This window comes from Gossypium hirsutum, chromosome D08 (genome assembly GCF_007990345.1).
Source record: "Gossypium hirsutum isolate 1008001.06 chromosome D08, Gossypium_hirsutum_v2.1, whole genome shotgun sequence".
In the NCBI taxonomy this organism is placed as follows: domain Eukaryota; kingdom Viridiplantae; phylum Streptophyta; class Magnoliopsida; order Malvales; family Malvaceae; genus Gossypium; species Gossypium hirsutum.
In genome coordinates, this window is record NC_053444.1 from 2598201 (window position 1) to 2670289 (window position 72089).

The following is a 72089-nucleotide window of genomic DNA, read 5'->3' on the forward strand; positions in this document are numbered from 1 at the left end:
TGAATTACTTTGTGTTTGATTATTTCAAGGATTTCCGTAATGAAAAAAATCTTAACTTTTGAACAAGTCAATTGTTCTAGAAATATCTTAAAAAGTCAAGTAATAATATACATTCTAAAAAAAACTAAAATTGATAAATCAATAATCTATTAAATATTAAATTTAGGTGTTATTTGATAAATTAAAAAAAATTAAATGTTCAAAAATTAAGTATTGAGTTTAAGTTATAAAATTTGTTTGATATATTACTTAAAATTAGTTATGGAATATAATTAGATTGTTTGATAAATATAGATTTTAAATTATAAAAAATTATATTCTACATTTTATCTTTAATTTTTAAACATTTCACCTTATTCTAAACAAAAATTAAAATTTCAAACGTAAAATTTTTATAAAAAATATAACATTACAAAAAACTAAAATTAAAATAATTGAAAATATTTTCAATTAAGTGATAAATAATTTTTATCTACTTATTATTTTTCACATTTTTTTATAAGGAATTCTAACATATTGCCTTAATTTTCAACTGTTTATCAAAGAAGGTCTTAGTCATGATTTAATTAAAATTTAACATTGTATTGTGCCCTCTTCTTTTCATAGAAAAAGCCTAGCTATTCAACTTTTTCAAATTAAATCTTTACTCTGTGGGCAGCGGCGCTGGCCTTCAAGCTTGTTGCTAATCACAATTCCTCTTAACAATTTTTGTAGTTTTATTTTGTTTTTAATTTCAATCTACATTATTGTGGTTTTGTCTGCAGTTTTGTGGTTTTATTTTGTCCACATTTTTCATGGTTTTTGTTTTGTCCACTTTGTTTTCTTTGAAAATAGTGGTGGTTTTATTTTTACATTTAATTTTTTAGTCATGTTCTAACAGGTATGTGAGATATTGTAACACCCCCAACCCGTATCCGTCGCCGGAACTGGGTTACGGAGTATTACCGGATATATCGGATAAGTTATCACTAATTCACAAATAAATAACATACATAGCATACTTTAATCAATACATTACCTAGATATTAGATACATGCCACAATATCAAAAGAAAGGCACATCACTAAAATTCACTAATTCAAAAATATTTTTAAAGTCACGCTTAACTTATAATTATTAATTAATAAATTTTTCTAACTTTTTCATCGAATTTAGTGATCTCAAATCACTGTTCTGACACTACTGAAAATTGAGCTGTTACAACTCTTCCCCCCTTAAAAATTTTCGTCCTCGAAATTTCTCACCTGATACAAGCTATTAAGTCAAATCTTTCTTCCACCTTTTTTATCGAAGTCCATAAAATTAATCATAACTCATATCACTTCCGAACTCATATCAAAACTCATTTTAGAACTTGATACTATGACTGAACTTAACTGAGTAGCTCTGATGTTCTCCTGTCATCACTTTCTCACTAGTAGTATAACTACCGAGAATTTCCAGTAATCGTCAATCAAAACATAACTGAGAAACCCGTATTATTAAACTCTGACTGATATTTTTGACGTGGTTGCATCTGTAACTTTCAACTGATATTTGTTTCTTTTTTTTCCATGAAAGCGTCAAGTAATATCATTTTACACAACTACAATAACTTCAACAACCAGGACAACTTTAACCCATAATAATATTTCCCGATTAAAACTGACCTGATAGATATATTTCTGTATCAAGTCTTCTAGAATCTGATTTTTTCATTCTGATTGTCCTTCTATTTACCCATGAATACACAAAATTTATTCCCGGTCCTGAGAATAGACTCAAATGCATAAAAACCAGTTGCCTACGGATTATCCTTCATCCTTTATCCAGCAGAGCCATCTCTTGCAATCTATGAACCTGAACCATCTTATCTAATACCTTCGAACGAAGACCTTGAAAACCCATCCAGCCAGAAAAAAGCAGATAATTTAAACCCATTGTGAAGACCCAAAATGTACTGATTCCATCACTGATTATAACTCAATTAACTTTTCAATGAATAACCCACTTTGATTAGAACAACTGAGTCGATTTTATCTATCAAATAATAACATTTCAGAATAATCCATTCTTCTTATTGTCAAAACAATCCAGATATACCATATATCATAATTTTCTCGGAATATCAACAGAAATTTACCACAAACTGCATTAACTCAAACGAATTATGACATCTCATTATTGACTTGCTGACATAATTCAGGATTACCTGAGAAATAAAAACCAATGTACAAATTTGAGCTCAATCTTCCACCATCTACTCTTTTTTCGATGTCAACCCTTTCATGAAAACTGGAAAAGAATTATATATAATAAACCTATTTCAAATATAATCATCGAAGCTTTGAACTATACCGAAGCCACAACCATCAGATAGATTAAAAACTATAGAGCAATAATAGGACTGGCGTTCCAACTGTATAGATAGAACAATACCTCAACATCAATAGTGAATTCCAAAATAGATGAAGAAAATCGAAAGAAGTCTCATTAACAACCAGTGCAGTAATACAACTTCTATAATATGATATCCATATCACCGAGCTACCATGATTGAACCAAAATTAATAACAGTAATAAATATAACTACCTCCGGCCAATGAATAACTTTTATAGATGAACCATGTTTAATAAATAAGATTAGACCATAAGAATGATAAGAAAACCGAGATAATAAAATCCAAGATGTGAAGCTATACTGAATTTTCGAGAATAAAAACCACATTGAATGATAAAGAGATCGATGATATCCCAGAGAAAATTCAGAAGAAGAATATCGCTCGTACACACTAAAAATAGTTGTGATAAAGACAATATAAATTCCATATATGTAATTCGGAAAATTCAACCAGTAGAAATAGAAAATAACTTCATATGATTCTTATCATCAAGTCTTCTATCAAACATAATAGATTAGAAAACCGAAGAAAGATAGAACAATGCCAATCATAAATAAACCAGACTAACAATACTTCCAGCTAGCATTATGTTTAACCAAACTTTCTATATGATAAGAATCACATCTGAAAATAAACAGTTGATGCTTCTTTATTTGTTCGGGTCGTACTGGTTCAACGTTGTATGTTCTTGTGTACGTTGATGATATTATTGTTACAGGTGATGTGCCTTCTGCTATAGAGTGGTTTGTTCAATTGTTAAATAGTGAGTTCTCGCTTAAGGACATGGGCGATCTTCATTACTTTCTTGGGATAGAAGTTACTCGTTCTTCATCAGGCTGTCTTCATCTATGTCAGAAGAAGTATATACGTGATATTCTTATTCGGTGTTTGATGGAAAATGCGAAGAGTGTTAATACACCAATGATTAGTTCCTCTATCATGACTAGAGATGGTGGTGAGCGTTTAGAGGATCCGACTGAATACAGGAGCCTTGCTGGAGCATTACAGTATGTCACTCTTACGCGGCCTGATGTTGCATACGCTGTAAATCGAATATGTCAGTTTATGCATTGTCCCACTTCTGTTCATATGACTGCTCTAAAGCGTATTTTGAGGTATCTAGGTGGAACGATTGAATTTGGGATTGTGTTTCGTCCGTCCACTAGTTTGTCATCAGTTGGGTATGCTGATGCAAACTGGGGGTTAGATTTTGATGACTGGAGGTCTACTACTGGGTACTATGTTTATTTCGGATGTAATCCTGTGTCGTGGTGTACGAAGAAACAGCAGGTTGTTGCTCGGTCTACTGCTGAGGCAGAATACCGGAGTCTTGCCGCGGTCACTAGTGAGGTTACATGGCTTTTGTCGTTACTTCAAGAATTACATGTTCAGTCTACTAGTATTCCCAATATTTGGTGTGACAGTTCTGGTGCGGTTGCAGTTGCTACTAATCCTGTTCTTCATTCAAAGTTTAAGCATGTTGAATTAGATTTATTTTTCGTTCGTGAAAAGGTTGCTGATGGTACTGTTGCCGTTGGTGAGGTTCCGGCGTGTGATCAAGTTGTTGATGTTCTCACTAAGCCACTTTCGCTATCGATTTTTGCTCGTTTTCGAAATTTCCTACGGGTCTTGCCTGTGGAGAAGATGGATGAATATTAGAGTATAGAGAGTTGTTAGTTAGTTGTGAATCTGGTAGAAGGTTGTTGCTTAGTATGGAGGAGTTACTCATGTCTATAAATACTGTACATCTGTATTCAGAGAGCAAGGATTTTTGAATAAACAAACAAAGAAGTTTATTCTTCATTTTCTATTTCGTTCTCTGTTTGGCTAGATATTTCTTTCTATTTTATCTAGTTCTTTCATTCTCGAAAGGCTAGGCTAGTAACACTTTTACTCTACGAAAGAAAAACTGAGCCACCACAAACCAAGGCATCCAACCCCCCGCCACAAAAAAAAATTGTAACTAAACATCTTGTGAAAATTCTTAAAAAAATTATAAAAAATTTTAAATTTTAAATTTTATACTGCAGTTTTTTAATGATTTTTACAATTTTTAGTTAACGATTATTTTACAGTTTTTTTAAGAATTGAGTATTTTGTTACAAAATTGTGTTTTTTCTCTAGGAATTTGAGTATTGGCAAAATTAGGCAAAAATGCCACTTTTAATAAAAAAATAGGAAATCAAGATCAAATTGATAAAATATGTAAGTATTGAGGACTAAATATATTATTATACCAGTTAGAAAAAGACTTTTGATTATCAATTTAACGACAAGTAATCAAAATAAAAATAAATTCAAACATTAATACCTAAATTAAAAAATTTTAAATTAAGTAACCAAAATAAAAAATGCGAGCATAATTAAGTAAATTATCAATTTATCCGAATTTATATTATATTTATTATTAATATATCAAAATTTATATGAATGTTATATTATTTTAAATCATTTTGAGCTTCTAGTCAGCTACTAAATGCGAATATATAATGTTGTGGCATGGCCCATCGAGGTCTTCCTTCGAATGGATGTATGTTGATATATGTCTCTCACCAACTTCAAAGTCGGCTGGCACACCAAACACGAACAAATCATTGGCAAAATATCACAATATATATCCCGAGGTGTCACATGCGATTTTTCTATAGGTTTTCTTTTAAGTAAGTTGACCATAGGTCTACGGTAGCAACTGGATACATTTTCAATCAGAAAATATTAATATATACATATTTTATATATGAATATGATAAAATATCAGATTAATTTAAAAATTTACATATATAACAATTACAATTATATCAATAATTGTATTGTTAAAATATTATTTGTATAAAAAATTATAATATGATTTTAATTTTAGATGGATAAAAACAGATTTCGTAGTTGATTATTGAGCTTATATTATTAATTACACCTATATATTTCCCTGGTTAGATGTTTTGACTTCAATCAGAGAAACATTAAAGTAGTATAATTTCCGAAACTGAATAGTATTATTTATTGAGCTTAGTTTTACATGTTACAAAACATAGACTGAAACAAAAGAATACCGTGAGGCTGCTTTTGAACAAAGTATCTGTCCTTCGGCATGACTAGCGATGGGAATCTTAATCAACAAATTAAGAAGCGGTGCACTCTTTAGGAAGTCCCATAGGAAATCGCTTGGTGTCGGTGCAGTAATTGTAAATCATATAATTTTTCTGAACCCATTTGAGCCTTTGTTGGCTCGCTATATCCAGTTCTTGCGATAGCCATGAATTTTGGGAGGGTGATGAGGTGGAGGAACATGATGATTTACCAGAAGACCAGACACATGCATCAGCTTTGAAAGTCCTGTAAGAAGCAGTGAAAGGAGCTAGGCTCCAATCCGTCTTAACAAGAAATGATCGGCGTTCCAAAGACTCGAATACACTCTCATCGGCTGGCTCTTTGGGAACGCAACGCCCTTTGATTCCAAGTTCTTGAACTCTCTAATTGGTGTCCCATCAACAGAGAAGCTGTAAACATTCAAAAGAATCACAATTAAACATACTGAAAATAATCGAAACTGAAACGTTTTTAGAAAAATGGGATTGTATAATAAGACATACATAATACGTTGAGGGTTCCAAAGAAGGGAGTAGGTATGAAAGTCTTTGGTGGGATCGAACCAAAGGTAGAACTGTTGCTCTTTGTCACCTTTGCCTTGTGTATATACATTGGTGTGGACTATGTATGGGTCTCCGCTTAGGTTCCCCAAGAATTCGAAGTCGATTTCATCCCATGTCGACCCTTCCGAACGAAGCTGCAATTCTCACCCCAGATATCAACAGAGTTCTAACATAAATAAGAGACAAGTATGATGATAAAACTTACATAATAAGTGGTAACAGTGCCAGCAGAGTTGCCTGGGACCAGCTTAATGTTCATATCGATCTTCCCAAAGAGATACTGGTTCTTGGATTGAAAACCAGAGCCGGAGAATTTGTCGAGGGTGAGAGTGAGAAGGTTTCCGTTTTCGAGAATCTTGCCCCTCCCATCTCCCCAAGTAACGTCGATGTCTTGGTTAAAGTTGGCGGCTGAAGCAATTATTACCAAGCTGATTACAACAGATACCAGCAGTGAACTCTTCATATTTTATTTATCTGTATGGTGTTTCTATTCTAATTGGATTATGATGTTATGAAATGGGGGAGTGATAGAAGGTGGTTATATAGGGGGATGAAAACAAGGTAAAGGGGGGAAACTTCGTGGTTTGTGTTTCCATCGGGACATTGAGTGAACCAAAGTTGTAAACAGCTGGAAACAAAAAAGTGAAAAGAAAGGAAGGATCCCAATCTAATAATACTGAGGGGTGTTTCTTGGTACCAAAATGCATGTTTAATTTATGGATTTGGTGCCGCCTTTCTATGTCTAGTTACAGTTCAAGCAGATAGATATGCATGTCTAGAATTGGATCGGTAGTTCGACACGGGCAAACCCATACTGTAATACACTCACTAAACTCAAACGCGGTTATGCGCCTCTCCGTAGGCCGAGGCTTATTTGAGTGAACTACAAGATTCCATTGCCCTAAACCAATGGTGTTGCTTAAAAGTCATTGTCACATTGGTTGACTACGTCAGGTCAAAACTAACTTGTTTTTGGGACCAACACGTATTCACAAAAACTCAACCACTTAAATCATCACATGATTTCTTTTTTGATTAAAACTAAAACAAAAGAGTCTAAAAAGTAGTGGCTAATGTTAGGATCTTATACTAAAGTAAGCTATATAGTTATGAACTAGGTTAAACAACTTGTCACCTATGTCTTCTGTGTTTTCTCCTCAAAACAAAATCTTCATCAATTGGCTTTTACAAAAATGAGTTGTGTGTCATGTTACCTATGATATAATAAAATCTTTTTTAATTTGGAAATTTTATTGGAAAAGCAATTTCTTTTAATACGCAGATATAATCTAAGAAATTAAATTATGAGGGTTTGCATCCAGTTGGAATTGATGGATTACCAAAAGAGAAAGGAAGGCTCGTCAATGGGTTGGGAATTGGAGTGGGTGGATAAAGATTACAAAATTAACAGCTGTCTGCCAAAATGATTAATGTGAATCACTTGCTTTTGAAAAAGAGAATTTAATTAGTTAAGCAAATTGCATCTCATTTATTATTTTCTCATATAAAAATGTTTAATGTTATAATAATTAAGTTATTTTGGGTTTTAGATATATAATGTCATGGTTCACACTAGAGGTGATCATGGGTTGGGCTATCCGGCCCGGCCCGACGGTCCGCCTGAAAATAAGAGGGTTAGAGTAAAAATATAGGCCCGAAATATGGGTTTGGACAAAAAAATGAGACCCGTTTAGAAAACGGGCCGAGCTTGGGTAAAACTATTTTAGCCCGGCCCGAATTATATATTAAATATATATTTTTATTTTTAATCAAATATATATTTTTTATATATATTAAATATATATTTAATATGGGTCGGGTCGGGCTAGGCTTGGGCTTAGCAATTTTCTCTCGAGCCGGACAAATTTTCAAGCTCATATTTCAGGCTGGGCGGAGCCTAAAATTTTGTTTGGGCTCGGCCCGACCCATGATCACCTCTAGTTCACACTATATATAATGCAAAGAGTTATTGAGGTTGGAGATTTGTTCGAGTTTGAAGGATGTTTGAGCAAAATGCTAGTTATATATAGTTGATCTCCTGTGCCTATATGGCTACACACGTGGGATGGAAATTTCACGATAAGGTTAGCTTATTCACACATTTTGAATAATATGCATTTTGAAGGTTCGAGAATACATTATTCAAGTGTTTCAAAGAAAACATGGAACTTTATGTGGACATTGAAAGTCCATTTCAAAGTGATTATCTTTCTTTGGACACTCCTTGATAATGCCCTCCCTTGCAAACCGAGTTAAAAAAGACAATTAACACTATCAATCCAAAGTTTGCTTTATGTCAAGGAGAAGAGGACATTAATAATCTATTCAGGGAGTGTGACTTGGTCAGAGCAGAGTGATCTGAGTTGAGATTTGGTATTTGTACGAGAGACACTAATTCATTTTATGTGAGGGATTGGACTATACAATTACTGAAAGCGGCTAGAAGGGGAGTTGCTAATCACATTATTGAAAATTTGGGTTTTAGAAACAAAGTTATCTTTGAAGGTATAAACCCGACCCAATAACGGTCATCAAGGAAGTGGAAGAGTATATCAAAATAACGAGGAAATCTCTAAAGGAATGGATTTCATCCAATTTAGAAAGGAAAAGCAACGAGGGCATGAGGAGTGGGGAGGAATAATGAAGTACTTGCATGGGTTCTTCATATCAGGGACTCGAATAGAAGATCTCTTGTGTCACATGAATGAAGAATTCAACATGACAACGATATAGTTAGGAAATTGTTAGTGCTAAGGACTGTCCTGGTCATAATCGTCATAAAAGGTATCTCCTGCTACACTTTTAAGTTCAAGGACAGGTTATTAGGACTATCATTGGAGGAAGACTTGTTCAAGTCACTGATCACACAAACCATTGCTAGATCACACAAACATCGTGTTTATGATGATACGATATGTTCATGTACAAAAAGTATAAATGTAACATAAAAATATTAATATATCCAGATTTATATTATACTCATTATTAATATTATTTTAAATCACTTTAATCGTCCAGTCAGCTCTTAAATATCAATCTAATAATGTCGTGCCATGGGCCATGGAGGGATCTTTTTCTTTGGGTACTGCATGTATATCCACTCACTTTTAAGTCGGCTGAAATACAAAACACAAATAAATTATAGGGAAATATCACATATAAATACAATATAATGTAATATAATTGTCTCGCTTAAAAGGTTTCCATTATCATAAAATCGAATTTTAAAAAAAAAATTATAATTTGTTCATTTAAATATGAGTTGGGAAATAATTTTTTAGTACAAATTACAAAATTATAATTAGCTCATTTAAATATGAGTAGGTATATTACGTTTGGTTTTTGATGTGTTTTCATGGGTGTGTTCTATGTATATACGTGCAAGTTTTATATGTGTTGATCTTAATCTGTCACAAATGTTGGAGGTTGAAAGCTATGCACTTGAAACCGACTAATTGTTAGTTGTTCCTTGCCAATGATTCTCACAAGCATATAGTTCCTCGACTTTTCACCTATTATCATCTTTAAAAAAATATTACTCTTATATTTTTTTCTTTTACATTGATTACACCATGCTTTTACATATTTACGTAAAACCTTCTGTTAGAATTAAGTGACCCAAATCATTATTTAAATAAAATACTGTGGTAAAATAAAATAAAAGTAAAATTCCTATAGAATTATATTTCTTTTATTTTATTTTAGAATAAGGTTTCTAAACCTTATTAAACTCTATCTATTTGATATTATTTGAATAAGGAGTTTCACTCCTATTAGAATAAGGTTTACAAGCCTATAAATAGGCATAGTCTACTCCTCTTGTAATTAAGTTTTCGACATAGTGAATTTTCTTTTCCTCTGCCCGTGGTTTTTTTCCCGAAAGGGTTTCCACGTAAAATTTGTGTGTTCTTTATTTTTCTATTTCTATTTTTCTTTGCGATATATTGTTATTACCGACATTATATTTTTCTCAAATTGGTATCCGAGCTTCCGGGTTGTTCATCTCAATCACAGTAATGACGTCTTTGAAGTACGAAATTCTACTGTTGGATCGCAACACCAGATTTGCGTTGTGACAGATAAAGATGCAAGCAGTTCTTGCACAGATGGACTTAGAGGAAGCCCTACTAGGGGTAGATAAGATGCCTTCAACATTGACGGAAGAAGAGAAGAAGTGCAAGGATGGAAAGGCGTTAACACAGTTACATCTGCATTTGTCTAACGAAGTTTTGCAGGATGTGATGAGGAAAAGACTGCCGCTAGATTATGGAAGAGGTTGGAACAGATATGTATGTCGAAAACTCTAACTAGTAAGCTACATATGAAGCAGCGTCTTTAAGCTCATCGTTTGGAGGAAGGTGCATCTGTGCACGAACACTTAACAGTGTTCAAAGAAATTCTCTCAAACTTGGAGGCCATGGAGGTTCAGTATGATAAGGAAGATCTAGGGTTGATTCTACTTTGTTCGTTGCCCCCGTCTTATTCAACCTTTAGAGATACGATTTTATATAGCCGCGAGTCTCTCACAGTTGATGAGGTTTATGATTCTTTAACCTCGTATAATAAGATGAAGCATCTTGTGGTTAAAACTGACTCTCAGGGAGAGGGTCTTATTGTTCGTGAGAGACAAGATCGGAATGCTGATAATGGTCGTGGAAGGACACAGGAACGGAATCCTCGCAGTAAATCTAAGGGTAGGTCGAAGTCTTCAAAAAGAGGTAAAACTTGTAACTTTTGCAAGAAGAAAGGGCACATTAAATCCGAGTGCTATAAGCTACAGAATAAGATTAAAAGGGAGGCTGCGAATCAAAATGGAAAACAACTAGAAAGTTCTGGTAAAGCTGATGTTGTAGAAGATTACAGTGATGGTGAACTTCTAGTCGCTTCTGTCAACAATTCCAAAGCGAGCGAGGAGTGGATCCTTGATTCGGGTTGCACCTTTCACATGAGTCCCAATCGGGATTGGTTTACAACTTACAAAACAGTGTCTGAAGGTATTGTGTTGATGGGAAATAAAGCTTCATGTAGAATTGCAGGTGTTGGAACAATTAGAGTTAAGATGTTTGATGGAGTTGTTAGAACACTCAGTGAAGTACGACATGTTCCAAAATTAAAGAGAAATTTAATTTCATTGAGTACTCTTGATTTAAAAGGGTACAAATACACAGCTGAAAGTGGGGTTTTAAAGATTTCCAAAGGTTCCCTCATTATGATGAAAGGGTAGAAAAAGACTGCCAAGTTATATGTCTTGCAGGGTTCTACTGTTACTGGTGATGTAGTTGTGTCATCCTCTTCCTTGTCAGATGATGATATTACTAAACTTTGGCATATGCGCCTAGGGCATATGAGTGAGAATGGCATGGCAGAATTGAGCAAAAGAGGACTTATTGATGGGCAAGGAATTTGCAAACTAAAGTTCTGTAAGTACTGCATTTTTGGGAAGCAAAAAAAAGTTTGATTTACCAGAGGAATCCATAACACGAAGGGAACGTTAGAGTATATACATTCTGATCTATGGGGGCCATCCAGAGTGCCTTCGAGAGGTGGAGCTAATTATATGCTAACTTTTATTGATGATTTTTCCAGAAAAGTGTGGGCGTTCTTCTTGAAGCAGAAAAGCGATGTGTTTTCCGCATTTAAGTCTTGGAAAACCATGATTAAAAAATAGACGGGAAAGCAAATAAAATATCTCCGCACAGACAATCGCTTAGAGTTCTGTTCTGATGAATTTAATAAACTGTGCCAGTCAGAAGGGATCATGAGACACTTGACAGTTCGTCATACTCCACAGCAAAACGGCATTGCAAAACAAATGAACAGAACAATCATGGAGAAGGTTCGATGTATGTTGTCAAATGCCAACTTATCAAAGTCATTTTGGACAGAAACAACCTCTACTGCATGTTTTTTGATCAACCGATCTCCATCCGTTGCCATTGAGAAAAAGACTCCACAAGATGTATGGCCTGGTAATCCTGCTGACTATTCTGATTTAAAGATCTTTGGTTGTCCTGCGTATGCTCATGTGGATAATGGAAAATTGGAACCAAGATCTATTAAATGTGTTTTTCTTGGTTATAAAGCTGGTGTAAAAGGGTATAAGTTATGGTGTCCTGAAAATAGAAAAGTTGTGATTAGCAGAGATGTTTTTTTATGAAACTGCTATGCTACCTAACTTATCTCTTAAAGACTCTTCCAATAAAGAAAATCAAAAGCAGGTGGAGCATCAGATTGATCTAGAATCTACAACAGAATCGACTACTAAAGCCAGTACAAAAATTCAAAATAGAGTTGCTTCTTCACCATAATACTCTATCGCCAAAAACAGAACTAGAAGAGAAATTAAACCTCAAAAGAAGTATGCCGAGGCTGATCTAGTTACTTATGCTTTAAATGTGGCTGAAGATGTAGATGCAAATCAAGAGCCATCTAATTATTCTGAGGCGGTTAGTTGTGAAGACTCAGAAAAATGGATGTTTGCTATGCAAGAGGAGATGGGATCACTACACAAAAATCAAACATGGGATCTTGTGAAACTTCCTAAAGGTAAAAAGGTTGTTCGTTGTAAATGAGTGTTTAAAAATAAAGAGGGGACTCCAAGAGTTGAAGAACCCAGATATAAAGCAAGGCTTGTTGCAAAGGGTTACAGTCAAATTCCAAAAGTGGACTTCATAGATATGTTCTCTCTAGTTGTAAAGCATAGTTCGACTCTAAATTTGCTTAGTATTGTGGCCATGCATGATTTGGAGCTTGAGCAGTTAGATGTAAAAACTGCATTTTTGCATGGAGAACTTGAGAAGGATATTTACATGCAACAACCAGAGGGTTTTACAGTTTCAGAAAAAGAGGACTATGTTTGCTTGTTGAAAAAGTCCACTTACAGTTTGAAACAGTCACCACGACAGTGGTATAAGAGGTTTGATTCCTTTATGACTTCTCATGATTTTAAAAGAAGTAGCTTTGACAGTTGTATTTACTTTAAGAAAAAATAGTGATGATTCTTTTGTGTATCTACTCCTTTATGTTGATGACATGTTGATAGCAGCGAAAGATAAAGGAGAGATAAGAAAGGTCAAAGTCCAACTAAGTGAAGAATTTAAGATGAAAGACTTGGGTCCAGCAAAGAAGATACTTGGTATAGATATTCTCAGGGATAGAAAAGTAAGTAAATTGTATCTAAGTCAGAAAAGGGTACATTGAGAAAGTTCTTTCCAGATTCAATATGCAGAATGCTAAGCCTGTTAGTACTCTTTTAGCAGCCCATTTCAGACTTTCATCGGCTTTGTATCCACAATTAGATGATTAGATTGAGTACATGTCACATGTTCCATACTCTAGTGCAGTGGGATCTCTCATGTATGCCATGGTTTGTTCACGTCCAGATTTATCATATGCAGTTAGTGCAGTTAGCAGATACATGGCGAATCTGGTAAAGAACATTGGAAAGCAGTTCAGTGGGTTTTAAGATACTTACGAGGTATTACCGATGTTTGCTTACAGTTTGGAAGAACTAGAGATGGAGTCATTGGGTATGTAGATGCTGATTTTGCTGGGGACCTCGATAGAAGAAGATCTCTCACAGGTTTTATCTTTACAATCAGAGGTTGTGCAATCAGTTGGAAAGCCACTTTGCAAACTACAGTCGCTTTGTCTACCACTGAAGCTGAGTACATGGCGATTACTGAGGCTTGTAAAGAAGCTATATGGTTGAAGGGACTCTTTAGTAAACTCAATGAAGACCTTCAAATCAATATAGTATTTTGTGACAGTCAGAGTGCCATCTTTCTTACAAAAGATCAAATGTTTCATGAGAGAACAAAACACATTGATGTTCGGTATCATTTTGTTCGTGATATTATTGCTCACGGTGATGTTGTTGTGAGCAAAATTAGTACTCATAAAAATCCTGCAGATATGATGACTAAGTCACTTCCTATAACCAAGTTTGAGTATTGCTTAGACTTGGTTGGTGTTCATTGTTGAAGTTAAACCCTTAAGGGGTTTTATGGAAGAGGTGGAGAAACTTGTTCGTTGAGAGTTCACGATGAAGAACTTGTTCATTAAGAATTCGTGTCAATGTGGAGATTGTTAGAATTAAGTGACCCAAATCCTTATTTAAATAAAATACTGTGGTAAAATAAAATAAAAGTAAAATCCCTATAGAATTATACTTCTTTTATTTTATTTTAGAATAAGGTTTCTAAACCTTATTAAACTCCATCTATTTGATATTATTTGAATAAGGAGTTTCACTCCTATTAGAATAAGGTTTACAAGTCTATAAATAGGCATAGTCTACTCCTCTTGTAATTAAGTTTTCGACATAGTGAATTTTCTTTTCCTCTGCCCGTGGTTTTTTCCCGAAAGGGTTTCCACGTAAAATTTGTGTGTTCTTTATTTTTCTATTTCTATTTTTCTTTGCGATATATTGTCATTACCGACATTATATTTTTCTCACCTTCATACTATAATTGTCTTATATAATACATTTGCTTCCCCTAGTTAGCCCCAGTAGTGAAAGAACTGTGGCAGCAATATGTTTTGAGCTCAGCCCTGCCTCTTCTATTTGATCACTTTGAGATCCATGGTCAATGTATCTATCTGGTAGCACCATTGGCCTCCACTGCACCATGTAACATTGATATGTTAGAACAATAACATACATTTCCACCAAGTATAAATGTTAATGGATGTTAGTGTTACCTTAAGGTTGCTATCTAGTAGTCCATTCAAGCACAAGAAATGTGAGACGTGGGTGCTGAACCCTCCGATAGATCCTTCTTCCACGGTGATTAATATCTCGTGTTCTTGAGCTAGTTTTTTCAATAAATCTCCGTCGATTGGCTTACAAAAACGAGCATCCGCCACCGTTGTAGAGATGTCATGCATTTGTAGTTGTTCAGCTGCTTTCATACAACTTTGTACGATTGCTCCATACCCCAAAATGGCCACCCTGCCACTTCCTTCTCTTAGTACTCTTCCCTTCCCAATCTGACCATGTTCAAAATTTGGGTTAAGAAATTTCAAATGATATTGTTTGTTTTGGCCTATTGTAAAGCTTGTAAAATAAAATTGTACCTCTAATGGTGTTCCTTTGTTGTTTGGTGGGAGAATAGAATCAATGCCATTGCCTCTGGGGTACCTAAAACAACTAGGCCGATCATCAATGGCCGCTGCTGTTGCCACCATGTGCATCAGCTCAGTCTCGTTTGAAGGTGCCATTACCACAATATTAGGCAAACATGCCATAAAAGTAGTATCGAATGCACCACAATGGGTCGGTCCATCTGCACCCACTAGGCCAGCCCTGTCTATTGCAAATCTCACAGGGAGCTTTTGAAGATCAACGTCATGAGCTATCTGCAATCAGCAAACTCTTTGTTATTATCATATTGATCATACCATTTCTTTGAAATTTGCTTATTATTAACTAGGAATTACCTGATCAAATCCTCTTTGTAGAAAGGAAGAGTAAATAGCACAAAACGGTTTCAGCCCTTCAGAAGCTAAACCAGCAGCAAAAGTAACAGCATGTTGTTCAGCTATACCGACATCAAAACATCGATCCGGGAATTGTTTTTGGAACAAATTAAGCCCGGTTCCTCCTCCCATGGCGGCATGGATTCCCACTATTTTGTCATCTTCCTGTGCTTCAGCTATTAAAGACTCTGCAAAGTACTGAGTATACGATCGTGTTGCTGACTTGCTCTTCATTTGTTTCCCGGACTTGGGATCGAATTTCACAACCCCTAAAATAAGAAGAAATATCTATGATGGCCCGAACTTTTTCATTTTTCTTAAAATACCCATGTTAGACACAATTAGGACAACATTTACTTCAAGTCTATTTATGTAGTGTTAAGTTGTACTTACCATGCATTTTATCTGGTGCAACCTCGGCAGGGGCATAACCTTTTCCCTTCTCGGTAATGACATGAATGAGAACAGGTCCAGGGGCTGGCATTGACTTAATTTCATTCATGACATAAACAAGGTCTTCTACATCATGACCATCCACTGGTCCTATGTAGTATACTCCTAATTCTTCAAACAGGCTAGCCCCCGAACCACCGACTACTCCTCTCATGCAGGAATCGAATTTCGCAGCAATCTCATGTGTTTGCCCACCAATTTGCTTTGTGATACCCTGTGCACGTGTCAAAACAACTTAAATAAGCCCATTTTGCAGAGTCATCATAGGAAAGTAATGTGATTCTAATAGCTGAATTTTGACACCTTTGCAGCCTCGCGTAGTTGACGAAATTCCCTGTTAGAATGAAGCTTTGTTAAAGCTTTGCTAAGAGCTCCAACTGGAGGAGCCGGACCGTCGACCGTGGCGGTCGGCAACGAAACTTGCTTATTATCATTCAAGATGATGATGAGATTAGTGTCAAGATAACCAACATTGTTGAGTGCTTCATATGCCATTCCAGCAGTCATTGCTCCATCACCTATTACTGCAATTACATGATTGTTCTTCCCTAACAGATCTCTTCCAACTGCCATCCCTGCAATAAAACAGCCCACCATTAATTAGCATACCTTTAATTTGCATTTATCGTCATTGCCGAAGAGCTTCGAACAAGTACCTAAACCAGCTGAAATGCTAGTAGAACTATGGCCAGCTCCAAAGGCATCATGAATGCTCTCTTCCCTTTTCGGAAACCCTGCTAATCCACATGTTGGTCGAATCGAATGCATCCTCGATCTTCTACCGGTTAAAATCTTATGTGGGTAGGACTGCAAATAACAAAATACAGTATGTTAATAACCCATCATACATCAATGGAACTAACTGTATTTAGCAATAGAAAACATAATGTTATTACCTGATGCCCAACATCCCAAAGTATCTTATCCACTGGAGTGTCGAAAACATGGTGAAGTGCCACTGTTAGCTCAGCCACCCCAAGGTTTGAACTGAGATGCCCACCAGTGTTTGACACTGTGTAAACCACCTCTTCTCGTAGCTCATCAGCTAACTTCCCAAGCTCCTATCGTTTTTCATTAAACAAATTAATAATATGTGATTAAAAGTATTAATAATTATAGTTAATGGTATAATTAATTGTTTACCTCGATGGAAAGATTCTTCATATGAATGGGATGGTTTATGGTATCAAGAAGCGGAGTAGACGGTTTTTCTCCTGAGAAATTAAGGAATCTTTTCACTTGTCTTGTCTGTTGACTTTGTTTGACCATGGTCTTTCTTGCATTTTCTGGCTCTAGTTGGGCCACTGCAACTCCATTGAATCGACACTGCAATAAATAAACATATATTCTATCAGTAAACACCGTGATCGTTTAAATTCATTAGTTCATCAACGAAATTTTTGAGACAGACCTTGGGACGTTCATCTTGGGATTGCTGCAAAGGAAGAAAATTTGTTATAAAAATGGAAGAAGACATTGCCATATGTTGCAATCAAAACAACTTAAATTTGTTTGGGTGGAAAAGTAGTATCAAATGTAATAGCTTTGTTGAATTGTGATGGACATGGTTGCAATGTAAGAGGGTGATTTATAGGCTTTAATTGGTGGCCAGGCCACTTTCCTGAAAACGTGTTGTGTAGCTTGATATTATCTTCCACGTGAAAAATACATTTTCCAGGAGTAGAAATTATTTCCACGTGAAAGACCTCCAATCACCATCAGCAATCACAGTCATCCTCGTAAGCAGCTTGTCTGTTGGCACTAATTGGTACTGGATTTGATGTGTTTTCGCAATAATAGTACCCTTTTTTAATTATTATTTGTATCAGATAATGTTTGCCCTGAATTTTTCCACTTTTAATAATGAATTAGCTTTACGGCTTTTTCAATATAAAAAATAAAATTAATAAGTAAAATGATATGTCCATAAAATTATTTACCAAAATGCACTACAGTATTAAAATACAATAATTTAAAGTATTCAGAGATTTGATATGTAAATTTATCCTTTTGGGTGGCTACTTAAAAAAAAGTGAAATGATGACGGCACCAAATTTTAAATGTGGCTAATTGCCTTCTAAACACTCCTTATTTATTATTTTATTTTTATTTCCCTTCAACTCATTATATTGTGTTTAACCAAGCCCTCAAATTATTTTTATAGTTAAATAAACTCTTAACCTATAATTTTTACTCATAAAAGTTCTTTATTTTAATATTAAAGTAAATATATTTTACCCAACCATACTAACTACTTAAATTCTAGAAATCAGCTACCCTGTTGTCATGCTATACTATTCCACTCAATTTATTGAGATTTTAATAGTATTTATAAAATTCTAAGATAAGCTTTGGAACATAAAAAGATTCTTGTTCTTGTTCTTACATATGCGCCATACTAACAAACCAAATAATGGAGGCCAAGGAATCCATTTCTCAATGTCCATTCAGAATTTCCCAAGTTTGCCTTGACCCACTCTAAGAGATTGCTGGAGAAAAACTACTCACGGCAATTCCTTAGCACAAAATATTTCTAAACATCTTTAGTATCCGGATAATCTCTAAGGAAATGCAAAATATTCTCAGCCTAAAAAATGAATATTTTTAATAAGCTTAAATTACATTTTTCATTTTAAAATGGGTATTTTAAAATTCATTTTTTACTGGCCGATACGAGTAAAATTAACGAGCATGCACCACTACAATCAGTACAGACTGAAATTTGCATCACAACTATACCTGAAATTCATTGCTCTGGACGATATGAACGATCAGATTATAGTTACACCAAATTTGTAAACAGGTGTTGAGGGGAAGAAATTTTTTAATTTTTTGTATGTGAAACAAATCTAAGATAAGTAGTTAGATTAAATGCTAATATTGTTAAAATCATGCGATTGACTTTTTACTGTAAGTTTATATATTATTATATAACCAAAGCTAGATATTGACGATAGATATGCTTTCATCATGGTTGATACGAAACAGTGCCGCAAATCTTAGATACGCGGGTTTACCTACTAGCACTTGGGCAAATTAATGGATAAGGCTATACTTTGATTTTTAATATAAGTTTACATTTACAAAATTTCATGCATCACGTTTTTTCATTTCTGGTCGGTCCAATGTTCATTCTGTGACAATAATCTATAATTACTATTTGACCAGGTCTGGTTAAGATTCAAGCTAGCAGCCTTGTTGAACACCCATGACACTCAAAATAAGAGAAAAAGAGTTAGTAGGGTGTGGAAAATATGCCTTTTCTGGTAGGTCCAATGTTCATACTGTGAAAATAATCTGCAATTACTATTTGACCAGAACTGGTTAAGATTCAAGCTAGCGGCCTTGTTGAACACCCATGACACTCAAAATTCCACTATTTGATGGGAGCCCTCCTATAATTGTAAATGTCAGTTGCTCAGTTGAGTTGTGGTTGTCATTGCACGATACTCAGCTTCTATGGTTGACAAAGACACTGTCGGTTGTCTTTTGCCACGTTAAGAAATTGCTCCAACCAAGCAAAAACATCTACCAGTAGTTGAGTGCCGAGTATTATGGTCACCTGCACAATCAGCAACACACTTGCCAACCAAGGTGCAATCTCCACCCTTTTTAAAATCAAATCGATATGATAAATTATGTAAAATATGTTATAAATTGAAACATTAGAGAAATGCAAAAAAAAAAAATCTTTAAATTAAGTCGCAATAAAATTATACAAAATATGACATAAATTAATACAAAATTCAAAAATAAAAAATATTTATTGCTTAAATAAAATGTAGGAATTGCCAACCACTCAAATGTAAAATTTAATATAGTTATATTTTAAAAAAGAAAAAATAGATATTAAAAAATTTATAAATTTATGTGGGGTGTACCTCGTATTTATCGGATATGTTGCAGGTATCTTAAAAACGTTCGATGATTTATCGAAAAAGAGCTAAAACAAAGACGACATTGCAATGTGAAGACAAGCAACGTCGCAATGAAACCCCAAAGGAACATGCATGGGACGTCACGACGATTTCTCCAAATAATGTAGTCACGTTTTTAAATTCTAAGCAGTAACTCAAATATCAATTCAATTAATCTTGAGAAAAATATAATGTCGGTAATGACAATATCTAGCAAAGAAAAATAGAAATAGAAAAATAAAGAACACACAGATTTTACGTGGAAAACCTTTCGGGAAAAAAACCACGGGCAGAGGAGCAGAAAATTCACTATGTCGAAAAACTTAATTACAAGAGGAGTAGACTATGCCTATTTATAGGCTTGTAAACCTTATTCTAGTAGGAGTAAAACTCCTTATTCAAATAATATCAAATAGATGGAGTTTAATAAGGTTTAGAAACCTTATTCTAAAATAAAATAAAAGAAGTATAATTCTATAGGGATTTTACTTTTATTTTATTTTACCACAGTATTTTATTTAAATAAGGATTTGGGTCACTTAATTCTAACAAATCTTACATCCCATTCATTACAAAAAAAATTTCAGATTCAAATACATACAATTAGGGCCACAATTATCGATTCAATTCGACAGCAACCATTCATCTCATAGCCGAATCATCCTCTCAAAACCCTAATTCTTTCTTCTTTCATTTTCATTTGTTTCAATTACTATGTTTTGTTTGATTCATTTAAGGCCGACTTGTGATTAATTTTGGTCATAAATCATATTCAAGGAGGGCAAATCAAGCACTATCAAGGCTGCCCATTATTGTTCACATGATTCATGTTAATATAAATCTCCAGTGAAGAAAATCTTGAACACACGAACGAAACTCGAATAGAAAAAATAGGACAAGGCTCCAAGGCGTGTATCAAATCACTATCTTTAAGGTTATATTCGCCTCCACCTATTTTCGGTGTGCAAATGAGTTCTAAGTAAATTAAACTTGAGGATACAATGAAGCCAATGATTATTTGCGTTTTGCATTGGCGATAATAGCCCATTACACATTGAGCAATGTATGACAAGAAACTCAATTTCTATAAAGGATTTCTACAGTAATACTTTATAAAATAATCTAATAATACTGACGATTTTATAAAATAATCTAATAATACTAACGATTCAATCTGTTGAATCGATTTTCTCTATTTTTTTAAATTTTTATGATTTTTAAAGAATTGATTGTGTAGACATCTCTAAACTATGACCTTCATTCTAAATTGATCCCTAAACTTCAAAACATTCTAATTACAACCTTAAACTATTGATGTTATGTTAATCAAGTCCTTCCATTATTAAAATTATTAATTTAACAATTAAATGGCATGCCAAATTTTATGTGACATAATTTAAAATAAAAATTTTAAAGAAAAATAAAACATTATCACATAACATTTAAAACTGAAAACTAAAAATAAAGTAAAACCGAAAATAATAGAGAAAATAATAAAGTTTATGTAAAAACTTCAAAAACCTCAAAACTAGGAGTTTTACAACTCACAATATTCATTTTTCTTTAAAATTTTCGTTTTAAATTATGCTACATGAGATATTACGTTTAATTTAATGGATTAAATTAACGATTTTAATAATGAAAAGACTTTATTGGTATAACCTCGATAGTTTGCAATGTTTGATTTAATTAACTATTTTTTAAATAATTTATTCGATTGAATCGAATAAACTGGTAAAAACAATCAAATCAATCGAACAAAGAATCAATAATTTGACCAATTCAACTACGAATGTTATTCTGAAAACCTTCAATTCTTTTGTAATTAAATTCAACTTGACTTTCCTTTGCATTTCATGTCTCACAAGGTCTATGATCATGATGATAATTGAGCGTTTTTCCTCCAAGAAAAAATAGTTTTATATGTTTTAAATGTGACCGTACAGTGGCGAATTCAGTCCCTTAAAATGAAAATATTTTCATATGACCTCTTTAAAATTTTTAAAATTTTAAATTAATAAAAGCAAAATTATACTTTAGCCCCTCCTAGAAATATAAAAATTTGATTTAATCTTTTAAAATTTTGATTCAAAAGGGTATAGATACACAGTTAAAAGTGGGGTTTTGAAGATTTCCAAAAGTTCACTCGTTGTGATGAAAGGGCAGAGAAAAACGGTGTTGCAGAACATATGAACAGAACGATCAAGGAGAAGGTTCAATATATGTTGTCAAATGTCAACTTACCAAAGTCGTTTTGGCCGAAGCAGCCTCTACTGTATGTTTTTTTATCAACCGATCTCCATCCGTTGCTATTGAGAAAAAGACTCCACAAGAGGTATGGTCTGGTAATCCTACTGACTATTATAATTTAAATATCTTTGAGTGTCCTGCGTATACTCATGTTGATAATGAAAAATTGGAACTGATATCCATTAAATGTGTTTTTCTTGGTTATAAAGCTGGTGTAAAAGGGTATAAGTTATGATGTCCTGAAAATAGAAAAGTTGTGATTAGTAGAGATGTTGTTTTTTATTAAACTGCTATGCTACCTAACTTATCTCTTAAAGACTCTTCTAATAAAGAAAATCAAAAGCAGGTGGAGCATTAGATTAATCTAAAATCTACAACAGAGTTGACTCCTCAAGCCAATACAAAAATTTAGAATAGAGTTGCTTCTTTACCACAATACTCTATCGCTAAAAACAAAACTAGAAGAGAAATTAAACCTCCAAAGAAGTATAACAAGGATGATCTAGTTTCCTATGCTTTAAATGTGGCTGAAGATATATATGCAAACCAAGAGTCATATAATTATTCTGAGGCAGTTAGCTGTGAAGACTCAGAAAAGTGAATGTTTGCTATGCAAGAGGAGATGGAATCACTTCATAAAAAATATAATATGGGATCTTGTGAAACTTTCCAAAGGTAAAAAAGTTGTTTGTTGTAAATGGGTGTTTAAAAAAAAAGAAGGGACTCCAGGAGTTGAAGAACCCAGATATAAAGTAAGGCTTGTTGCAAAGGGTTACAGTCAAATTCCAGGAGTAGACTCCATAGATGTGTTCTCCCCAGTTGTGAAGCATAGTTTGATTCGAGCTTTGCTTGGTATTGTGGCCATGCATGATTTAGAGCTTGAGCAGTTAGATGTAAAAACTATATTTTTGCATGGAGAACTAGAGAAAGATATTTACATGCAACAACTAGAGGGTTTTACAGTCTTAGAAAAAGAGGACTATGTTTGCTTGCTGAAAAAGTCCCTTTACAGTTTGAAACAGTCACCAAGACAGTGGTACAAGATGTTTGATTCCTTTATGACTTTTCATGATTTCAAAAGAAGTGGTACAAGAGGTTGATGACATGTTGATAGCAGCAAAAGATAAAAGAGAGATAAGAAAGGTCAAAGCCCAACTAAGTGAGGAATTTGATATGAAAGATTTGGGACCAACAAATAAGATACTTGGTATGGAGATTCTCAGAGATAGAAAAACAAGTAAATTGTACCTAAGTCAGAAGGGTTACATTGAGAAAGTTCTTTGCAGCTTCAATATGCAGAGTGCTAAGCCTATTAGTACTCCTTTAGTAGCCCATTTCAGACTTTTATCGGCTTTGTCTCCACAATCAGATAATGAGATTGAGTACATGTCATATGTTCCATACTCTAGTGCAGTGGGATCTCTCATGTATGCTATGGTTTGTTTACGTCCAGATTTATCATATGCAGTCAGTGCAGTTAGCAGATACATGGCAAATCCAGGTAAAGAATTGGAAAGTAGTTCAGTGAATTTTAAGATACTTACGAGGTATTACTGATGTTTGCTTACAGTTTGGAAGAACTAGAGATGGAGTCATTGGGTATGTTGATGCTGATTTTGTTAGAGACCTTGATAGAAGAAGATCTCTCACAGGTTTTGTCTTTACAATCGGAGGTTGTGCAATTAGTTGGAAAGCCACTTTGCAAACTACAGTCATTTTGTCTACAGCTGAAGCTAAGTACATGGCGATTACTGAGGCTTGTAAAGAAGCTATTTGGTTAAAGGGACTATTTAGTGAACTCAATGAAGACCCTTCACATAATGTGTTTCATGTATCTATGTTACAATGGTATTAATCAGACCCTTCGCATGTTATATTACCAGTAGATGTCGAGATTCAATCTGATATATAGCTTGAGAGGTTAAAAAATTGAAAAATAAAAGCATAGCCTTAGTGGAAGGCAACAACACGGTATAGAGGAGGCCACTTAGGAACCCGAAGAAGCTATGAAAGCGCAGTACTTGAACCTCTTTTCTTGTAAGATTTTCAGGGACGAAAATTCCTTTAAGGGAGAGAGTTGTAACAACCCGTTTTTAGTGAAATCGAAACAATGGTCTTGGGACCATAAATCCGATGTGAGAATATTTATTTTATTATTATTTTAATGTCTACAACATATTAGTAGTATTGTAGAAAAATTTCGTTAAGAAATTTTATCATTTGCATGTTGAATTTGGTATAAAGGACTAAATCGTTAAAGGTGCAAAAGTTACATTCTATAAGCTAAAGGGGTGTAATGGCTATGCTATTTAATGGTTGAGGGATTTATGTTGTTATTAGACCATAACTTTATTGAATGGACAAATATGGACATTAATTAAGTGGTTTTGAAGTTTATAATAAAAGGTTAATTAAGTAAATTAATAAATTTTAAGGGATCGAATTCGCCACTGTACGGTCACATTTAAAACATATAAAACTATTTTTTCCCGGAGGAAAAACGCTCAATTATCATCATGATCATAGACCTCGTGAGATATAAAGTGCAAAGGAAAGTCAAGTTGAATTTAATTACAAAAGAATTGAAGGTTTTCAGAATTACATTCGTAGTTGAATTGGTCAAATTATTGATTCTTAGTTCAATTGATTTGATTTTTTACCAGTTTATTCGATTCAATAGAATAAATTATTTAAAAAATACTTAATTACATCAAATATTGTAAACTATCGAGGTTATATCAATAAAGTCTTTTCATTATTAAAATCGTTAATTTAAACCGTTAAATTAAACGTAATATCTCATGTAGCATAATTTAAAATGAAATAAAGAAAAATGAATATTGTGAGTTGTAAAACTCCTAGTTTTGAGGTTTTTGAAGTTTTTACATAAACTCCTAGTTTTGAGGCCATATGTAAAATTTTTAAAATTTTAAATTAATAAAAGCAAATTTATACTTTAGCCCCTCCTAGAAATATAAAAAATTTGATTTAATCTTTTAAAAAATATAAAAATATAGTCTATTAAAATGGTAGAATTATATTTTTTTCTATCATAAAAAATACAATTTAATTTTGACCTGTAAAAGATTTTTTGATTTTGACCCATCACCATGGTACACAAAAATAAAGAAAAAGGACCCATCACCTGTAAAAGATTCATATTTTTAATATTGTATAATAATTGCAATTAAACCTATAGTAGGGAAAAGGACTCTTTGTAGATTTTTTTTTAAATCAACTTTGTAGATATTTTTAATATTGTATAATAATTGCAATTAAACCTATAGTTTAAAATGAAATTTTAATTCACATTAGGCATTGAGTTTGTACTTTATCCTCATGCTCTCCCTTTGTTAAAATAAATAAATAAAATATCACATCATTATTAATTTATTTTTTACAAATTAAATTACATCCTTAAAATAAATATAAACAAATTTTTTAAGAAAAAATGTTTGAACAAAATCACTCTTCAATTTAGGGTAAGTTTGGATGCGTTTAGCTTACTTTTTGTCTCATGCTATAGTATCGCTATAATATCTAATCTCACCATCACCACTATTTTTACACTAACTGCAAATAAACGCACCATCCATTCAAATCCATCTTTAATCTCGCTATATACTATAAACTGATAAATACAAGAGAAATGATGATCTTCTATCACATCTCTAAATTTCTTAATCTATGCACCTATTTAGATGTACTAATTACTAAAATTATAACCACATGTTCTCCTTCGACAGGATAGCAGCCTTTCTCTCCTCATTGGATGCACCTATTAATAAAATAGTAATTGTTAATAATTCAAACCCCAAATTATAACTCTTAGTATAGAAATCCTACCACAAACAACGATTAACACAACCCGAATTTACACCTTGCCACTACTTACCAACATTGTCAATAGAGAACGATGAGAGTGAACCAATCCCACTGAGCCTCGGACTCCAAGTTGATCACACAGATGAGATATAGGTATTTTCCTAGGGTTCGTCATCTTCTCCATTATCCATATCTTTATTGTTACTCTACTTTTCTCCTTCCATAAGCTCTTTCCCCTCATTTTCCTTGAGAGACCTTATTGAATTAAGCATTGAAGAGTGCATAGCTAAAGGTTAATTTATAAATTTAATAACGGAGTTTGAAATTGAATTATAATTTTTTTGAGAAGTTAAAATGTAATTTTATCTTATATTAACTTATGATTCATCAGTTTTAAAACAAATAAATAAAAATCTATTTATTTTAGAGAATTAAAGTACAATTTTACTTTATAGTAACTTTTGATTCAATTATTTATTAAGGGACTAAAAGATAATGTTTCATTTAGTGGGGCCTGCACCTCTAAATTCTCCCATGCCCAAAGCTATCAACCTTGCACGACCAAAGAAGTCCAATCAAAACTTGAATTTCATAAATTTTGACTTGTCCTTTAATATTTTTAGGACACAAGTTACACAAAATAATAATAAAAAAATCACCAAAATTAATATTAATTATATTTAAAAACTAATCAAAATATTAATCAAAATTATATCGAATGTGTTCACTATCACCCCTGCCTCCGAGAAAAAAAACATTAAAGAAATTTGGGATTAAAATTTTTGTTGGGTTGTGTCGAAATCGTCTTTTTTGAAAACAAAAATTTTAGTTGTCGACTTTAAAAAACAAAAATTGGAGTCGTCACCGATCCTTTATTAAGGTGTGATCGGCTCACCTTAAAATGATTTTGGTCTACGAAATTTGAGAAAATGAGTCCGGGAGTCAGTTACGCATGAGGAAGGATTAGCACCCTCGTAAAGCCCAAAATCGGTACCAAATTGATTCTTTAATGTATTGGTGTCGAAAATTTGAAAATATTTTAAAAGGAAACTTTTTATCTCATGAATAAATCAAAATAATAAGACATTCTTATTTCAAAGAAATAAAACACCACATCCAGTGAGTTAGGGCACAATATTTTTAAATATTCAAAATACCCGAATATTGCCTTTTGCTTTTGAAAATTCTTATTTCGAGAAGTCAAAATATCAGGACCAGTAAGTTAGGACCCAACATTTTTGAATCCCCGAGAATAAGCTTTATTTGAAATCTGTGAATTTATTGCAAAACAAATACTGGGCTCTCTAAATTCATCAAAAAATAATCGCAATCCAGTAAGTTAGGATACGATTATTTTCTCGAGAATCATGAATGTCAAATATTTTGGAAATTTATAAAATATGATGATTTTAATGCTTAGACGAGACCAAAATATATATTTTTAAAAGGTGTGTTGAAGAGTTAATGTACAATTTTGAAACAAATACCTCACTTTAAATTATATATATGCGTTTCAAAATATAAGTATAATATATAAATAAAATTTGAAAACATGTATATGCATATATTAAAACGGGTATATAAGTATATAAAAAAGAATGAAGTATATAAAACAAAACTTATATTAACTTCTAAAGGAAAAAAAATATGTATGTATATATGTATATGAAGATTGTGAAAAAAAATAAAAAAAAATAAAAAAATGTATATGTGTATATATTTACAAAAAAATGTATAAGTATATATGTATTGGTAAATCATGAAAATATGTGTGTATTTAAAAAATTATATATGTACAATAAGTATAAAATAATAGAACATATATATAGAACAAATTAAGAATATATATAGAATATATATACCACAGAAAATGAATATATATTTTAAATTACAAAATATGAGAAATGTATGTGTATTTTGAAAGGTGTATATGTATATATAAGGTATAAAGTATAAAGTATATAAAAGTTTAAAAATAATAAAAAAATTAGAAAAACGTATGAATAAAACATATGCACGTATTTATAAAAACTTAAACTGTATATATATATTAAAAATATGCATATTATATATGGAAAATATGCGTATGTACTATATGAAAAATGCATGTGTATAAATATGGCAATAATAATAACAATAATGCTAATAAATGAAATAACAGGAGTAATAAACGGGGGCTAAATCAAAATTAAACAATAATTTTAGGGTCAAAATCTAAAAAGAGGCTAAATCAAATTGAACACGAAAGGGGAAGGACCAAAGAAACAAATATCCCCGCTATAGTAGAAAACGCAGGTTTGGTCGGGTTCTGGGTCAGGTCACACGGGTTATTGGGTTACATTAAAATGGCGCCGTTTTTCAAACCAGATAAAATCCCCTTTTTCAAACCCTAAATGAAAACCCTATTCAATTTGCAACCACAACAGCCGCAAGGTCCAACCCCTTCTCCTGCTCCTCACGCCGAAGTCAGCAAGAATGCCGACGGCGCGCCTCTGCCGGTAAGAAACTTCTCCTTTTCCCTTGTTATTTCGTTTATTTGTTTTTAAAAACAAAGAAGAAAATAAAAAAGGAACAAAACAGTAAAGAGAAAGGAAAAACGGAACCAATCTCAATACCTTCAAAACTTTTTTTTTATTCTTTGTTTTTGCTTTCTTCAATCTTTTGATACAAAGAATTTTTTCCTCTCTTTCGTATCTTCCCCCCCTTGATACAGATTTTCATCGGCTTTATATAGCGGATTAACACCAAAAATCTGAAAAAAAAATCAAAAACCCCACTTCTTTCCATTATTTGCTGTGCTTGTGTCCCCCTTTTTCACAGGTTTGGTGACCGTGGAGTGCGCGCGACGAGCGCGGAGCGACAAGCGCGGCGTGTGGGCGCTGTTGCGGCGTGCGTGTGGGAGCTGCTGCGCCTAGGGTTCCTGCTGGTGTTTTGGGCTAGCAAGCTTGGTTTAGTAACTTGGGCCATTGGGTTTCAATTATTGGGTTTTAGTTTACATTTGTTTTTTTATTTGTATATGGGCTGCGTTTAGTAGGTTGGGTCTGATGTATATTTATTTGGGCCGGGCATATTTGGGCTTATACAGGTTGAATTTTATAATTAAAAAACTACTATTACCACTCAACAGCAAAATAATAAATTAAAGAAATAATCCAATTGACAAGATCAATTGCCGAACATCATACGAAGGAACGTTCAAACATGAACAAATAAAAATCAAGGACGAAAAATTTGTGTTTTCTATTAATATTGTGGGTCTAAAACGAGATGTCAAGTCCTTTTTCAATAGCATGTAATGTAAGTGATTAATATTGACACTAATGTTTGAATGAAGCAACCCTTTGAAATTGTAATTTCATTGGAATTTGGAATTGTTTCACGATTTAATGTTTGTATTGATGCTCTTTAAAAAAGTTTTGGTGAATCATCATGCTACATTGTGTTTGAATCAATTTCATCTTCGATATTTCAATGAAGTGATCCCTTGAAATTAAAAATTTTATTAGAATTTGAAATAGTCCATTTACAGTTTGAAACAGTCATCAAGACAGTGGTACAAGAGGTTTGATTCCTTTATGACTTCTCATGATTTCAAAAGAAGTAGTTTTGACAGTTGTGTTTACTTTAAGAAAAACAGTGATGGTTCTTTTGTGTATCTATTCCTTTATGTTGATGACATGTTGATAACAGCAAAAGATAAAGGAGAAATAAGAAAGGCCAAAGCCCAACTAAGTGAAGAATTTGAGATGAAAGATTTGGGACCAGCAAATAAGATACTTGGTATGGAGATTCTCAGAGATAGAAAAGCAAGTAAATTATACCTAAGTCAGAAGGGGTAGATTGAGAAATTTCTTTGCAGGTTCAATATGTAGGGTGCTAAGCCTGTTAGTACTCTTTTAGCAGCCCATTTCAAACTTTCATCGGATTTGTCTACACAATCAGATGATGAGATTGAGTACATGTCACATGTTTCATACTCTAGTGCAGTGGGATCTCTCATGTATGCTATGGTTTGTTCACGTCTAGATTTATCATATGCAGTCAGTGCAGTTAGAAGATACATGGCAAATCCCAGTAAAGAACATTGGAAAGCAGTTCAGTGGAGTTTTAAGATACTTATGATGTACTACTGATGTTTGCTTACAGTTTGGAAGAACTAGAGATGAAGTCATTGGGTATGTTGATGCCGATTTTGCTAGAGACCTTGATAGAAGAAAATCTCTCACAGGTTATGTCTTTACAATTGAAGGTTGTGCAATTAGTTGGAAAGCCACTTTGTAAACTTCAATCGCTTTGAAGTACATGGTGATTACTGAGGCTTGTAAAGAATCTATTTGGTTGAAGGGACTATTTAGTGAACTCAATGAAGACCTTCAAATCAATACAGTATTTTGTGACTGTCAGTGTGTCATCTTCCTTACAAAAGATCAAATGTTCCATGAGAGAACAAAACACATTGATGTTCGGTATCATTTTGTCCGTTATATTATTGCTCGTGGTGATATTGTTGTGAGCAAAATTAGTACTCATGAAAATCCTACAGATATGATGACTAAGTCACTTCTTATAACCAAGTTTGAGCATTGCTTAGACTTGGTTATGCTCAAACTTGGTTGGTGTTCATTGTTGAAGTTAAACCCTTAAGGGGTTTTATGGAAGAGGTGAAAAACTTGTTCGTTGAGAATTTGTGTCAAGGTGGAGATTGTTAGAGTTGTGTGACCCAAATTCTAAGAGATTGCTTGCAAGTTAAGTTAAACAAAATATATTTTCTTTCTAGAAGATTTAGTATTTATGAGTATAATATATTTAGCATTTATTAACATAATATATTTGACTTTGATTAGAATTAGGTTTTTTCAATTTATAAATAAATGTAGTTAAAACTCTTCTTGTAATCATTCGAATTTGACATAGTGAATATTCTTCTCCTTTACTCGTGATTTTTTTCCCGAAAAGGTTTTCACGTAAAAATCTATGTGTTCTTTATTTTTATTTCTCTTTTTATTTGCGATATATTGTCATTACCGACGTTCTATTTTTACAATTCACTTACTCAAAACACGGTATTTTTTACAAGAAATTTACATTCTGAATCATTAATGTCAATAATAGACTTTTAGTTATTTAATATGATCAAACTAAAAAATTGTGATCTATATAAAACTAATACTGAATTAAGGTATCTAATATGTAAATTAACGTGTAATGTTGTGTCAGCTTCTCCAATCCACATATTGCTCTATCCCAAAAAGACAAACATTTGGCGCCATCTGTGGGAACTCGAGCAAGAAGCCATGACCATTACCAACGAATTAGCTTCCAAGCCTATTTTCAACCCCTCGACAACCCCTACGGCAAATACTTCTAAACCGACCTTAAATTTTTCCATCACTTCCACTGTGATCAAGATTTCTAACCATGGTTAAAACCATCATGACATTCCAACTCAAACAGATCCTGCTTTCCTCCACCTCTCTTGGAGACTATTCAAAAGCCATAGTCAAGGTGATACCCCTTTCGCACTGAAATTCCTGTTTCCTTCACCAATTGAGTATCCCCTCAACCATTTGGTTATTTTACAAACCTCTTGCATATGACTTCACCATCTCAAGCTTTTGTATTTGTAGCTCAATCCACCATTCCCTTTTTCTCATTTCTATCTTATCTTGTTGGTTACCCACAAGCCTCTAAACAGCCTTTCTATACACATCTTGACTCCAACCTCCAAAAATATTCAATAAAAGTAGTAGTTTAGCCTCGAAAAATTACATGATCCTTTTCACAGTAAAGGATAGAAATATTCAATAAAGGTTAACGATAGGCTTCCAAAATATTTTCAAACCCATTGTACAAAATCCTTACAAGAATCAAGATATTCAATTATTAAGGTTTATGTGACTCGAATTCCGTCCAAATAAAAGGTCCAAGTAAAAGTAAAGTAGAACATATTTCAAAAAAACAAACGATAGATAAACTCCATTCACAGCACGAAGCCGAAAACATTAAATCCCCACAAAACTTCTCACATACCGCAACCATGGAAACAACAATTCTTTACAGAAAATCTCCGTTGAGCTCTTCGACCACTACTCTTGGGATCCTTTATCACCTATAGTCGTTTTCACAGAATGGGTTTTCGCCATGCCACTTTATAACTCGTCCCAAACCTAAGGGTGGACTATTAGCACTAAGCTAGGCTCTAAGCTAACCTCCCAGCACATGCATACGTCAGGTAAAGACTCAGACTGCCCAGACTTGCGCTCTACCACCGCCAATCCAAATCAGCCTTGGGTCGCAAATCAATCACACGGGTGAGATATAACCTGAGGTATTTTCTTAAGATATTAATCATATTCTCTATTACCACCTTTACCATTACTCCGTTTTTCTCCTTCCAAAGTAGCACTTACTCCGATGTCACATAGCTAACCTTCTTCTTACAGGATCGTAAAATGCCCAATACAAGCTCGAAGCCCAATATCCACATGACACAATGCTACCCCATTCAAGAAATATATAAATAGATATCAACTGAAGACTTGAACACAAATAGTTTACCACTCTATTAACAGTTCAATCATCCATTTTTGTCATCTTGATAAGTCTCTTTTGATAAATAAAGAGAAATATATATGATCATGTAAATTCGAAAATAAAGTTAATTTCATTTTATGTATCCAAATTATGATTAATCTTTTATATTCAAAATATTTTAATTAAGTACTTGAAGTATTAGTACAATAAAAATTAGATCCTTCTGTTGATTTGGGCATTAAATACTAACATGTTGATTTGGGCGTTACATACCAACACATTGATCCAATTCTAAACATGTGTAAATCTATCACATTGATAACTTGGATATAACAACACTCCTTTATATCCAAGTTTTCCATGCCGTGGATTCAGACATGTTTAAATTTTTTTATATGTCTTAAATAAACTTTATGTCCAAATAAATATTTAAGTAATGGTTATGTTAATGGAGTAACTTGATTGATATAATATTAATACTTTTAAAATTTTAATTTAAACATTTTAAAGTTTAGATTGACACTTTTATCATTAAAAAACTACTGCTACCGGCTACTACTACTACCACAACAACAAAAGAATAAATAAAAAAATATAGGCTTAATACCACTTCTGGCTCGTCTTCTATAGCTAAATTATTACTTTGGTACTTGTATTGTTTTTGTATCAGTATGGCATTTGTACTTTTATTTTGTAATCGTTGTTACCCCAACCCAAATTTAAAAAAAAAATCAAACTAACCAATGACATGTTGCCATGTGTCAAGTAAAAATTTTAAAAAATATATTAAAAAATTTAAAAATCATTAAAATAAAATAAAATAATCCCAAAAAAATCTTGAAATTCAAAAACTTATAAAAAAAATCATAATCTATTTTTGAAGTATGAATAAATTCAAAAAAATTAAAAATTTAGTAAATTTTTTTTTAAAAAAATTATTTGTTAGGAATTTTAGGGTTTTGTTAGAAAATTTTTAAGAATTTTATGGTATTTTTATTAAAAAAACTCCAAAGTCCTTAGTAACAAAATTTTCATAAAAAGGAAAAAGAAAAAAGAAACCCAAAAATTCTAAAATTTTCTAAAAGCGTAAAATTCCGAACAACGTATTTTTTATGAATTTTTGAAATTTTATTTTTTAAGCTTTGCATACTTATAAATCTTAAAAATATTTTTTTATAATTCTAAAAAATATATTATGAATTTTTTAAGAATTATAATTTCTAATTTTTAATATTTTTGGAGATTTTTAATTTTTTAATAATTTTTTAAATTTTTAAGTAATTTATTTATTTATTTTATTGACACATAGCACTGGATCATTGGTTGGTTTACTTTTTTTAACGGAAATTCGGGTAGGAGTAACAAGCTATATAGAATGAAAGCGGGGCGTAGTCAGGTGGCTGGCAAGGCCCCCAGTCTCCCTAAAATGAAAAATTTTCATTTAGGCCCTTTTAAAATTTATAGAAATTTAAATTATAAAGGTAAAATTACACTTTAGCCTCTCTAAAAATGATAAAAATTATAAAGATTAAATAGTAAAATAGTAAAATTACATTTTTACTATTATAAAAATATACAATTTAATTTTGACCTCCCTAAAAAAATATACTGACTTCGCCCCTTAATGAAAGTAAGGGCCAAACTGTTAGAAAAAGGTACAAAGACCAAACTGATAAAAAAAGTACAGATATCAAAGTGATGATTTAATTATAGTACAAGGCGAAAAGAGTTATTGAACCAAAAATATAATCCAGTTGATTTGGGGCTAACATCTTTGGAAGGGAAGTTAAAAGATGAAGAAATAAAAACTCTCACATGTCGCAAACTCAAAGACGACAAATTTGTGTTCTGAATTAATATGGTGTGGCTAAAAGAGACGTGAAGTCATTTTCCAATAGCATGCAATCAATATTGTTGTTTCTAGTAATTTCACTATCCATGAAATATTTCATCTCTTTCAAATCCAAATTTTATTGGAATTTTTTGTGGATCTTTGATCCAAGTATCTTAATTATTTGCATATTATTATTAAAAAAGAGATTGGATCAATCGAGATTACTTTTTCAATGATCTTAATGTTATTTATTTATAAAAACAAGTTGAGTTAACTTTATAAATCAATCCTTTATATTCCCATATTAAGGTATTTAATTTGTGATATTTGAATCGATCGGTATGGGTTAAAAGTTATTTTATGAAATTAGATTTGAAGTTGACAATCTTTTCGATAAAATCAATTAGATAGTGACTTGATGATTTTATAGACCTGTGTTGGCCCATATTTGAAGGACCAACTTGTGGAGCGATAAATCTTTGAATATTGAATTAGTTCAGGCCCATATTTGAAGGACCAACTTGTGGAGCGATAAATCTTTGAATATTGAATTAGTTCAGATCAAGCAAATCGGATCCATTGTTTTGTGAAGATTAACTTGACTGAGTTGAAAACTTATCTTGGAGATCTTTGATTTATTCTAAATTTTATAAGGATATTGTAAAGCCTTCTTATGAGGCTATTTTAATGAGATCTTAATTATAATTGATTTTTATCTTAGCAAGTTTTAAACTCCTATATAGTAGTCTTGTGTAAGTGTGAGCACTTAATTTGTTCATTAAGAATTCATTATTAAGTAAACAAGTGAGTTACTTGGTTTACAAGCTAAGTTTTCAGGAGAAAACCTTAGTGAAGAGAAATCTAGATCTTAGGTGCGAAATTGTAGTTGTTATACCAGTATTTAATAAAACTTAAATCATTATTTATACGAGGTTTAAGATAGTGAATTATCTTTCTAAGTAAAGCTTGTAGATATAGAAAAACCAAACTACGTTAACAACTTTATTATGTTGAACTTTGTTTCCTATCGTAGTGAAACTCTGATTTAGATTATTCTTTTACTTTGATTAAGAAAACACTCAATTACATCCTGCTTTTACTTTACATCAAACTTTCATTTAAGAAAGAGGTACAGGTACAACACATACAGAAAATAAGTCCTAAAAGAATACATAAAGAGATCAATCTATAAGGTCGAGCTGGTGGACACATCCCCTAGTGTGACCCAACGTAGACAAAACTGTGGCGGCAATATGCTTTGAGCTTAGCCCTGCCTCTTCAATTTGATCATTTTGAGATCCATGGTCAATGTATTTATCTGGTAGTATCATTGGCCTCCACTGCACCATGTAACATTGATGTTAGAACAATAACATACAATTCCACCAAGTACAAATTTTAATGGATGTTAGTGTTACCTTAAGCTTTCCATCTAGTAGTCCATTCAAGCACAAGAAATGAGAAAAGTGGGTGCTGAACCCTCCCATTGATCCTTCTTCTGCGGTGATCAATATCTCATGTTCTCGAGCTAGTTGTCTCAGTAAATCTCCGTCAATTGGCTTACAGAAACGAGCATCCGCCACCGTTGCAGAGATGCCAAGCATTTGTAACTGCTCGGCTGCTTTCATACAACTTTGTACTATTGTTCCATACCCCAAAATGGCCACCTTGCCACTTCCTTCTCTTAGTATTCTTCCCTTCCCAATCTAAACATTTTCAAATTTCGGGTTACGAACATATGAGTGACTGTTTGTGACTAAAGAGATCTTAGTAGGATAACATTGATGTACCTCTAACGGTGTTCCTTTGTTGTTTGGTGGGAGAATGGTGCCGATGCCATTGCCTCTGGGGTACCTAAAGCAGCTAGGACGATCATCGATGGCTGCTGCTGTGGCCACCATGTGCATCAGCTCAGTTTCGTTCGAAGGTGCCATTACCACCATATTAGGTAAACATGCCATAAAAGTAGTGTCAAATGCACCGCAATGGGTCGGTCCATCTGCACCCACTAGGCCAGCCCTGTCTATTGCAAATCTCACTGGTAGCTTTTGGAGATCAACATCATGAGCAACCTGCAATAATTAAACACTTTGTTATTATTAGTTTTGATCACACCATTGCTTTCAAATTAGCTTATAATTAACTTGGAATTACTTGATCGAATCCTCTTTGTAGGAATGAAGAGTAAATGGCACAAAATGGTTTGAGCCCTTCAGAAGCTAGACCAGCAGCAAAAGTAACAGCATGTTGTTCAGCTATCCCGACATCGAAACATCGATCCGGGAATCGTTTTTGGAATAAAGAAAGCCCGGTTCCCCCACCCATGGCGGCATGGATTCCCACTATTTTATCATCTTCTTCTGCTTCAGCTATTAAAGACTCTGCAAAGTACTTAGTATACGAACATGTTTCCGACTTGCTCTCCATTTGTTTTCCGGACTTTGGATCGAATTTCACAACCCCTACAACAAGAAGAAAAACATCCGTGTTGGACACAATTCGAACGGAACTTATTTCGAGTCCAGGTGACAGTTTTGAATTGTACTTATACTTACCATGCATTTTATCTGGTGCAACCTCAGCAGGGGCATAGCCTTTTCCCTTCTCGGTAATGACATGAATGAGAACAGGCCCTGGGGCTGGCATTGATCTAACTTCATTTAACACGTAAACGAGGTCTTCTACATTATGACCATCCACTGGTCCTATGTAGTATAGTCCTAGTTCTTCAAATAGGCTAGCCCCTGAACCACCAACAACTCCTCTCATGTAGGAATCGAATTTGGCAGCGATTTCATGTGTCTGTCCACCTATTTGCTTTGTGATACCCTATCAATATGGCAAAAAACCTAAATAAGCCCATTTTGTCTAGTTATCATAGTGAAGTATTTAGGTTCGAATAGCCAAATTTAGACACCTTTGCGGCTTCGCGTAGTTGACGAAACTCCCTGCTTGATTGCAGCTTTGTTAAAGCTTTGCTAAGAGCTCCCACTGGAGGAGCCGGACCATCGACTGTGGCGGTCGGCAACGAAACTTGCTTGTTATCGTTCAAGATGATGATGAGATTTGAGTCAAGATAACCAGCGTTGTTCATTGCTTCATATGCCATTCCAGCCGTCATTGCTCCATCACCTATTACTGCAATTACATGATTGTTCTTCCCTAACAAGTCTCTCCCAACTGCCATTCCTGCCATAAAACAGCCCACCAGTATCAGCCTATCACGATCAATCAGATAAATATCGGCTATGAATATCTATGATGAAGAGCTTAGAACTGACTACCTAAACCAGCAGAAATGCTAGTAGAACTATGGCCAGCTCCGAAGGCATCATGAATGCTCTCTTCCCTTTTCGGAAACCCTGCTAATCCGCATGTTTGTCTAATCGAATGCATTCTCGATCTTCTACCAGTTAATATCTTATGCGGATAGGACTGTAAACAACAAAATACAGTATGTTAATAACCCATCATACATCGATGGAGCTAATTGTATATAGTACACTACGAACAAACTTCCAAAACCTGTCGCAATAAACAACATAACGTTATTACCTGATGCCCAACATCCCAAATTATCTTATCCTTAGGAGTGTCGAAAACATAGTGAAGCGCCACTGTTAGCTCAGCCACCCCCAGGTTTGAACTGAGATGCCCACCAGTGTTTGACACTGTGTAAACCACCTCTTCTCGTAGCTCATCAGCTAACTTCCGAAGCTCCTATCGTTTTTCAATCAACAAATTAATAATGCGTGATTAAAAGTGTTAATAATTATAGTTAATAGTATAATAATTATTACCTCGATGGAAAGATTCTTCATATGAATGGGATGGTTTATGGTATCAAGAAGTGGAGTAGACGGTTTTTCTCCTGAGAAATTAAGCAACCTTTTGGTTCTTGTTGTTTGTTGTCCAAGTTTATCCATGTTGTTCCTTTCATAGTTTGCATTCCCCGTTTCAAACTGAGCTGCTGTAACTCTATTGAATCGACACTGCAATCAACAAAGTCCATCAATGAAAAACTTGGAGAAAAAAAAAGAAGAGAAAAACTTGGGCATTTTTTCAGATAACTGACCTTGCGATGGAAGCTTGGAATGGAATTATATCCATATTGGGATTGGTGTAAAGGAAGAAATCTTGTTCTTAAAATAGAAGAAGCCATTGTTGTTAAGGCAGTATGAAATGTGAAGCAAATGGCTGCGATGTAGTGGGGTACTTATAAGGCTAAAGAACACATCTCTTTCTTGGAAAAGTCTATCTACGTAACCCAGTAAGCTGATCTCTTCCACGTGAAAAACCATGGATGATAATGCCCATGGTCTAAATATTTAGCCCCGGCAATCTTAAATTAATTGTTATGGATATTTAGCCAATGAAACCTTTGACACATTTCATCCAGCTATAAATTTTGGATTTTGAATATTTAGAATCTATATTTATTTTATACAATCATGATATAAAATTGTGATTTTTAAAATATTATTTTTTATTTTGTAGATTATTAAATTTAAATATCCAGTGAATTCAAAAGATAAATTAATTAAATATAATGTAAATAATAATATTTATATTTAATGGTATAACACATTTCTTATAAATTATATTTTGATTTTGGATTTGAAATTAAAGCTTAAATCAATTTGATTAATTCATATTCAATAACTTCATGTTAAGGTACTTTTCGAATGAGAACTTTTGGTAGGTAAGTGTGAAACAAATCCAATGTAAGTAGTTTTCGAAAATTTTAATGTAGATTGTACATATATGATAAATGACTTTTTTGGTACATAACTTAGGGTGGGACTCTACACCATAAAATAGGGGCATAGCTAGGGACTGATAGCGCCGACTCCCCTAAAATGGAAAAACTTTTATTTAGTTCTTTTAAAATTTTTAAAAATTTAAATTAATAAAAGTAAAATTATACTTTGGCCTTCCTAAAAATGATAAAATTTTAATTTAATTCTTTAAAAATTATAAATATATAATTGTATTTTTACTATTGTAAAAATTATAATTTAATTTCGACCCTCCTAAAAATATTTTCTAGCTTCGCCCCTGCCATAAAAAGAATTAATCTATTATTTGAACCCACAACATAGGTTTTTAAGTTTTTAAAAGAGTTGGGTACATTTTATATATCTCTCTATATATATATAATATGGTGCATGCATTATGTTTTTGAGTTGGTTAAAATATATCATATGTTTTTATATTCTTTTTAATTTTGAAATTTAATCTTTATACTTTTATCTTTAAAATTTTAGTTTTCTTTATTTTTCAGATTTCAAAATTCAAGTCCAACTATTAACACATTTTAGATTAATTCGTTAAATTTAAGTTCATTAGAACGTCATTTTTTATTTATATTGCTACTAAATGAGTACTTTTTTATATTTTAAAATAATAACTAACAAATTTAACAAAAAAAACTAATAGTGTTAACAATTAGACTTGAATTTTGAAATCTAAAAAGAAGAGGGATTAAATTTCTAAAAATAAAAGTATAAGGACTAAATTTCAAATTTGAAAAGAATACAAGTACCTATGAATATTTTAACCTTTTGAATTTTGTCCATCAGAGGGGGTGCAACACTCGTTAAGGGTGTTCAATCGGTTAACCAACCCGAACTACCATTAACCGAATTAACCGACCCTTTTAAACCCTTAACCGTTAACCGAACCGAACTTTTTCGGTTAATTCGGTCAGTTAACCGAATTAATCAAAATTTATATATATTTTTTATTTTTGGTTAAAACAAATATAAAACATATAAAAAATTAACCGACTTAACCGACCGATTAATTTATATTTCCCAAAAATTAACCGAACCGACCTAATACTTATATATTATAATATTACTTATTAAATTCGGTTAATTTAGTTAACCGACCGATTTCGATCTGAATTAACCGTTAATCGGACTTCTAAAAAATTATTAACCGATCCCGACCGATTAACTAAATTCAATCGATTAACCGAATTAATTTAGTTTTACCCGAAATTTACACACCCTAATGCTCGTAATATAAAAACAATCTAAACCTACTTTAACAACAAACAAGGAATAAGGATTTTAATGATTTGAACAAGTTATCTAATAATAAAAGTATACACCGACATAATTGCATGTACGAATTTGCAAAATGGTACAATGATATGTTGCTCCTTTGACTTTGACACAAAGGAGACCTTTTTTTGTAGTTTTCCCTGCATTCACAAATTAATAGTTGAAAACTTCAATTTCATCCATTTTTATTATCATAGTTTTTGAATTTTGAAATTTCAGTTAGTACGGAAATAATAGACATGAAATTTATTAGATTAAATTCTATTATTAGTTTCGTACTATGCGTAAATTGTAAACTTAGCCTATATTTTCTAATTTTATCATTTTTAATATCGATACTTTTCAAATTTAAAATTTTACCCTCAACTCAAATAGTAGTTCTTAAGTCTATATACTAAAATAATATAGCCTTTTTCGTGAATATCATTTGAAAATAAGAAATTAACATGGTGTTGCATATGTGATAGTGTATTTGTCATATAAGATTTTTGAAATAGTAGAATATAACGACTACCTTTTGGGGTGAAGGCTGAAATTTCAATATTTGAAAAGTACAAAGACTAAATCTAAAACTTACATATAATACATGAACTAATTTCATAATTTGAACTTGCATTATTAGAGAGCTTGAAGACTTTCTCTCTTTCTTTTTCACATTTATTTTCTAAAAAGAAATAATAGTTACATAAATTCAAAAATATCGTTAATTATATTAGAGGTCTTCAAATAATGACTTATATTTTAAATTGATCATCGAGCTTCAAATTGTTATAAAAGAATATTCAAAGTATGAGTATTAATTAGGTCACTTCGTTAACTTGGGTGTCGATTATTAATTCGAATGTAACATAGAGCATATTTGAAACATATAAATTGAATTTTAAACGCCTTTGAATCAAGAAAATAACCCTCATAAATTTTAATAACAATTTATATTTTTAACTCGTTAAATTCAAACTTAATTGTCACTTTTATTTATTTATTTCGAAAAAATGGCTTAATGCATAATTTGATGATTGAGTTTGACATTTTTTTTCTAATGTGGTATTTGTGTTTTTTGTCCAATGCAGTAACTTTTTAGTATTTATTTTAGGTTTTAGAATTTATTTTATGAAAATTTATAATTAGCTATTAATATTAGCAATTAACTTTCATCAAATCAACCCTAAAATCAGAATTGAATCACATCCATCCGATTATATTTGACAAATTAAATACAAAATTAACCAAAGTCAAAATCATGAAAAGTTCAAATCTAATAATTTTAGCAATTAACCGTCATTTAATTAACTCTAAAATATGAATTAAATACTATAAGGTTAATACTATTACTTTTAGGTACCAAAATATATAACTTTTGTAAAATACTCGTATTAGATTAGACAAAAAAATACAGATACCATATTGAAAAAAATATTAAACTCAAATGCGAAATAATATATTAAGCCAAAAAAATTCCAGTTGAGTGAATGTTATTTGTTATGGGTCTACATCGTACAAGGGAAGGTTGAAACTTGAAAAATAGGAAGCCTCGCCAACCACTGTTTTGTCTCAAACACCTGATATTAAAATGTTAAAATATAGGGATTAAATCGATAATTTACTTATAATACAAATATTAATAGCGTAATTTATATTTTTTTGGGTCAAAATTAAAGGGTATCTATCGTCGATAGTAATGACTAACTCTCGCACCACAGATTGTTTTCTGAAGAGGTAAATTGTTGGTTACAAAATATGTTCTATCCTCATAGACAAGGATCAGATCTCCGACCATATAATTAAAGGACAAGATGAGCAATCACCACGCCACACTTTATAATTCTCCAAACTTTAAATTGTTATATAAAAAAAAAGTCTTTAAAATATCAGTACCAAATTAATTAAATCAGTTCATTAACTTAGATGTCATGTAACATATTTAAAATGCATTAATCAAATTTAAAGCACACACGGATCTATCGAGCTGGCGTCTTAAAAGAATTAATCCTCGTGAAATTTCATAATAATCTACTATTTTAAACACATTAAATTCAAACCCAATCCGTATTTTTATTCATTTATTTATTTTAAAACATAAAATCCAATTGAGTGGATGTCATTTGTTTTGGGGCCAACATCCTACAAGAGGTAAGTTGAAAAATAAGAAGCCTCATGAATCACGATTGTCTCTTTTAAGGACCACAAATTTTTGTTATATGTTTTTATTTTGTGTGTTTTCCAAAAAATAAACACAAATTTATGGCATTCATAGCATGTATCATGCTTGCATCTAAATTATTTTGAGTGGACATAGTCCACACGCCTCTCCATAATTTTATTAAATAATATTTATATTTCGATGGAAGTTTACAATAATTGTTATAATGGACATTGATCATAGTGGTAGAACGATAATAAAATAATAAATAAAATAAAAATACATAGATTTTACGTAGAAAACTTTTTCAGGAAAAGTCACGAGCGGAGAAGGAGAAATTCACTAATGTTAGAAAATGAGTTTCGACTATATCTATTTTTAAGGGTTGAAAAACCCTGTTCTAATCAAAATCAAATAGAAGAAGAATAGTTCTATACAAATTCAACTTATGCTATATTTATTTCTGCAACAAGTGACGGGATTTGAGTCACAAACTCTAACAATAACCATGAAATCAACGCCCAAAAGAGCTAAATTACATTTTGGTCATTAAACATTAAAAAATAAAATGATTATTGAACTATTTGAAAGTTTTCATTTAAATTACTGAATTTTTAAAATCGTTGTTGTATGGCCTTCTTTATTCGCATCATTTGCACCAATCAAAAACTCTTGCTCTCATTCTCTTTCTCTTCTACAATTCAGTTTTTTTTCATGAAACAACTCCGAATGTATACGAACCAAAATCTAAACAGCTTTCTTCTACGATCTCCTACACGGATCATTATAACGACTTGGATCTGAGGTATATTCTTCTATTCGTTCGATGGGTACTGATCCACCATACCAATCATTGAATTATCACTCAGAGCTCGCTAGTCGGACTTAAAAAAAAACTTAATAGCCTAGTAACTTAAATAAAAACTTTCAAATAATTCAATGACTTAAATGAAAACTTTTAAATAATTTAATGATCATTATATAACTTTTTGAAGTTGAGTGACCAAAACGTAAATTTACTTATAGTTTGGTGACATTGGGTGTAGTTTACGCATATATTATTTGGTTCTTGACTTTGACTTCAATTTTCAATTTAGGACTTGATTTTTTTTGTCTCAATTAAGTATATGAGTTTGGCTTCAATATTCAATTTGGTATTTGACTGTTTTTTTATTTATTGGAGTGTGTGACGCTGTTTAAATTGAATATCAAATTAAACATTGGAACTAAACTCAAGTACCAAATTGAGCATTGAAATCAATCTCAAGTACCAAATGATATATTGACCTATATAAGTCAACTTTATGCGATTTAACTTTTTATTATTATTCGAGTTTGATTTAATTAGACAATAAATAAATAATTTAATTTCAAAATACTGAAAATTTGATTATTACATATTTGATTAATAGTGCAAATATATAAAAATTTCTTTAAATCAAATAAAAGATTTTTATATATTTAAATATCATTATCAATGCTGCATAAGTAAAATTTTAACATTAAAAAATTATAGTCTAACAAAAATAATTAAAAGCAACATAACTCTTTTTATATAAAAAAATATAGTATTAATATTAATAAAAGTATGTCAACGGAACCTTAACTTAGTTAGTATCATTGCAATTATAACAACTATAAATTTAAGTAATTGTGTAATATATCAATAAAATAATTAAAAAAATTATCGATTAAGTCTTGACTTAATTCACCTATTTCTTCTTACAATAACTCTGATTTAATTTCAGCAACTGGAATTGGAATTCCACACTCTTGGTCCTGTGAGTTTATATACACATATTGTGTGTTTGACAGACGAAAATGAAGACTTGAGTTTATATACTCATAAAGCTAGTCAAATTCAACATGGAACAAGGGAAAGAAAGGTTTTTCATGTTTAACCAAAAATAAATAATTTTTTACCTGTATGTATAGCAGAGGTTGATGGTATAGAAAATTCGGAAGGTCTATGGGCAGGAACAACCTTTCCGGGTTCATACTGAGTCAAACACCGTTCACTGATTCATAGCTACGGCATGATCTTTTAGCAGCAAAGATTCTAATGCTTGAGGATTTGGAAAATAGCATCTCCAATATGGCCTGTGGAGCAAAGGGAAATAAGAAACTAAAGAACGCTAAGCAAAAGGGTGGTCAACCTCACATGAGATTAGCATCCAACCTAAAATCAGCTAGCAATAGGCAAAGGGGCTTAACTTGAATGTAAGACCACACAAAACTCAATACTTTTAACATTCTCTCTCACTTGTAGCTCAACAAGGGTTTGCACGAGGACGACCTCACAAGGGGATGGACACAACTGCTTATGAGATGTAGGATAACACCACTTAAGGAGCTCGAATTAAATTGTTTATGTAGTGCTCTATTATAGGCTCGGAATAACACAATCTAGAACAGAGCTTTTCGAAACCAGTAATCTAAGAGAATAGTTTTCGACTAAATCTAAGTTAAACGATGCTCGGAAAAAAGTTACCTGATACTAGTTTGTGCACCTACATCAGAAAATGATGAAGATGTCATATCAGGACAAGCAGTTAACATCATTTTATGATAAAGAGTGGTTAGTTCTGGAAATTTGCAATTGAGATTTATCATTTATGGCAACACAAGTCATAATCATCTTCAGCCGAGCCATTGGTATACGAAACTATGAAGATGTATGTATGTATGTATGTATGAACTAAAAAAGTGTTTCACTTTATCCTACAAAACATGCAAATTCTGTTTGGTCGACCAAAACATGCAAAGTTAAAGGACTCATGCAAATTTATGTCTTTGCTCAAATGGTTTTTTAAGAATGTTTTTAAATCATTTTAGGTTTTGGTAAATTTCTTAGTATTTTAATCGTCTTTAAAATATTAATATTGTATTAATTCGATCCTTTCATCAATCTAACCATCGGTTTAGACGTTAGATATCAACTTAAATATGACATATAGCATTTTAAAAATACATAGATCGAATTATAAACACTTATAAATCTACAGAATGAACGTGTTAAAAAGAAAAACCTTCGAATTAATTTATTTTCCTACCTGTCTAAAGCACCTTTTTTTTAAAACAAAAAGGCTTAGTAGTCGACTTAAAAACGAAAATAGGAGTCGCCACCGATCCTTTATTGAGGTGTGACCGGCTCACCTTAAAAACGATTTTGGTCTACGAAATTTGAGAAAATAGGTTCGGGAGTCAGTTATGCACGAGGAAGGGTTAGCACCCTCGTAATGCCCAAAATTGGTACCGAATTGATTAATTAAGGTCTTATTGTCGAAATTTTGAAAAGATTTTAAAATACAACCCTTCGAAGTTTAAATTTGAATAAACCGAATTGAACAACAAGACACACTCATTTTGAAGAAATAAATTACCACACTCAGTGAGTTAGGGAGCAACAATTTAATCGTCAAAATTAAGTATGTCTTTTTATTTTTTTGAATTTTAAAATTCATGTATTTTGAGAAGGTTATTTGGTCATTTAGGTCAAACGAGAAATCAGAATCCAGTAAGTTAGGGTTCAATTTCTTGAAATTTCTAAACACTAAATATTGCCTTTATTTCAAAATCGAGATAACAAAATGCCATATCTAGTAAGTTAGGATCCAACATTTTGAAGTCTCAAAAGCTTTATTTTAAAATTATTTTAAAATTGTATGGTTTTAATAAAACAAACATTTGGCTATCTAAATTCGTCGAAAAAATTGAGGCCCAGTAAGTTAGGGCACAATTCTCTCGATAACTATGAACACCAAGCCTTTCGGAAATTATGCAATAGAATGATTGTTGTGCTTTAAAAATGCAATCTTACAAATGGAAACATGATTGAATAGCAATACATAGAAGATAAATAGCAACAATAATTTTAATCACATTATACAAATATCAATATAAATAATTGAAAGTTAAATGAATTAGTAATCAATTTCAAAAGACACATTAAGGTAAAAAAAATAAAGGCCTAAAAATATTATCTCTACAATGGTTTCTTTTTGTTTTAAAGAAATAGCAATTTATATGCGCTTGGAAATGGATTTAAAATAAAATTAAGAATAATGTTAAATAAAGTAAATTTATTTGAATGAAATTTGAAATGAAGAATAAAAGATGTATAAGCATGGATTTAGAATAAACATTTCATAAACATATCGTAAATAATAATATGTAATAATATACATTGGAATGAATGCAACATTGGAATATTTTGAATAAGTAGAATATATAGAAATTGGTACAAAAGAGTATAATTTAAAATCATTGATAGATTATACAAAATAAATTATTATAAAAATAATATGATACAATACGAATACATAAAAAAAATTTAATGTATTGTAATAAAACAACGTTTTAGCAATAATATATAACAAATAAAAAAAACAAATGTATGATAGTAAATTTAAAATACTAAAGCAATAAATTTAATATACAAATAGAAATACATAAACAAAATTGAGTATTATCTACAAAAGTTTTGAAATCATGTAATATAATAATAATAAATATGAAAAGAGATAAATAACAGATATAACTAATATAAAAACATATGAATACTAGTAAATACTAAAAAAATTATAAAATTAAACAGAATACTAAAAATAATAGAAAACATAACAAAAAAGATTTAAATTAAAATGTAGATATTTGAAGGTTTAAATTTGCAATCGATTCAAAACCAAGGGACTAAAGCAGCAATTAAACGCATGGATCTGGGCATTCAAATCCTATAGTGAAAACGACGTCATTTGACTAAGGACTCAGAAGAAATCACAGCTAAATGCACGGTACAAATTAAAAAAAAGGAAGAAAACTGAATCGAACAACTCCCAAATGAAGAAGGGCTCATAGTGCAAATAGACCATAAGGCGTAAACGCGCGGATCCTTCCCTCGGGTCAGGTCACTGTGCGGGTCGTAGGCCTTTAAACGGTGCCATTTTGAAACCATTGCTTCGGCATCAAACGACGTCATTCCCCTCAGCAAATAAAGGCTAAATTAAGCCTAAAAAAAACAAAACCTAAATGTTTCATTTAATACTGCAGAAGAGAGGTGAACGCCGCCTCCGTTTTCCCCCTTTCTCTGCCATTTCAAATCCCAGGCCTCTGCTCATTCGACTCCGATTCGCGCAGAGGAGAAGAAGGCTTCATCGGTGCACCCACAAAGGTAAGTTTTTTTCCTTTGCGTCGTTCTGTCATGAACCCGATCTGACTCTGATTTAGGCGGAGCAAACCAGGTTCCGACGGCGTCTACTCTGGTAAGACACTTCTTCTCCTCCACTTTTTATTTCCGTTTTGTAAAATAAGAAAACAAAGAATTAAAGAAAATAAAAAAGAAAGCAAAAACAGAGAAGGTCACCTTTCGAAAAAAACTTTTTACGTTGATTTTTTTCGTTTCTATTCAATATCTCTGTGTAAAAAAAAGCCTCTTTTACAGTGTTTTTATTGGCTTTTTATAGCCAAGAATAAAATAATAACAATAAAAAAGAAAAATACAGAAAAATCCTTAAAATTTTCTCTTTTCTGTTGTGTTTTCTTTGTTATTCTTTGTTGTGGTGTGTTTGTTGCAGGTGTACGGCCGTACGGAGACGCGGGCGTGCGCGTACGGAGGCTCGCATGAGTGCAGAGGCCTGGCACGTGCGGGTGAGAGGAGCTGCTGCGGCGCTGGGGTTACGTGGAAAGGCTGGAGGCGCGCTTGTGGGGAAACGGCGCTGGGAGTTTCTAGGGCTCCCTGCTTCTGATTTTTGTTTTGGGCTGCATGGTGATTGGGCTAGGGTTTAATGGGTAATTCGGGTTAGGGTATTTTATTTCTATTTGTAATTGAGTTTCAGGCAAATTTTGGGCCAAATTTTGTAGTCTGGACTGTACTAATTGGACCTTTATTTATGTGATATTTTTTCATATATGGGTTTTAATAGTTGGGCTCGGGCCGGGCAAAATTTGGGTATTACACTACCATTATTACTATTGTATTTTAATTTAAATTATTATTATCATTAAAAAAATTCATTAATTAACTCATATCATTTTTTAAAATTCAGGTCCAACTAAAAAATCACTTAGTAGTCATGCAATTAAAAAAATGACATTGTAATGAGCTTAAATTTAACAGTGTTAATAGTTGAACCTTGTAAAAATGAGTAGATGGTGGTGTAAGGAGGGCCATGTAACACCCCTAACCCTTGTTCGTATTCGAAACAAGGTTACGAAGTATTATCGAATTTTCCAGATCAAATACGAACATTTCATATCATTTAACATACATACCAGAATATAATCATCAATCACTCATATTGTCCCTTGTATGAGCTCTCGAGGCCCAAAAATACACATTAGAAACAAATCGGGACTAAATCAGAAACTCATAAAATTTTTCACAAAATTCCGATTTTTTTCCTATCTGCAGGGGACACACACCCGTGTGGACAAAAATAGGTCATTTCAAGGCCACATTTCTCACCCAATTTGATATCAACCTAAACATAACATTTTAACACATCAATATATCCCAACAAACAATCAAAACAAGTCAAAATCATGTTTTAAACATAACATAACATCATTTATATATACCCAAATACCTATACTTACCTATTTAATCCATCTAACTAGTCTACTAAAGTTGATTACAAATTGAGTACAATAAACCTATATCATTCACATCAACATCACTAATATGTCTTATTTTCAGCCTAACATATATATAAGCAAAATTATAATTATTAACATTTACACAAGACAAACTTTAATTAAATCAACACAAACCCTATACATGCCATATAAACCATATTGAACGTTTCAAAAACTACCAAAATAAGCTGGATAGTGTGACTTGATGTGCTGATCCGATCTTCCAACCTTTTGAAAATCTAAAAAGACATTAAAAAACTCAAGTAATCTTAATTAAGCTTAGTAAGTTCAATGGGTTAAACATAAATCTTACCGAACCTACAATAACACATCAATTAAATAAATTCATTCAATGTAAAATCCCTGCCAATCACAACTTCAATCGATGAATACATTTATTTTAGATCAATACCAATAACAAATAATATGTTTTTCAATTTCAATTACATATTCACTTACCAAGTCTTCCCAAATAGGTGAACGGCCTATGGATAAGAGTACATGATGGGTGTCGAATCCACCAATATAAACCTACGCCTAATTTGCAATTTAAACAGTATAGGGAGTAGGGCCAATCCCTCAGAGACTAGGTTTACTGCAAATTGTTCCTCTTTTGACCAGATTTATGTCGGGGCAGTTGCCGTGCCCAAGAAGTTCAGGGGGATAAAATTTGAAGACCTGAAATAAATAAATAAAATGTGTGAAAAGAAAAAGTTGAAAACAGAATAATAAAAATAGTTAAATAAATATGAAGAAAAATTAATTAGAATAAGCTCAGCTTTAGGCACGAATTTTTCCTCGTCTTTGAACCGATCCTCGAAATTAGATGAACTCGTCTTTTCCAATAAGCTAGTTATAGCTACCAAGGACGCCTCGGACACCAACTCAAGGACGCCTCGGACACCAACTCTTCCTTTTGTAAATTAGTTACGGAACGTCCAATAACTAACCCTTACCGATCGAACAACCACGAAACGTTCGTGATTTAGAACTTCGGCAGCTTTGCGTTCTAGAATAGCCTAGCTCGAACCAATACCCTCAACCGCGTGGGACATTTAAATCCGATTACTACTTCCCTTGACGGAACCAAATAGCAATCTCCACTTGGCACGCCAATGTGTTCACAAAAAACGGATTAGAAACGTTCCTTTTGAATTCCAACTATACGTCTAACCACACTAAATCAAACGGCGTCTTTTTTGACTTAATGTTGGTCTGACTTTGTGAGCTGACAAAATCATACTCTTAATCTGGAGAAATAATAAGCACTGGAATTTAGGAGTTAATTTGCTCGGGTTCGTAACTCACGGGTTTTGACGAGGCTAATTCCGACCTAAAGCTAAAAATGGATTTAGTTGGCTAAGGTTTGGGACATGTTGGTACTGGATAAATTAAATAAGGTAAAATGGGTGAAATGATGGGTGACGTGATTGAGTATGGGGGCCAGAAAAATATATTAAAGTGGGGTGGTTGACTATTGGAAATGAAAAGAGAATTTGAAAAATAAGTTGTAAATGGTAAGTGGTAACAAGCTAGAAATTTAGGAATTGAAAGTAAAAGAAACTAAAGACAATAAATAAATTCGTGAATAGTTGAAAGTAAAGGTAAATGGGGGGTTGGCTACTGGAAATTAATAAATTGAAGGAAAAGAAACTAAGGGCAGCAAATGAATTCGTGACAAGAAAAGATAGAATGTATTTGAAAGATGAAAGCTTAATATTTTTATTGATTGATGATTAAAATGAACAATGTAGCCTCTATTTATACTGGTGGCATTGCTAAATTAAGAGCCAACTAGTATAGAAAATCAAGAAAAAATATTCCATGATATAAAAAATATCCCAAAATCTCCCACTAAGTCAACAATTTCAGCTAATTATTCTTGGAAAAATTCTGCTTTGGCCCTCCTTCTTTGCTTCTTTCTTCAATCTAGCCCAATTGTTTCCTTTTTCTTCTATTTAGCCCCAAATTGCACCCCTGCACAAAATTCAACAAAAACATGGAAAAATTAGTGGTGCACTCTCATAAATTAACCAATTTAATTACATAAAATATGTAACTTTGGCATTTAATCAAATCCCCCTACTTAGCTTATGCTAGTCCTCGAGCATTTTGTATGAATCTACAAAAGGCAAATTTTTTTCCAAAATAGGACTTGACCCCCATGGTTTGCAGAATTCAGCAATTTAATCCTAGCACATTAACATTTCAAATAACCTAGTCTAAGGAGTAAGTAAATATATTTCAGAGATAGACTTACCCTTCATTTTATTTTATTATTTGTACTTAGGACATTTTCGAATTTTTTCACGCGAGACATAATGACAACCCAAGCACCATGTTCTGGTTACTCAATTCGGACGTCTCTAAGCGGATTATTTCGCCCTACTCATGATAACTTATTAGCGGAGTGAGAACAAAGAAATTGGGCAGCCACACGAAACTTTTTACGCGAGATGTGATGACAACCCAAGCATCACGTTCCGGTTACTCAGCCCGATGTACAGCCCCAATTTTTCACTCTTAACATTCGTATCAGAGGAGTATTTTTATTTTTTTATTTTTTTATTTTTTTGTTTTTTTTGTTGAAAAGATTTGACATATGATAAAAGGTAAGCAGTCAAGCAAACTCATAATTCCCAAAAATTTCTTACCCACTAAGTCTAGGTTATTAAAAAGTTTCATGTATAAAAATTAAATAGCTAAATAGGTCAAACCATAAGTATACCATCAAAAGAAAAATTTTACCTTTTACCGAAAATATGCAAAAATAGCGATGACAGATAAGCAAATTAGAACCAATTTATATTTCCCTCCCCCTACTTATTTTTCATTGTCTCAATGTAATTTAAAGAATAAAAGTAAAGATAAGTAGGAGAAAGAGAGAAAAAGAAACTTCCCATATATTTCAACGTCGTGGAGGGTGGTCTCGTAGGTAAAGTGGGTCTTGGCTGAAATAAAAAGAATTTTTTGAATTGACATGTGGAATTTAATTTTGTCTTGGAATGTTTCCTGCAAAAATAAAAATGAAAATAAAATAAAATAGTAAAAATAAATAAAAATAATAGGAAAATTAAAATGTTTTTTTCCCAATTTATTAGCTAAGCTATAAACTCGAGAAATAAATTATTAAAAACCAAGATTACGAGATTTGGTAAAACAGTTGTGATAAATGCACCAAGTAAGTTCCCAGGAAAGAGAGGTGAGTCACAATGGACATTCTTAATTACCAAGTCTTCCCTTAGACAGAACAAATCCTCGACATGCATTTTCATTTTCCATTTTACCAAAAATTTTCTTTGCATAAAGGAAAAGAAAATTTGGGTTGCCTCCCAACAGCGCTTTGTTTAACGTCGCTAAGCTCGACGACTTGTTATTCAAGCTCTGGGCTCCTCGAGAATAATCTCCTCAACTGCGTGTGTTTAAAATTCTCGTAAAAGGGTTTCAGCCATTGACCATTCTCCTTAAAACACTTCCGGGTTTCTTCGCTTTGAATTGCCACAGCTAATCGCTTGAGCATTTGATCGATGAAGGGAAGTGGAAAATGGTCTTTTCTGGTAGCTGCATTCAACTTCCTATAATCGATGCAAACCCTCCATCCATTCTGGACTCGGGTAGGGTCTAGTTCTCCTGATGAGTTTTTCACCACCGTCACGCCAGTTTTCTTGGGCACGACATGAATCGGGTTAACCCAATCACTGTCAGAGATCGGGTATATCATTCCAGCATCTAACAGTTTTTGGATCTCCTTCTTTACTACTTCCATTATGGGTAGATTAAGGCGTCTCTGGGCATCTCTCTTTGATTTCGTGTTATCTTCGATGGAAATTCTGTGCATACAAGTGGATGGACTTATCCCTTTTATGTCGGCTATTGTCCAACCAATAGCTTCTTTATAATCCTTCAAAACTCAAACTAGACTTTCCTCCTCGTCTTTGGTTAGTCTGTTTGACATTATCATCAGTAAGGTGTCTTTCTCTCCCAAAAAGACGTACTTGAGGTGGTCCGATAATGCTTTAAGCTCCAAGGTTGGTGGCTGCAAAATCGAAGGCAGCATTTTAATTTGGGAAGGTAATAGTTCAAGTTGGTTACCTCGATTCGTCAACGATGGTTGCGTCTCCAAGTGTTTGAGAATTTCTCGTAACGGATCTTCTATAATTGATAATTCTTCGAGACGACTTAAAGCATCCATGTAATACCCCGAAAATTTCTACAATAAGGAAAGTAAGATAATATCTCTGATATAGTAAAATAAGGAAATAAAGTGCTAAAAAGGGGTAATTTTGAGTTATGGCAATATCGGGAAGTATATTATAACATATTAATTCAAGAAAGGATTAAATCGCAAAAGTGAGAAAAGTGTTGTTACCCAAGAGTAAATACTCAAAAGTTGAGGGGTTAAAGTGTAAATATGAAAAAGTTGAAGGACCAATGGTGTAAATATTTTAAGGGTGGAATAATCTAGAAACTAAGAAAAATGGATGGATTGGGACCAAATTGAAAAATGTGAAGAAGTTTGAGGGACTAAATCACAATTTTACCAAATTAAGTGATAACTCAAGGATGGAATTTTAAAAGATCATAAAGGGCAAAATGGTCAATCAGAAGAGAGAGAAATCTAGAAGATAATGATGATGTTGGAGATATTTTAGATTAATAAATAAATAAATATTAGTTTATTAATATTTTAAATTGATTTTTTTTAAAATGATATTATTTTATTATTATTAATTTATTGTGTATATATATATGTGGAAAGAAGGATGAAAAGCATCCATCCCCACCATTTTTGCATGCATTAACGTGAGAAGAAGAGGAGAAGAAAGAAAGCTTTGTTTTCTTTACAATTTGGTCCTTTCACCAAAAATCCACCATTTTCACTTAGAAATCAAAGAAATTTCCATAGCCACCAAGAGAGAAAATTGACAAGGAGACTATGGGGAGCTAGAATATCAAGTTAGATTCAAGAAATAGAGGCTGGAGGAGAGAGAAAATCAAGTTAAAGATTGAAGTCAATTGAACAAGGTAAGAACATCATGATTTCAATATATTTTTGAGTTTGATATTATTAAAAAAATATGAGATTGATGTTAATGTAGAGTTTTATTATATAAGGTTATATGTTCTTGATATGTTAGTGAAGAGAAAATAAGAGAAAGTGTTGAGAAATAGTGTAGAGAAGGAAAATAAAAGTGTTATAGACTTAGTAATCAATATTTTACACTAAAATAGTTTTGAAACAGCAGCAGTAGTCTGACTTTGAAAATCTACTAAAAATCGTATAAATTGAATTATAGGATGAAAAAAATATGAAATTAAATCTTATTGAGTGTAGTTTCTCATAGAAGAAATGGTGTAAGCAATGAAATTGTAAATTATGAGATATTATAGGTTTTGTGAGATAATGTCAGAATGATTTCGGGTTCCCCTGTATTGACTTTGGAAAATCATCAAAAATTGGAGAAAAATAATTAGAGGCTTAAATTTATATGTTTAAATCCTTACTGAGTATATTTTTAATAGAAATAAACGGTAACATCATTCGAATTCTGTATGAGGAGATAGTTAATTTTTAGTGAAGAAGGGTCGGAACTGTCAGACAGCAGAATAGGGATGACTTTAAAGAATAAACTGTACTTATTGGCTAAACCAAAAATTTTGAAAATTTTATGATAAGAATATATGTGAGTCTAGTTTCATAGAAAATTAACGGATCTTAATTTTGAGTTCTGTAGCTCAAGATATAAATAATTTAGTGATTATGATTCAAGTGGACAGCTTTGAATGAATATATAAGTAATTGGTGAAATTATAGATAATGTTACCTATAAGCATGTTATATACATTAAGGATGTGGAATGGAGAGGAGGAGGAGGAAGATATATGATTATTCAACTAGCATGAGTTTTCATTAAAAATAACCAATTTATATGTTTTAGGGACTAAATTGAACAAATGTGAAAATTTAAGGGTAAATTTGTAAAAATGTCAAAAAGTGATCAAATTGCATGAAATGAATTGTTTATTGTTTAAATTAGTAAATTGAAGGAAATATTAATTTAGATCAAGATTGGATGGAAATTCGAGAAAAATAGAAAATTTCCAAAATGTCCCTGGATTTTGGTATTTCTGCAATTTAGCTTGGTAAGTTCGTATGAACTATATTCTGTATAATTTTAATTAAAGTGAATGTTATTTGATGATGAATATTATATAGATATGTGTTTTATTATTGAAATTGAATTATTATTTGTAATATGTACAATTATTAGATGTAGTGAGACGATTACCGGAAGCTCGATTGTGGTTGGTAGGAAATGTTGTATTATTTATATTATGAAGAATTATAAAAGCATGTTAATAATTTGAAATTTTTAATAATTAATGGAATTTTATAACTCGGTTCAATACGTTTACAAGTGCATGTATTCTGGTAATGCCTCGTACTCTATTACGATGTCGAATATGGGTAAGGGGTGTTACAATCCATGTCAATGCTTCTGTAAAGGACAGTTTCCAACTTATCAAAGTCATGATATTTAGAATAATTTTGAGTTAAACAATCTATACTATCGATACTGGAAATATTTGATAATGAGTTAGGATGACTCATGGCTTCGTAAACATTGAATTTCACGATTTCGTCATCAAACTCCATTGTCAATGTTCCACTCTGAACATCAATTTTTGCGCTTGCGATACTTAGGAACGACCTTCCAAGTAAAATGTCAAACGAATTAGTTGAGTTATCGTCCTCCATATTAATAATGCAAAAATCTACAGGGAAAACTAATTCGTTAACTTTAACAAGGACGTCTTCAAGCAACTTTTCGGGATAGATGACTGACCTGTCCGCCAACTGGATTATTACTCCTGTCTTTTTCAAAGGACCCGCATTAATCAATTTATAAATAGGATAAGGCATGACATTAATAGAAGCCCCTAAATCACACATGGCTTTCTTAATGTCTACATTACCTATCTCATAGGAAATAGCAAACATACTTTGGTCCTTGTATTTGGGCGGAACTTTCTTTTGCAGTACTGCGGAGACATTTTCTCCTACACTTACTCTTTCGTTACCCATTAACCTCCTCTTTCTAGTGCACAATTCCTTGAGAAATTTCGCATAGCGAGGGATTTGTTTGATAGCGTCGAGCAAAGGGATATTTACCTCCACCTTCCTGAATGTTTCGAGGATTTCTTTTTCCTCTTTCTCTTTCTTATCCTTTAGGAGTCTCATTGGAAAAGGAGATGGCATCACGACTGGGTTCTAAATTTCTGATTTTGGTCTGGATTTTAGATCAAAGATATGCTTTTCCCGTTCATTTTCTTGCCCATGACTTTTTTCTGGAACTGTTTCTAGAACATTTTCACTACGAAGAGTTATTGCACTTACATTCTGCCTAGGATTCGGCTCTGTCTGGGAAGGTAATTTACCTTGAGATTCCAAACGATTAATTGCCATCGAGAGTTTACTAACTTGATTAGTTAACTCCTGTATTGACGCGTCTGTCCTCTGTTGGTATTTTGCAGCATCGACGGCAAATCTTTCCATAACAACTTCTAGAGATGTGCTCGACTTGGGTAGAGGTTACGTTGGTTGCAGAGGTCTCGGTTGGTATGACGGATTATATCAGGGATTAGCTCCGTAATTCAAGTTGGGATAATCCTTCCACCCGGGATTGTAGGTGTTGGAGAAAGGATCATAGCGTCTTTGCGGAGGTTCCGAAAAACCTCCGACAGCGTCGACATGTGCCGTTGAATTTTTGTTAAGGATTGGGCACAAATCTGTCGGATGTTCAGATGTAGTACAAATTTCACATAGTTGGGTTCGATTCTTATTTTCTGTAAGCATAGATTGAACAATATTAGTAAGCTTATCCAATTTATCTTCTAAGGATGAAACATTTACCCCATTAACCCTTCTTGTGGGTTCTGAATTCGATCGATACTGTTGAGAATTTGCCGCCATGGTATATATCAGTTCTCTTGCCCTTTGAGGAGTCATATTGACAAGCGCCCCTCCACTAGCAGCGTCAATCATCTTCATTTCCATAGGGAGCAAACCCTCGTAGAAATATTGAAGAACTGATTGTTCGGTCAAACCGTGTTGAGGACAAGTTGCATAGAGTTTTTTGTATCGCTCCCAATAGTCGTAGAGTGATTCACTCTCCATTTGGCGAATTCCCACTATGTCTCTCCTAAGTTCAGCTGCTCGCGATGTTGGGAAAAATTTGTCAAGAAAAACACGAGATAAGTCATCCCACTTTGTAATAGAACTGGGGGTAAGTAAAATAACCATTCTCTTACTGTATCAACTAAAGAAAAAGGAAAGGCCCGAAGTTTAATTTCATCTTCGGTGACTCCCTGAGGTTTCATGCTTGAGCAGACCATGTGGAATTCTCTCAAGTGAGTGTGTGGATTTTCATTCTTCAAGCCTCAAAAAGTGGGCAAAAGGTGAATAAGGCCTGACTTCAACTCGAACGGAGTTTCTCCAGTTGGATAGTTGATGCATAACGGTGTTTGCTCATTGGGAGCAGCGGCTAGTTGATGAATGGTTCGGTTCGCCATCCTTTCTGGTTCACCGAGGTTGTCTTCTACTTCTTTTATTTCAGGAAGTGGTTCGGTCTCAGGTTCAACCACTTCGTCTTGTTTCCCACATCGAATTGCCTCTGCACGAATTGCTAGTCTCAATTTTTCAAGGTCGGTTTCTAAGAGCCCTTGTCCTAGCTCAACTACTGCTTTACTTGCATGTTTAAGAGCTTCTGTCTCTTTTCATCGTGCTCGTGCTGATTTTTTGATCTCTGGGTCGTATTCGAGATCTCCGGATGAAGATCTGGTCATGAAGATAATTTAAACAATTGTGAGTGTTGCCAGTCCCCGGCAATGGCGGAAAACTGATGGGTGTCGAATCCACCAATATAAACCTACGCCTAATTTGCGATTTAAGCAGTATAGGGAGTAGGGTCAATACCTCAGAGACTGGGTTTACTGCAATTGTTCCTCTTTTGACCAGATTTATGTCAGGGCAGTTGTCGTGCCCAAGAAGTTTGGGGGGATAAAATTTGAAGACCTGAAATAAATAAAATGCGTGAAAAGAAAAAGTTGAAAACAGAATAAAAAAATAGTTAAATAAATATGAAGAAAAATTAATTAGAATAAGCTCAGCTTTAGGCACGAATTTTTCCTCGTCTTTGAACCGATCCTCGAAATTAGATGAACTCCTCTTTTCCTGATGGGTGTCGAATCCACCAATATAAACCTACGCCTTAATTTGCAAATTATGCAGTATAGGGAGTACGGTCGATCCCTCAGAGACTGGTTTACTGTAAATTGTCACTCGTTTGACCAGATTTATGTCGGGGCAGTTGTCGTGCCCAAGACGTTCGGGGGGATAAAAATTTGAAAACCTGGAATTAACAGAAAAATAACGTCAAAAGTAAAGGTTGAAAAACAGAATAATAAAAATCGTGAAATGAATATTAAGAGAAATTAATTAGAATGAGCTCAGCTTTAGACACGAATTTTCCTCGTCTTTGAACCGATCCTCGAAATTGGATGAACTCCTCTTTTCCAATAAGCTAGTTATAGCTACCAAGGACGCCTCGGACACCAACTCTTCCTTGTTTAAATTAGTTATGGAACGTCCAATAACTAATTCTTACCGATCGAACAACCACGAAACGTTTGTGATTTAGAACTCCGGCAGCTTTGCGTTCTAGAAGAGCCTAGCTCGAACCAATGCCCTCAACCGCGTGGGACATTTAAATCCGGTTACTACTTCCCTTGACGGAACCAAACAGCGGCCTCCACTTGGCACGCCAATGTGTTCACAGAAAACCGATTAGAAACGTTCTTTTCGGAATTCCAACTGTACGTCTAATCACACCAAATCAAACGACGTCTTTTTTGACTTAGTGTTGATCTGACTTTATGAGCTGACAAAATCATACTCTTAATCCGGAGAAGTAATAAGTACTGAAATTTTAGGAGTTAAATGACTCGGGTTCGTAACTCACGGGTTTTGACGAGGCTAATTTCGGCCTAAAGCTGAAAATGGGTTTAGCTGGCTAAGGTTTGGGACATGTTGGTATTTGATAAATTAATTAAGGTAGAAAAGGTGAAAAGATAGGTGATGTGATTGAGAATGGGGGTGGTTGAAAAAGGTGTTGTAATTGGAAAGTAGTAAAAGCTGGAAGTTTTTAGGAATTAAAAGTTAAAGAAACTAAAGACAATAAATAAATTTGTGAAAAGTTGAAAATGAAGGTGAAATGGATGGTAGGCTACTGGAACTAATGAAAATTGAAGGAAAGCAAGCTAAGAAATAACAAAGGCTACGTGAGAAAAGAGAGAATTGAAAGACAAAAGCTAAAATATTTTTGATTGATGAAATGATGAACAACACAAGCTCTATTTATACTAGTTGATTTACTAAATTAGGAGCCAACTAGTCATAGGAAATTAAGGAAAAAATATCCCAAAATAAAATAAATCCCAAAATAATCTCCCCCACTAAGTCAACAAAATTTTCAGCTAATTAATATTGGAAAAATTCTACTTTGGCCCTCCTTCTTTGCTTTTTTCTTTAATTTGGCCCAATTGTTTCCTTTTTCTTCTATTTAGCCTCAAATTGCATTCCTGCACAAAAATCAATAAAAACATGGAAAAATTAGTGGTGCACTTCATAAATTAACCAATTTAATTACATAAAATATGTAACTTTAGCATTTAATCATTTCCAATAAGCTAGTTATAGCTACCAAGGACGCCTCGGACACCAACTCTTCCTTGTGTAAATTAGTTATGGAAGTCCAATAACTAACCTTTACCGATCGAACAACCACGAAATGTTCGTGATTTTGAACTCCAGCAGCTTTGCATTCTAGAAGAGCATAGCTCGAACCAATGCTCTCAACCGCGTGGGACATTTAAATCCGGTTACTACTTCCCTTGACGGAACCAAACAACAATCTCCACTTGGCACGCCAATGTGTTTACAAAAAACCAATTAGAAACGTTCCTTTCGGAATTCCAACTATACGTTTAACCACACTAAATCAAACGACGTCTTTTTGACTTAATGTTGGTCTGACTTTGTGAGCTGACAAAATCATACTCTTAATCCGGAAAAATAATAAGTACTGGAATTTAAGAGTTAATTTGCTCGGGTTCGTAACTCACGGGTTTTGACGAGGCTAAATCCGACCTAAAGCTGAAAATGGATTTAGTTGGATAAGGTTTGGGACATGTTGGTACTGGATAAACTAAATAAGGTAAAATGGGTGAAAGGATGGGTGATGTGATTGAGTATGGGGGCCGGAAAAATATATTAAAGTGGGGTGGTTGACTATTGGAAATGAAAAGAGAATTTGAAAAAGAAGTTGTAAATGGTAAGTGGTAACAAGCTAGAAATTTAGGAATTGAAAGTAAAAGAAACTAAAGACAATAAATAAATTCGTGAATAGTTGAAAGTAAAGGTAAATGGGTGGTTGGCTACTGGAAATTAATAAATTGAAGGAAAAGAAACTAAGGGCAGCAAATGAATTCGTGACAGGAAAAGAGAGAATGTATTTGAAAGATGAAAGCTTAATATTTTTATTGATTGATGATTAAAATGAATAATGTAGCCTCTATTTATACTAGTGGCCTTGCTAAATTAAGAGCCAACTAGTATAGAAAATCAAGGAAAAATATTCCATGATATAAAAAATATCCCAAAATAATCTCCCACTAAGTCAACAATTTCAGCTAATTATTCTTGGAAAAATTCTGCTTTGGCCCTCATTCTTTACTTCTTTCTTCAATCTAGCCCAATTGTTTCTTTTTTCTTCTGTTTAGCCCCAAATTGCACCCCTACACAAAATTCAGCAAAAACATGGAAAAATTAGTGGTGCACTCTCATAAATTAACCAATTTAATTACATAAAATATGTAACTTTGGCATTTAATCAGTACATCATTTTCAGAAACTCGAAGGCTGAACAGAAGCTCATGAGAGCTAAACAGAAACACATAAGGGTTGAATGGAAGCTCGTATGAGCATAACAAAAACCCATAAGGGTTAAACAGAAGCTCAAAAGAGCGTAACGGAAACTCATATGAGTTAAAAGCTCGTAAGAGCTAAACGGAAAGTAAACACAAAAGTTCGCAACAAATGCTAATTCTCGGTTTACTTGGGTAATTTGCCACATTTTCCTCCAATGCTGCCAATTCACCGAGTGTCAAATGTACTCAAATCTCGCGTTCCAATCGTTTCAAACATTTAATTTAAATTCATAACTTTAACAAAATTTCACTTTCAATAATAGATATGAATAAATAAATAATATCATTCATCAATTTAATATATATATTTATATATTTATATATTAAAATTTAACCATACGAACTTACCTGAATTGAATTGTAATATTTGCAGAAGTTCAAGGACTATTTCGCTAATTTTTCTTTTTCACAAGTATCTACGGGTTCTTAATCTAAAATAAAAAATTACTCATACATTAGCATATATTTCAGTTCCAATTCATTTCATGATTAATAACCTTAAAATTTTCAAATTTACACAATTAACACAAAATTTTACAACTTTTGCAATTTAATCCCTTAACTAGTTAATATATCAAATGAACTAGTTTTTCTCAATTAGTAATTTATTTAATATTCTAGGCTATCATACAACCCTTGATAAAATAGAAATTTAATAACTAACCCTAATACTTTAACTTTTCACAATTTAGTCCTAAAATTAACATTTAACAAAATCACTTTATACAATCATCATATAACATAATTAAAGCTCTAAATCCATATTAATTCATCTAAAACATCCTATATTCATCAATGGTAACTTCCAAAATTTTCAATAAAATAAAAAACTAAAGCAAGACTTAGTTGGACCTAATTGTAAAAGTCTCAAAAACTTAAAAAAATAAGAAAAGGGCAAGAATTAAACTCCTTTGTAGTAAAAATATAAAAACCAGCTTAAGTAGCTCTCCTATTGCTGTTTTTGGCTGAGAATTGAAGAAGAATTTGTCTAGAAACCTTTAAAATTTCAATTTGTAGTTTTAATTTTGCTTTATTTACTATTTTGCCATTAAATGGCTATTTTTTATTATTTTCACTACTTATGCTGCCTCAGCCATTTCATTTTGGCTTATTTACTCTTTAAGTCCTCCCTATTTACCATTTAAGCCATTTAACCACTATTTCTTTTAATTAACAAGTTTTGCCTATTTTTTAATTTAGTATTTTTTAATTAATTAACTATCAAAACGCTAAAATTTTCTAACGAAACTCTACTATTACCTTAATGACACTCCATAAATATTTATAAAAATATTTATGGCTCGGTTTATAGAATCGAGGTCATAATACCTCATTTTCTAAACCACTTGATCTAATAAATCCTTATAAAACGAAAATTACTAATTCAAAAATCTTTCTAAAACCACATTTGACTTGTAAATACTAAATATTAAAATTTATGAGGTTACTCGTCGAATTTGATGGTCTCGAACCATTGTTTCTAACAGCACTAAAAATCAGGCTGTTACAGGCCAGTTCACCTAAACAAGTGGAAAGCCCGAGAATAAGGAGTGAAGTTAGAAAGTAAGGTAGCAGAGGAGGCTAGAAAGTTGTATGGTGCTTAGGGTTGCTGAAAGGCCAAAAGTTCCCTTCTCCATAGCAGCGAAGGGTATTTATAGGAGAAGGTCTTGAGGCTGGTGATGCCAAGTCATCGACAGTACATGTGTTGGCCCACTCATGTGGTTAGGTAGGTGGCAGGCTAGTTGTCCTCATGCATGATACTGCTCTAACATTCCTTGGTGTGAGGTACTATAAGGTTGTTATACTGGTGGTCCCTTAGTGGTCTCCTCTAGGAGGTGAGTGTGCCTGCTAAAAGTAGGTGGCTAGAAGTAAGAGGTGTTTAATAGTTCATTTTTTAGTGGTACCAAAAATGGTGGTTTTAAAACCTCATTTTTTGATGATCGAGTTAATAAATATTATTAATTAATATTATGAGACAATTATAGTATTAAATTGAATTTTGGTCTGACAAATTTGTTAATTGAATAGTCACTTAAGGTACAAGTGTTTTGATCTTAAAGTTAGTGGTGATGGAAAATGAGGTATTAGGACCTTGTTTCTGTAAATTGAACTCGTAAATGTTTTTATTAAATATTTATGGAGTTATTATACAAATAAATTAAATTTTGGATAGAAAATTTTATCGAATTAGTGATTAATTAAGGTATAAAGACTAAAGTAGTAAAAGCAGTAAAAGTTAACCATTATTAATTTTTATCAGTTAAAGGGTTAAATAATATTTAACCAATGTTTAATATGTCAATTAGGCCATTTTTAATAATAGTGGACGGTTTAGTGGAATGAATTAGTAAAATTAAAATTTTCAATTAAAGAATAAAATAAATTTAAAACAAAAGTAATGGAAGTCACGATCTTTATTTTCCTTCTCTCCACCATTTGCAAGAAAAAAAGAGAGAAAGAAACGAAGCAAATCATTTTTGAAGCTCAAAGTTCGGCCAAGCTTAAGTCACTCAATTAGTAAGCTTAATTTAGTTTTTTTTTGGTATTTTTATGTTTTTGAGGTTCTGGGAGCTTAATTTAGCTAACCCGTGGATCAATTTGTGACTTTTAAATTTTTCTAAAGTTGACATTGATGATTTCTTGAAGTTTTTGATGTTGTTTGGTTAGATATGAAAAAAGGACTAGTTTGTAAAGTAAAAATTGTTAATTTTGACTATAGGAACTAATGTGAATATTTTGAAATTGATATGAAATTTCTATAATTATAGATATTAGAGGGCTGTAGAAGGATGAATTTGAGATTGGTTTTGAAATCGAGGCTCAAATTTGAAAATAATGACTATTAGGATTTTAGGGATTAAATTGAATAAAATGTAGAACTTTAGGGGACATCCAAAAAATTAAATTGAATTGATATATGTTTATAATAGATTGTTATAAGATGTTTAGAATTGATAAATTGTAATAAATTATTGTAGATCGAAAGTTAAATCAACTGAAAGATAATTGAAGAAAAAAGAAAATTGTAGATTAGTCCCCAACATTGTGTTGTTGTTTTATCAGATAAGTTCATATGAGATTTACTGTATTCTCTTATTATGCTCAAATTGTGTGTTTATACTTATTAATTTATATATAAGTCTAATTTCAGTGATTTTGGCATCTAAAGGACTAAACTATAAAATATGAATCATATAGCAACTACGAGTTGATATGAGATATAGAATGGTAAATAAATGGTTATATGGATAGTACGATATGTATAAACTATTTTAGATAGATTGAATTTATACGGAAATGGTAATTAAAGCCGTGTTGATGTATGAGAACTTGAATCGAGTTGATTATGTTGCAAAATGAGTATGATTGGAATGTGGCATGAATCAGATTTGAATTATATGCTCATAAAAATAAGTATGATTGGGATGATATATATTATGTTATATTGAATTGTTGAATATGTATAGGTGATTTGTATTGTAAATTAAGTAAATTTTCATATGAACTTACTAAACATTTAAAATGTTTACCTATTGTCTCCTTTTTTCTTGTAGATTGTTGGTTGCGGAATGTGCTAGTTGGATCACCTTGAAGCTTACACTATCTTACTATTGATTTGGTAGATTTTTGGCTTGTCTTAATCTCGGTTATGTGACATGTATATAGAGCTAATATAAGTGTTATTTTGGATGGTAATCTTGGTCGAATCTTGATGAATGTTTATTTATGGATTGGTAATGCCTATATGATTTATGAATAAGATGGTAGATTACTAAATGTTACATGTATTAATTGCATGGAAAATTTGATAGTCATAGAGCATGACTAAGGTGTTGGTATGAATTGAACTTAAAAATGGCAAGGTTGGTATGTGATTTAAACGGCTTGAAAGTAAGAAAAACTAGTTTGTGTTTTAAACAAGTTGTTAGATGTATTTTGGTGTTAAACTATGATATGTTGATTTGGTTGATTTGGTCAAGAGTAAATTATGTTTGTGGATGCATATTTGAGGCTGTTTTACCAAACTAACCCAAAAATAAATTATATTTGCAAAAATAACCTAAGTTCAAAAACAATCACAAAAATAACTTAAAATGAACAGTACACACTCGTTTTTTGCACCAATGATTGTCTAATAATTGTGTCAGAATTTTAAAAATTAATTTTTTGGGTTCTGGCCTATTAGTGGCCGGAACCAATGTATTTTTTTTAAATTTGTATAATACTGATATACGAAAAAGGAGAAAGAAAAAAATTTATTTTTTGGGTGCTGGCCTGTCAATGGCCGGCACCCAACAGTAAAAAAAAAGTTTCCTTTTTTTTGTCAGAATAAGATATAAATATACGAAAAAAATAATAAAAAAATTTGGGTGCTGGCCTGTCAATGGTCGGCACCCAGTACAGTTTAAAAAAATTCTTTTTTTTCGTGTCAGAATCAGATATAAATATACGAAAAAAATAAAAAAAAATTTTGGGTGCCGGCCAATACAATTAAAAAAAGTTTTTACTTTTTTTTCGTGTCAGAGTCAGATATAAATATATGAAAAAAATAAAAAAAATTTGGGTGCTGGCCTGTCAATGGCTGGCACCCAGTACAAATTAAAAAAAAATTCTTTTTTTTGTGTCAAAATCATATATAAATATACGAAAAAAATTAAAAAAAATTTTGGAGTTGGCGGGAGAATACAAAGCCTGACTGATCTTCCCAAGGGACGTTAAGATCAAAATCAATTTCGGAGCGCTGGCTTGCTGGAATTACCATTTGAATGAGATATGGTTCAGTTACCTCCGCGAACAACTTAACTGGACAGGGATTTTCTATACCAGGGGGCAATAAATTGCTATCATTGTACCTAAATCATCATCATCCTCAAGCTCCATTTCTGAGAACTTTAGCGGATCAGTTGAAATCGGAAATCTATAAAACAGTCTCGACATTTGCTTTCCTCAACGGCTTGCTATCTTTGTACTGATTTTTCGTTTGAAATCCGACAGCGAAATCCATTTGTTGAACCTCATTCCTATTTTTTTCCGGCTTTGGAATACACATCCTTCTTCTTTTGTATTTATCATTTCACCATCGAAATGAACATAAACAAAAAGCATTTGAGAACTCATTTTCAAAAAAAATTGCTTTCCTTTAAACAGAGGAAAAAAAACTTTTCAAACTAGACAAATGGAAGATGAAATGACCTATATATATATGATTGTACTGAGTGTCAGCCATTAACAGGCCATCAACAAAAATTTTTTTTAATTTTTTTCGTATATTTATATCTGATTCTGACACGAAAAAAAAAGAATTTTTTTAATTTGTACTGGGTGCCGACCATTGACAGGCCAGCACCCAAAATTTTTTTATTTTTTCGTATATTTATATCTGACTCTGACACGAAAAAAAAGAATTTTTTTTAAATTTGTACTAGGTGCCGACCATTGACAGGCCAGCACCCAAATTTTTTTTTAATTTTTTTCGCATATTTATATCTGATTCTGACACGAAAAAAAAGAAATTTTTTTTAATTTGTACTGAGTGCCGGCCATTGATAGGCCAGCACTCGAAATTTTTTTATTTATTTTTTTCGTACATTTATATCTGACTCAGACACGAAAAAAAAGTAATTTTTTTTAAGTTGTACTGGCCAAAATTTTTTTTGTATATTTATATCTGACTCTGACACGAAAAAAAAAGAATTTTTTTTTAAATTGTACTGGGTGCCGGCCATTGACAAGCCAGCACCCAAATTTTTTTTATTTTTTTCGTATATTTATATCTTATTCTAACCAAAAAAAAAAGGAATTTTTTTTTACTGTAGGGTGCCGGCCATTGACAGGCCAGCACCCAAAAAATAATTTTTTTCTTTTTTTTTCCTTCTCCTTTTTCGTATATCAGTATTATACAAATTTTTTAAAAAAATGCATGGGTTCCGGCCACTGACAGGCCAAAACCCAAAAAATTAATTTTTAAAATTCTGACACAATTATTAGACAATCATTGGTGCAAAAAACGAGTGAGTACTGTTCATTTTAGGTTATTTTGATGATTGTTTTTTAACTTGAGTTATTTTTGTAAATATAATTTATTTTTGGATTAGTTTGGTAAAACAGCCCATATTTGAATGATTTTGTGTAGAATTTAATGTGCATCAATGTACTAAAAGAGTTTTGTAGTGCTTGGCTTGAAATAGGTACAAAAGATGTCCATTTTGTACCAAAAACAGGTTACTAGTCCCAACGTCAATCTTCCCTCATCACAACGTCGGTCGACAGTTTGTGACGTCCCAACATCATGACATGACATGCTCAACAACTTAAGACTAAACTTTACCTAAAAATTACTCACTAAAATTAAACTTTTTACAATATAAACATTAAAAATATATATTTTTAATAAGTTGGTGTTATATTCAATGGCCTAAAGGGTAGCCTAAGTGGTACCATACCCCAAGAAAAAAGCTACTTATGCCTTGTTTGGTAGTTTGAATACTTGCACTCGCATTTTCCATGATTAATATTCCGCCTTTCCTCCAGGTACTTTCCTTCTCATCCAACTAAGGCATTCCCATTACGTGAACTCATAGGGCTTTTTGCGCTTGAGGAGTCGAGAAGCAAAACCTTAACACAGTGACAATACCTTCAGTTATTAAGAATAATGTTGACTGGTTAACAAACGACACTTCAAAAGACTTCTCTTAAAAGAGTCGATCCTGTTCAACAAACTCGAAGATTAAAATTTAAAGGGTATAAAAATTAAACTCCTAAAAATAAAACCATAAACATATTTTAACGAAATACAAAATACACGAGGGCTTGCTTACCAACATTACTTACCAACATTTTATTTACCCAATTATTAATGTACAATTCTGATGACTCGGCAGGTGACGTGCGTCACGCCAAAAAACCTGACGTCATTTCAAAAGAAAAAGCATAAACATGTCTAAAATGACGTGGCAAATGCCGACGTACGGTGGCGATTTAATCACAAGTCTTCTACCCTTCGTAAGCTAATGATCAACGAATAGTCAATCTGCTAATAATAATTCACTGCATCGATCTCCCTCGTAGTCTCTTTCATCAAATTAAATCTCTCAAAACCCTCCACAAAAACTCCATCAAAAAGCTATCACCGTTATCTTCATCCGTTGACTCCACTGTGTTTACCGTAAATCAGGCGTACAGGATCCTTCCTCGAAAATCACCTCTCTGCTAAGAGTCGCCATAGTAGACTCCCCTATACTCTTCAAAATTTCCCCTCATTTTCCCCTTAGGTTTTCTTCTTCTTTCTTCAATTTATCAAAAACAGAAAATAAATTTCCCGTTTTTATTTATGTTTATTGTTTTCTGCTGTTAAAATTGAGAGTATCTGATTAGTAATAGTAAGAACGTAATTTTTGCTGATTTTTTATTTTTTATTTTCTAATTGAGTTTATTTCTGGTGTTTAAATTGAAGATTATGGTTTCGAGTAGTGTGAATTTGAACTTTTTTATTTAAATCAGTGATTTTTCTGAGTGTTGTTTCGTTTTGGCTGTTCAGATCTGGGAAAAATTAGGGTTTTGAATTTGGTACTCACAAAATGCATACTAGGTATATGGAGAGGACTAATAGTATGGCTAGAGGGAAGAGGAGCTTGGATGGAGATGATAACCAGCAGCCCGAGCTAAAACGTCCCGCTTTAGCTAGGTTTTTTCTTTTCCCCTTTTCCTACCTTGTTTGTTTCTTTACTTCGTTTTCTGGCATACTTTGAGAAGTTATTTGTGTATCCTAATTGTTTATTTTAATTTTAATTTTAATTTTTGTTTAAAAGAAAATATTTTTTTGGGTAATTAGAGATTGAAATATTTTCACAACAAACTATGTAGCTTTGGTTTTATGTAGAACTATTATGTTATTTATCATTAAGTTTGTTCATTTTTAGTCCATGATGATCTTGCTGCAAGTTTCTAGGAAGCAAAAACCGAATACCATATCAGCCCAATCACATTAATTGGGGGAGTTGAGATAAAAATCTTATTCAACTACGCCAATGAATTAATAACTGGATAAGGTTTTTGGGCTTTTTGTCGTTTGATTGTGTGATGCACTTGGGGAGTTTTAAAAACTTTTCTCTTTCTATGGGCTTAGCAGTTGGCAATTTTTCTCAGAAATTATATTTGTATGATATGCAGTGTAATTGTAGAAGCTCTTAAGGTGGATAGCCTGCAGAAACTCTGCTCATCTTTGGAACCCATTCTTCGTAGAGTTGTAAGATCCATGTCCTATTGTTTTTTCATTCTTTGCAATCAATTCCTCTTTTTTGGTGTGTGTTTGTAGGACTTCAAGAAACTATTAGTCAATGTGTGATCAATGCATCTATAGGGTTGGTTATGGTTGTCTTAATTCTAGCTAAAAGAATCTGCCTTAAATTGTAAGGCGATGTTTTTGACGAGCATTGTTCTTCTGATTGGAGGTCTATTCTAAATTGGTGCTGTATAGAAATGCTTATATACGCCTGCACATGAACCTGCATCTATTCTGCTTTTGTGCGCAAGTGCCTGTTCTTTTTGTTACTGAGAAGCACACACAACATTTGAGTGATTTGAAAGAGAATGCCATTTGTTTTTAACTTGTTCGTATGTTTTCTCATAAAACCTTCACAGCATATAAGTCTGCTGTTCCCTGTCATATTTTTGAACTGCTCTAGTTTTTGCCTTACTTTTATGTTGTTAGATATGAAGGCTGGCATTCAATCAGATTTTGGTGTGATTGTTCACCCGTTTTCCTAATGTTTATTACTGTTGTCATAAATTGCATGCTTCTTGTATACATTTTCAATAAATCCTAGACTTAACACATGCTTATGGGAGATAGAGTCCTGAATAGACTTTTAGACAGTTCTGTGTTACATTTATCACTATCTTAAAGAATGACTATCCCTTCTGGGGTATTAATCATTCTTACTCTCTCTTTCTGACCCTTTTAAGCAAGTTAATGATTTGGAAAATACGGAAGTTTGACTTCCTTGGTTTTATTATAATTGATCACTTGTCCATGCACATGTGCCTGCCTATCTTTTGAGTGTGATGATGGCTTTTTTAGGGTTTGCATATCACTCATGGGCAGGGCATCTGAGGTATGAAGACTAGCCTGCCTGCATCCATGTAACATAGATGTTCACTGTTTGTGTCCTAATTTTGTTAGATAATACTAAAATGACCCTTTTCTGTTGCATTTACAAGCCCAATTTCGACCAACAGTTTCTGGTGTGTTTCTAAGATCTGTTGTGTATTCTATCATTTTTCCCTTTGGATTGTGTTCTTTTCCACTTGTGTTTCCTTATTATCATGTCTGTTTGATGCTTTGCAGGTAAGTGAAGAGGTGGAAAGAGCTTTGGCAAAGTTAGGACCTCCTAGACTTAGTGGAAGGTTAAATATTTGTCTGATCATTTACTTCTGTAGAGTTAATTATCTCTATTCCGATGTCTTAATTTAAAACAAAATTATCTTTTTCAATTGAAGACATGGACAATGATATGTTAAGTTGTGTTACATGCCCAATGATTTTGGTTTGGTATATCAATGGCATTGGTAGCCTTATATTTGGCATTGCTCCCTCTACCTCCATTGGGATTCCGATGCTTAAAATGTCAAATCAATTGGGGAAGTTTGAGGTTTTGGAAAGGTCAAACCTTATGTGATAAAACAACTGTTTTCTTATCAGTTGATGTCAGTTGCAGTAGCTGGAGGCATTAAATATTGTTTCTGAATTTCCGGGTTTTAGTAAATAATGATTATTGTGAGAAATTCCGGGATGTTTTAGCATTGTGCATGATAAGGTGAGAACCTCATATTAAACACATTCTGTCTTTAGTTACTAGTACTCATTTTAGCAATTGCTTGTGGCATTGTAGGTTTTTTGCTGAATGTTTGAACTATGAATGATGACAACAGTTTCTGTTATTTCTATTAGTTTTTGTGTTTGGTATTGTCTCATTAAGTAGCTGGTGTTTAAGAATATTGCACATGAGAATTGAAGTGCTGCAATGAGATTCTAAAGAGTTTTGAAATGCTCTTAGGTTTGATTCTTTTCTTGTTCTTTCTTTGTAGGATATTTGCTAATTAGTTGCTTGGCTTTTGATATACTTGAGCATCATTAATGCATTCGATAGCAAAAGATGAAACCCTGACAATAAGCTTGTGTTAATGATATTTTCTATGTTTTTGGTTGGTTGATTGGTACTCTACTTTCTATAAATGAAATGTTTTTTTAATCCTTTTTGATGCCATGCTTGTTTACAAGAACCGCCTGTTCTTTGGTTTTAAGATTCTTATTGTCTCAGTGGCTCCCTACCTTTCTTTTTTCCTCTCTTCCTGCGATGCCTTTAACTTTTCTTGTATTGATGATCTTCTAATACTTTTGGTTTTTAGGTCTTCTCCAAAACAAATTGAAGGTCCAGATGGACGGAGCTTACAGCTCCTCTTCAGGTCTAGGTTATCTCTTCCCCTTTTCACAGGAGGAAAGGTCGAAGGAGAGCAGGGTGCTGCTATCCATATTGTTCTAGTTGACAGTAAGACTGGACATGTTGTAACAACTGGACCTGAGGCCTCTGTTAAGCTAGATGTCGTTGTGCTTGAAGGTGATTTCAACAATGAGGATGATGAAGATTGGACGCAAGAAGAATTTGAGAGCCATGTGGTAAAAGAGCGGGAAGGCAAAAGGCCACTGCTGACTGGTGACTTGCAAGTGATCCTCAAAGAGGGGGTGGGGACGCTAGGAGATCTCACCTTTACTGACAACTCAAGTTGGATAAGAAGCAGGAAATTCAGGCTAGGCTTGAAGGTTGCTTCGGGATATTGTGAGGGTATGCGTGTACGGGAAGCAAAGACAGAGGCC

At 32.8% G+C, this 72089-nt stretch overlaps 3 protein-coding genes, 2 long non-coding RNA genes and 1 pseudogene across 8 annotated transcripts in view; 2 read left to right on the forward strand and 4 right to left on the reverse strand.

The window, feature by feature from the left end:
* Window positions 1-5355: 5355 nt before the first annotated feature.
* LOC107920670 (probable xyloglucan endotransglucosylase/hydrolase protein 23) lies at window positions 5356-6698 on the reverse strand (annotated as a pseudogene).
* A 7759-nt stretch (window positions 6699-14457) lies between these two features.
* LOC107918523 (probable 1-deoxy-D-xylulose-5-phosphate synthase 2, chloroplastic) lies at window positions 14458-17534 on the reverse strand. The gene is made up of 10 exons (XM_016848097.2): window positions 17376-17534; window positions 17108-17290; window positions 16861-17025; window positions 16621-16771; window positions 16268-16539; window positions 15905-16178; window positions 15473-15780; window positions 15110-15391; window positions 14735-15022; window positions 14458-14654 (listed from the first exon to the last, which is right to left on the reverse strand). Exons 1-10 carry the CDS (start codon window positions 17445-17447, stop codon window positions 14508-14510), a joined length of 2142 nt encoding a protein of 713 aa, XP_016703586.1. The 5' UTR covers window positions 17448-17534; the 3' UTR covers window positions 14458-14507.
* Window positions 17535-28138: 10604 nt separating this feature from the next.
* Window positions 28139-29304, forward strand: LOC107918702 (uncharacterized). The gene is made up of 2 exons (XR_001690208.2): window positions 28139-28454; window positions 28777-29304. It is a non-coding gene; the product is annotated as an uncharacterized lncRNA (long non-coding RNA).
* A 6013-nt stretch (window positions 29305-35317) lies between these two features.
* On the reverse strand, window positions 35318-38515 carry LOC107918891 (probable 1-deoxy-D-xylulose-5-phosphate synthase 2, chloroplastic). The gene is made up of 10 exons (XM_016848469.2): window positions 38400-38515; window positions 38125-38316; window positions 37880-38044; window positions 37609-37759; window positions 37242-37513; window positions 36880-37153; window positions 36479-36786; window positions 36115-36396; window positions 35743-36030; window positions 35318-35664 (listed from the first exon to the last, which is right to left on the reverse strand). The coding sequence occupies exons 1-10, from the start codon at window positions 38484-38486 to the stop codon at window positions 35506-35508; spliced, it is 2178 nt and encodes a 725-aa protein (XP_016703958.2). The 5' UTR covers window positions 38487-38515; the 3' UTR covers window positions 35318-35505.
* Window positions 38516-44202: 5687 nt separating this feature from the next.
* LOC121220199 (uncharacterized) lies at window positions 44203-45020 on the reverse strand. The gene is made up of 2 exons (XR_005917371.1): window positions 44715-45020; window positions 44203-44635 (listed from the first exon to the last, which is right to left on the reverse strand). It is a non-coding gene; the product is annotated as an uncharacterized lncRNA (long non-coding RNA).
* Window positions 45021-68230: 23210 nt separating this feature from the next.
* LOC107919851 (calmodulin-binding protein 60 B) overlaps window positions 68231-72089 on the forward strand; it is a 6453-nt gene continuing 2594 nt past the window's right edge. Inside the window, exons 1-5 of one of the 4 annotated variants that reach the window (XM_016849243.2) lie at window positions 68231-68595; window positions 68754-68900; window positions 69386-69461; window positions 70563-70621; window positions 71624-72089. The exon at window positions 71624-72089 is cut by the window's right edge and continues 28 nt beyond it. In XM_016849243.2, coding sequence (XP_016704732.1) covers window positions 68794-68900; window positions 69386-69461; window positions 70563-70621; window positions 71624-72089 — 708 coding nt within the window. In that variant the 5' untranslated portion in view covers window positions 68231-68595; window positions 68754-68793. The remainder of the gene's footprint in view (window positions 68596-68753; window positions 68901-69385; window positions 69462-70562; window positions 70622-71623) is intronic. The other 3 variants (XM_016849248.2, XM_041099498.1, XM_016849247.2) reach the window with 3 other exon arrangements.

Coding starts and splice junctions, on each gene's coding strand:
- LOC107918523 (XM_016848097.2), bottom strand. CDS start 17,447: ATGGCAATGTCTTCTTCCATTTTTATAACAAATTTTCTTCCTTTGCAG. Junction 16,179..16,267: donor AACTACGCGAGGCTGCAAAG/GTGTCAAAATTC, acceptor ACACGTGCACAG/GGTATCACAAAGCAAATTGG. Junction 14,655..14,734: donor TACTAGATAGCAACCTTAAG/GTAACACTAACA, acceptor TACATGGTGCAG/TGGAGGCCAATGGTGCTACC.
- LOC107918891 (XM_016848469.2), bottom strand. CDS start 38,486: ATGGCTTCTTCTATTTTAAGAACAAGATTTCTTCCTTTACACCAATCC. Junction 37,760..37,879: donor TTTGGGATGTTGGGCATCAG/GTAATAACGTTA, acceptor TGTTGTTTACAG/TCCTATCCGCATAAGATATT. Junction 36,787..36,879: donor TGCACCAGATAAAATGCATG/GTAAGTATAAGT, acceptor TTCTTGTTGTAG/GGGTTGTGAAATTCGATCCA.